General features: G+C 41.1%; 1 protein-coding gene across 3 annotated transcripts; it reads left to right on the top strand.

The window, feature by feature from the left end:
- The first annotated feature begins 1,246 nt into the window (after positions 1-1,246).
- On the top strand, positions 1,247-43,524 carry pdgfba (platelet-derived growth factor beta polypeptide a). 3 transcript variants are annotated; one of them, XM_030739067.1, is made up of 8 exons: positions 29,451-30,306; positions 37,353-37,455; positions 39,454-39,519; positions 39,630-39,826; positions 40,254-40,497; positions 41,155-41,412; positions 42,107-42,243; positions 42,484-43,524. In XM_030739067.1, exons 1-7 carry the CDS (start codon positions 30,235-30,237, stop codon positions 42,232-42,234), a joined length of 1,068 nt encoding a protein of 355 aa, XP_030594927.1. In that variant the 5' UTR covers positions 29,451-30,234; the 3' UTR covers positions 42,235-42,243; positions 42,484-43,524. The 3 variants fall into 3 exon arrangements, with proteins under 3 accessions (XP_030594838.1, XP_030594927.1, XP_030594755.1); XM_030738978.1 differs by lacking the exon at positions 29,451-30,306 and adding an exon at positions 1,247-1,352 and having other exon boundaries at positions 40,254-41,412; XM_030738895.1 differs by having other exon boundaries at positions 40,254-41,412.
- Positions 43,525-72,089: the final 28,565 nt, after the last annotated feature.

Raw genomic sequence — 72,089 nt, forward strand, 5'->3', positions numbered from 1 at the left:
CCCAAGCAGTGTTAAAGCACAACAAATTAAAGACACCTGTATTGAAAATGTGCAGTGAACGTTGCAGCGTACAGTCATGTGAGTGGCAGCACCTCACTGTCTGCCTGAATTGGCTCGCTGGCTTTGCTCCATTTATTCTGGGTCCCATTCAGTAAATATTTTATGGCACAGAGTCTGGTGAGACACTTAAATTTAGATGGTTAGATTTGGGATTGAGTCTAGACATCTTTGGATACCACCTGAGTGGTGGTGCTTACAGAGCTGCATTATTCTTGAGTAAGTACTTGCAGCTCCCACTGCGCAAATACGATTAAGGGAATATAAACCGAGTTCTCGGTAGATACCCACTTTTTTGAGGTGCGTATGAAAATAAAGACCAATCGGCAAAAATAATGCAGAGCTTAGCCATGCAGTGGAGTTCTCTTTGAAGATATGTTTACTTCATTATCAGAGGAACTAAAGCAGCTGATAACCGTGCTTGCATGGAAGAGCCTGGGAAGGCTATCAGAAACAAACAAGATGATAAATTGACATGATAACGATATTTTTTCCCGTCCAGGCCGATGACTACTTCATCTCCTGTGCCCATGATGGTGACCGTGAAGCATCAGTGGAGTTTCCCAAAAGGAACAAATAATAAAACTCAAAAAGAAAATTCCAGTGTATTGTTGCTACTGTTGCCATGTTAGTGTTTGCTGTCCTTTTCTTTTTCTTGTACAGTCTTTCACAAGAAAACAAAGTGGGCAGTTACACCTCTAAATCTATTTTTTCTATGAGAAAAATGACAAAGTACTTTGGAATTTTCGGTATGTGCAAAAACAGGATGGATTTTCTTTTTTTAGCAGCCAGTGAGCAGTTTTCACTTAAAGAGTTGCCTTCCTTCACCCTGCCCCCATACCCCAAAACAGCTCACTTCCACATAGTGAGTGTTTACCTTACTGTGTGTTTTCATTTGAAGCTGTTAATATTAAAAGTGTTGACAGCATGTTATGTAATGGGGACACTGTTATATACCATATAGCTTCTCTTTGCTGAACTCAGCAAGCAACATTAACCCCCATTTATTCATATTTTTGTCTTAAAATGTGTTTATTGTCTGCAACAGATGACTTTGGAAACTCTGCGAAAAGTAAAGAAAAAGGAGGACAGGCAGTGTGGGTCAGGTGCAGGGCTCAACGTCATGACATCACCAGCAGCATGGCACACATTTTAATCTGCTGAGCCACACAGAGTGACCGCGTGCAGTCACACTTAAGCTACCCTGAGACTGGTGTGACAGCAGCCACAGGCCACCGATTTAATCCGCTCCCAGGCTAGCAGGACACTGACCTCACTGCAGTGATGTCATCAAGGTGAGTCAGATATGTCTGAGCATGAAGGCCAGGGAGGAGGAGTAGTGTTAGGGTAAGGGATAGTTGTACACATTGGTGGCATGTTGCAACAGAAAAAGTGTACTTGTGTTAAGATAAGAAGACTTACCTTCCACCTGGGGACAGAATGATGGTACAAGATTAATATGTTCTCTTTTTTTGTGAACCTGCAGTAATCAATATGTTTATATTAACAATGGATCAAATAATTTACTCAAAGTTAGGGGTTAGGGTTAGTGTTAGTTTTCAAAGTTAGTTTTACAGAATATTTTTACTTTATTTGTTCATATCTGTATATTTTTAATCAGTAAGGTTGGTAGTAGCACCGAGATTATTGCCACAGATATAGTTAGAGAGTGAAAATGGTGGACTATTCAAAAGCTAAAAAGTCAGCCATTTACCTTTAGAGATGGCCAATGTTGAAAATTTGAATTTGAAAAAGCTCCCCAGGCTAATAATACAATAAAACTGAGGCTCAAAATTACAAGAATGATGAGACATCAAAACAGGAAATCAAAACTCACTAAAATACATTAACTAAGAATTTAAAACTCAAAAATAACACACACACACACACACACACACACACACACACACACACACACACACACACACACACACACACACACACACACACACACACACACACAAAAAGAAACCCCTAGGACAATGACACATATCTTAGATGGTGCTGGACTCGTTACCTTTGGTAAGCTTTTAATGTGGTTAACATGGTCAAAGGGTCTATTGTAGCCCAAACTATGATCTTTCTGTATGATTTTAGTTCCCAAACCAAGCAGCAGATGAAAACTGAACTAATCACAGAGTGAAGAAGAAAACTTAAAGTAAAAAAATATTGTGAAAGTGAGAGAAAAAAACAACAGTTCCATAGTGGAGCCCAACCCCAGTCCTCTGAATGAAACTTCATGAATTAATAACACGTATGTCAGCGTTACTTTTACTGCTTGAGTAACAAGGAAAACGGCATGGCAGCAAATATCAGACATTAGTCACTGTTATGTGATTTCATGAGTCTATGTAAGACAGACTGAGAATGAGTGAGATGAGACAGTGTCTTTCTGTGTGTTTGTGTGTTACAGTGTCCAGTAAGCCCTTTTCATTTACTGTCACTTATTAACCAGAACCTCCCTGTTGTCTCACCAGTGGGGGAATTTTTATCAGCCACGTCACAGGTGGTGGACAGAAAAATGGCACAGAGTGTGTCAGGCAATACAAAGAAAGACTCCTTAAAAGGAGAGCAGTGTTGTTATTTGTTTGGACCTACCTCCATTAAGAAACACCATCTCCGCTTCCTCAGATTGTCCTCGGGATGAGTAGACCGGAAGACAAGTGCAGGTCACCTCAGTGTTATTCCAAAGCCACTGACTGTGAAAATAATTAGCTTACTCAGACCGTGATTCTGCTTGCTAAAGCTGCCAGACAGAACAGATTAAAAAATAATAATAATAATAATTAGCTTTGCATTTTTTAACTGAGGGAGATGATGTTAGTGCTTTGACTCAGTCTGACTTATTTCACAAGCCACTACATGTATATATCTGCAAGCTATGCCATCAAGCATGGCGTAAGACATTTAAGTAATTACACAATCAGTGTCACAGTAAGTCATCATTTACAGCTAATGGATTTTTTTTTTGTGTTTTGTCCATGAAAAAAGGTGAAAAACTGAAAACGCAATGAAAAGATCGCTCAACACCATTGCTTCCAACTTTTTGGGAATAAAAGCAACGTCACCTTGAAAACTCCCATCGCAGATTTGCAACCACTTTGTCCAAGATCCATTTTTGTCTTCTTCTCTGAATCATTTTAGAATCCTGAGATTATCTAGTCAGAGAAAACGTGGACAGTAGAAGAAATCTGAAATATCCTGCTTTTCTCTCTAATTTGCAATCACAGAAATGCAGCGTGTAAACTTGCCAAGAACCCGAGCTTCACAACTTTTTTGGAATTGGGTTTGCATTACTTTTCCCTGTTTCACAGGAGATCATTAGTTTCTTTCAGTGTTTCTTATGCAACAATGGCTTTTGTTCAAAAGAAGCAGCCTAGAAGAAAAGAAATCCTGCATACTGCATAAACCCGTCAATCACCTCTCGTACACGGTCGAGGTAAAAGTCATCTTCACATTCAGACTTGCACATCTCCATGAATCACTGCAAATAAAGACAACCTGTGAACAAGCAACAAGAGGTGCATCACAATAAGCCTCTTCTAATCTATGAATAGCTAGAGTAACATGTACCCTAATGACAGTCACGACCACATCAGTAAACACACAGAGACAGTGATTTAGAAACATCAAGGGAAAGAGTGGATTGTAAAATGTGTTCAGACAATACTGAGGGAAAATTTGACATATGTCTGATGATTGCATGTGAGAGTGTGTGACTAAGAGGAGACGGTTTATTTATTTTTTTAACCATAATGACTCGAGGGAGTATAAATTGGATTCTACCTGGGATTTAGGTGCTAATACCACACGCCTCTGCTGTTTTAAACTGGGCAGCTGCAGGATTTGATGCTTTTGCCTAATGTGTGTGTTTGGGAAAGTGGAAATTATTCACTTCTCCCATTCGTTTTGAATTGTCAGCATTTGGGTGTCTACCTCTCAAGCTTTCCTGCACTTTTCCTCTTTGTGTGAGTTAATTGTGTCCGCAAGTATTAGTTTGTGGATGAATGCACATCTGCAAGTGTATGCATGCATAGACCCGAGTGGGTGTATTTCTGAGCACCGTGACAGTATACAAGTTATTAAACTGTGCATCCCTACCTGGGTGCTGTAGACACCACAAATCTTCACCTCTCACCCTCCCCACCACAACAAAGGGAGTCTCCCTGTGAGCTCATGTCTGGAGCTCTGCCACAGCCTGCCTGAAAACGGGATAACACAGCAACACCATTCATATAAAGAATCATTGAGTTTTAGTCTGTATAGCTAAGACAGTAAACATATGTATTGATCATTTGTTAATTTTTTTGGTAATAATATTTGCAGATTTACTTATTCCCTGATTGTATCGAAACATTCAACTATAAACTGTATATAAAAGATGGAAGTAGCCACCATGATGTCATTACCGATCGGTTTGTGGGCTGGAGTTAAGTATTTTAGCTTTTGCCATCTTAGTTTTTTGGAGCCAGGTGGGACCATATTTGAATGAAGGCGGAGTACTAAATCAGTAAAGGCTAGCTAGCTTGGTTAGTCAGGTACATAGACAAACTGTATGAGAGATAACTCCTAATTAGTGTGAAGAAACATAAAAGCAAAATACTACAGTTCCACTCACCAAAACTGGAGCCCAGACTTCAGGACAGTTAGCACAGTTAAACACAATGATCCATGTTACCTTTGTGCATAAATGTATTAAAATGTCAAAGAATGAATTACGTATTAAATTTCACCTCTTGTGTGTGTGTGTGTGTGTGTGTGTGTGTGTGTGTGTGTGTGTGTGTGTGTGTGTGTGTGTGTGTGTGTGTGTGTGTGTGTGTGGAAACATAAGGTAAGGATGTCTAAAACCCCAAAAGCAGGATCCACCCAGAGAGATTCATGCAAGCCTATCAATGGAGCCATTGATACATGAAAGGCCACGATTGATGGAAGGAGAGTATGAGAGAGCGCGAGTGTCTGAGTGTGTGAGAGTGAGTGTGTGTCTAAGTGTGTGAGGGGAAAAGATTTACGAGAACAGATGTAGAGTGTGAAGCAAGCGCCAGGCATTCATGTTTGCCTGGGTCACGACCTCAGAGAAAGTTTGATTTTTCCATGACCTCCAAACATTGTTCACATGTTTTACTGCTACTTAAGCTATTTAGCTGACTTGTATTATCTTAACAACACTTTTAACTATTGTTTCATTTAGTCCCTTCAAATGAAAACTTTAAATTGCATAAAAATATCAGGGTGAAACGCACAGAAACAACCTTCAGCAATTTGATTCAAGGAATCAGGAAGAACGTCTCAGTTACAATCTTGAGGACAGAAGAGCACAGACAGGGAAGGCTGGTTGGAGGAGCTATGAGGCAGAATGCATTGGTGTATCATCCACATCATAAAAATAATTTCTGCTCAGCTGACGAAGATCACAAAGCACAGCTGTAGCAGCTATAACAAAATAACAGATGCAGCAGTGCCACACCCTTGAATTTATCTCTTTAAAATCACAGCCTTATTTTGTTAAACGTCTGTTGCCATGACTCCTCTATGTCTCGTTCTTGTGTCCTGCACAGCTTAATTGGGAAAGACTAAGCTGCAGAGAGTTGAATGGGTGCATTTAGTAACTGAACTCTTTTGGTACCTCCTGTTTGTTCCTGCCCAGTCTGTCACCTCTTCCCATCGATCTGATCTGCGCTGCTTTTCAGTTTGTTTGTCTGTGTTAACTCTTCCACAGTAGAGTGCCCGCTCTGTGTGTGGGACCACCTGTCAGTGTTTTGATTTTCACTTGTTGCTCTGTTCTTCAGCTTTACCTGAACTGTGGCTGACACTCATTTTTATCTCGCACCTCAAGGGCAACACACACACACACACACACACACACACACACACACACACACACACACACACACACACACACACACACACACACACACACGGTAACCTTAAACATTTGTTGTAGATGGGGTCTGCTCTCTAATATGTGGTACGAAATCTCTCGTGGGTCTTCCGTTGGGTTGAGATCTTGTTACTGTTACAGTGATAGCGAATGACTGATGTCGTTTTTACCCAGTGACCGTTTTTCGCCCTACGCATGGGGACATCCTGGATGAGACCGCTCCCATCCGGATAGGAATGTCTCATCAAAGGAGACAGGTGATCACTCAGAACAACTTCGCGTTGACTTGCAGTGACCCCCTTCTCCAACTTTGTGCCAGCTGAGCTCACTGTAAAAGTGAGAGTGTTTCTGTAGAAAACCTTTTCATTTAATTTGTCCATGTCATGATCTCTGCTGCTGAGTTTTTCAAATGCATTTTTCTGGTGCTTTGAAATCACTTGGTTCACTAATCATGGTCCATAACAGGAAACCAAAGAAAATTGTCATTGTCATTGTCATGTAAACAGAACACTGCTTTCTTCACATCTGTAAAAATCTTTGCATCAAAATAAAATTGTCTGTCCTTATTCACTGAAATTCAGTGCACGTACATTGTGCTACATTGATACATTAAATTGGCAAAAGTATCTGCTCGTCTACCTTCACACGCATGTGAGTTTGAGTCACATCCCATTCTTAATCCACAGGGTTTAATGTGATGTTGGCCCACCCTTTGCGGCTATAAGAGCTTCAGCTGTTCTGGGAAGGCTTTCCACAAGGTTTAGGAGTGTTTATGGGAGTTTTTGTGAGGTCAGACACTGATGCTCGATGAGAAGGCCTGGTTCACTCTCTGCTCTAATTCATTCCAAAGGCGTTCTATTGGGTTGAGGTCAGGACTCTGTGCAGGCCAGGCGAGTTCTTCCATCAGATTGCCAGACAGAGAAGCGTGATTCCTCACTCCAGAGAACACGTCTCCACTGCTCTAGAGTCCAGTGGCGGTGTGCTTTACACCACTGTATCTGACGCTTTGCATTAAGCTTGTTGATGTAAGGCTTGGATGTAGCTGCTCATTCCATGAAGGTCTCTGCGCACTGTTCTTGAGCTAATCTGAAGGCCATATGAAGTTTGGAGGTCTGACTGCAAAAAGTTGGCATCCTATCACGGTACCATGCTGAAATTCTCTGAGCTCCTGAGAGCGACCCATTCCTTCACAAATGTTTATAGAAGCAGTCTGAATGCCTAGGTGCTTGGTTTATACACCTGTGGCCATGGAAGTGATTGGAACACCCGAATTCAGTGATTTGGCTGGATGAGTGAATATTTCTGGCAATATAGTGTACTTTGTGCTAATTAATCTCCATAAATTAAACTCTGACAACATTTTTTTTATGTATTTAATCTTTATTTAACCAGGAAAATACACTGAGATCCTGGCAAGACAGCAGCTACACAGTTAATAGAATTTTAAACAGAAAACAGCCATACAAGTCAACAGGATAACATTAAACACAGGATAATTAGGTATAAAAGCACGTCATTAAAATTTAAACAAAACATCTACAGTTAAAGTGCCTTAAACTCATGTACTGAGACCAGGTCCTTGAGTTTAAGGTCTTTATAATGTAAAGTCCCTCTCTCCATTCATTGTATTTGTATGATTCATGTTAGCAACCATTGCATTACTATATAATTCTTGGTTAACATTGCTTTTACTAAATCCAAAGTATTTCCAAGCAGTGGATGATGATCCAATTTTGAGGGACAAGCTCTTTGTCTTCTGCTTTGTGGAGATATGAATTTTGTTGTATATCTGTCTTTTATTGTTGGGTTAATTGTTCAGACTCATCTAAGAAACTTCACACTACACGGTGCAGGAAATAGCTACGATTGGCTCATGCAGGCATGTGGTCAGGTGCTGATTTGGGGGGGGTGCATGATTTGCTTTTTGCTTTGAGTTCTATTGGCGGAGCATGCATTTTCAATATGCTCATTTAATTGTGGAAAGCCAGATTTATGATCCAAATTAATTAATCGTGCAACCCTAGTATAAAGTTTGCCAGTAATCACCTTGACCATCCAAAAACTGTGCTGAGAACATTTTTTGCTGAGTCGTGAAACTGTGATTGATTAGTGTGAGAAGAACAAGCAGCACTCTGGTGTAAAAAGAGCAATCGTGCATCAACATGACATCATCTAAAGATCAGAAATACTGGTGGGATTAACACAATCATGGTATCTTACAGGAGGAAATCTAATCATGTTGCACTGTGGGTAATGTAGGAGTCAGGTTTTGGCTAAGTGTAATGTTAATTAGTGTAAATTATTTTAATGATTACATAGGCTGTTCTCTAGACCCACCCTCAGGGGAAGCTGTAAGCTGAACGAGTTGCTCCACATCAAACAGAGAAGTCAGCAAACTACATAAACCTTTTTCAAAGGCTTTATTTATGACAGTAGAGGTAAGATAACACTTTAATGATCCCCATAAGGAAACAAAGGAAACAGAAAACAAAACAGAGGCTACATCAAAGTTCTTTTGAATATTGTACTGCAAGATTATAGCTGTGAGTTGAAAAAGAACAGTTTACTGGTGGTGGATGAAAGAAATTTTCCAGTAGGTGTCAGATTAGTTATTCTGTGCTGGATGAGCATGGGAACGGACTGAGGAGACATGGATAAGTGGATGGATGGTATAATGTAAGCAGAGGTCAGAGATTAAGGAAAAAGAGAGAAGGATTTTCAGCCGTAATCTAGACGTGTCGATAGTCATCCTCTAGGGGGAAAAAAAATACCAGGCCACAGAGATTATCCTGATGGCTATTGCATAATCTTGTTGTGTGTGCATGCATGTGTGTCTGTTATGCTAAGTAGATGGCACAATTAGTCACTCTCCCAGTCATGCCTTCGGGCTGTGAGCAAATACACGTAACATCAGGCATGCAGCTGCAGATATGCACACATGGAAGTGCACTGCTGAAAGAGCTGCGGTGTTACTTTCTCTGCATTGACTTTAATGAGGAACTTGTTTTTTTTCCACTTTTTCACTCCCTCCCTCTTTAATTGGATCCCCCCACCCCCACCCCACATCCTTTATGCCCCCCCCCCCCCCCCCCCCCCCCCCCCCCCAACACACACACACACACACACACACACACACACACACACACACACACACACACACAAAATCTTGTATGGCCTCTTTCTTTCCCTCTCTTCCCTCTACTCTTCTTTCCTGTCGCAAAATTCTCCATTTTCAAGTAGGAATTGTGTTTCCTGAGATATACGTACATCTTTGCAAAGCAATGGAAAGAAGGGTGCTGTGTTGCAGAGAAGTCGTGGTACATATACTGAGGCTGTGCCTTTTGGAGAGACACCACTGGCCATAGAATGCCCAGTGACAGCTGGGATAGGCTCCAGCCCCCCTGTGACCAACTCACATGTGACCCGGATGGAAGGATGAATGGATGGATGGATGGATGAATGAAGAACAAGACAGATGAGTGTGAGGGTGGAAGGAGTGTGGACGCTCCTGTTTCAAATGTTATCAGCCCATTGAATGGCCATTATTATTTTTTATCAGTACACATTACCAGTACATTTCTTCCTCCTCTTATCACTACCATGTTATGTATCTCTTCATTGAATGCTGCCCATTCTGACCTGCTGAAGTAATGGGTGGTGTGTTTAAATATTTGGAAGTTAAATTTTAATCCAAAGCAATTGTGACATTTCAACCCACATCCTTTGGCCTTAACTTTGATTAGAGATCAACTTGTGGCTCCATTTGCTAGCTTATCTTGACTATTGCTACCAAAGTTTTACTCCAATTATTCACAGAAGCCCCCGCTTTCTCCTATATAATACGTTATTACTGAATATCTTGCATGATGACAACCTACCGAGCTGGCTAGAAGTCTGAGCAGTGTGCTTACTGATGTGAGGGACATATAGAAACTCATAAAGGTCGTTAACCCTCTGGAGTCAAGGGTATGTATTGGCCGAGAACAATGGTGTAAGAGATTGACTGCTGACTGCCTAGGACAGAGACACAATGAGGATTATTCTTAGAATATGCCATTCTGATCATTCAGAAACCCATTAGAAACCAAGTTATGCTGATAGCATTATAATATAACACATTTTTGATGCTTTGATGAGTTAATTGGTCAAGTTGCTTCTTTTATGAAAGCTATTAAGTGCCTGGGAACGTAAGCCCAAAGAGATGCGTGCATGTTCCTGCTGACGTTTTCCCTGATTTCCTGTGAATAAAGCGCAAATTCAATATGAAAACAGACTTAAGAGCACGGCCTCGATAAACAGACTGGAGAGGTTTGGTTTGATGTCCACAGAGACAGACATCTTCATGGCACTTAGACCCCTGCACAGTCACTGATGGGGCCATTAAGACCAGCATGTTATTGAAAAAGCTGCTCTTGAAAATGGTGAGATGGTGTTTGATTCATAGATGCAGAAAGTGGTTTGCTCAACATGACACTGCTTCCTGGTGGATGTGTGCATCATTCAGCAGTCTGTATGGGTTTTAAGAAAAACGTGAACATTTCAGAAAGTCACAGTGTGTGTTTGCTTGCATGCAGAACCATCATTCAAACTTTCGTCTGACTTCTTTCATTCCTCAGTCTGTTTCACTGCTCCCTCCTTTCATCCACCCATATATATGACTCCTCCCATGACCTATGACATTTCGTGTGCCCTCGTGGCCTTTCTTTGACCTATTCCTTTGGCATGATCACCACTTTATATTTAAATCTCTTTCTCTTTCTTTTAGTAATTTTCCACCAATTCTTTATTTAAATAATTTTCATCCTTTTATCATCGTCTATCACATCTACTACAATCATTGTCTTCCTTCATTTTTAGGATGAACAGTTCCCTCAGCCTGACTTACTTTTATCAGCATCATTTTCTCCTTTCTTACCTCATTCCTGGCTCTCACTGCTTACTTTCTATCATCAGTCTTTCTGCTTGTGTTTCCATCACTGTCCTCCCAATTTCCATGATTTGCAAAACCAGTCATGCTTCTTAACCTCAGTCTCTGTATTAGACTAAATCCCTTGTTATATGGTGGAGGAGTGGTTAGCACTGTTGCCTCATAGGAAGAAGGTTTTGGGTTTGAATCCACCACCTGGCCAGACTTTTCTGTGTAGTTTGCATGTTGTCCCTGTGTCTGTGTGGGGTTTCTCCAGGTACTCTGGCTTCCTCCCATGGTCCAAAGACATTCAGTTAGTGGGGTTAGGCTAACTGGTAATTCTAAATTGTTCATAGATGTGAGTGCGAATGTTTGTCTGTCTCTCTGTCTTAGCCTTGCAAAAGCCCCCCCGTGTCACTCGCGTGCCTGAAAAGGATATGGAGTAGAAAATGGATGGTCTTATTATATTTATCCTGTTAGATGCATGATGTCATTCTTTTTCATTTTATCTTCCTTCTTTGTTTCACACATTTATGCACTTTTGAGAAGTTTAGTAAGTGATGTCACCGCCTCTGATTCCCACCTTTTCTTCCATTCTCTCAGTGCTGCAAATTCCCCCGTCTATTATGAGGGAACAGCCTTTTCCATAACTTACAATAGACCATTTAAATTGTGTGTGTGTGTGTGTGTGTGTGTGTGTGTGTGTGTGTGTGTGTGTGTGTGTGTGTGTGTGTGTGTGTGTGTGTGTGTGTGTGTGTGTGTGTTTCACATGTGTATGCCAAGTTTTCTGATATCAGCATAGTGATACTGTAGACTTGCAGCATAAATGTCCTTGTAAAGTTGTTTGTACTTTATAAAACTGCACTGATAGTCTGTAAGAAGCTGTTTTTTTCACCTTGTTCATGTTTTTTTCTTTTTGCTTTTGCTTTTTAATGACGCATGAAATAAAATGATCCAGTTCCCTGTGAAACCAGCATAGGTTATCTGCTGGAAGGGTTTTTGGTCTAAAAATATGACTAAAGATGATGTTCAGTCTTAGGGTCAAAAATTCTAGTTTAATGCAACCTTTAAACAGTTTTTGTTTATTATGTTGGGCCATCATTTTAACATTGCACATTAATTGCTGAGATTGAGTTGCTATGAGTATAATGCTGTCATAGAAAAATAGATATACGTATACAGTGTATCACAAAAGTGAGTACACCCCTCACATTTCTGCAGATATTTAAGTATATCTTTTCATGGGACAGCACTGACAAAATGACACTTTGACACAATGAAAAGTAGTCTGTGTGCAGCTTATATAACAGTGTAAATTTATTCTTCCCTCAAAATAACTCAATATACAGCCATTAATGTCTAAACCAGCGGCAACAAAAGTGAGTACACCCCTAAGAGACTACACCCGTAAATGTCCAAATTGAGCCCTGCTTGTCATTTCCCCTCCAAAATGTCACGTGACTCGTTAGTGTTACTAGGTCTCAGGTGTGCATAAGGAGCAGGTGTGTTCAGTTTTGTAGTACAGCTCTCACACTCTCTCATACTGGTCACTGAAAGTTCCAACATAGCAAAGAACTCTCTGAGGAGCTTAAAAGACAAATTGTTGCTCTACATGAAGACTGTTATATAAGCTGCACACAGACTACTTTTCATTGTGTCAAAGTGTCGTTTTGTCAGTGTTGTCCCATGAAAAGATATACTTATATATATGCAGACATGTGAGGGGTGTACTCACTTTTGTGATACACTGTATACTTGATACAACCACTTAAAAAAGGAATCGTCACCAAAGACTAAGTAGCCTACAATATTAATTCCAATACAAAGGGAGCCAAATTATCTTACAATTAACAGATTATGAAACAGCAAAGCACCCACCTCTGTTTCTAACAATTCTCTTTCTAGGACAACAAGTATGTATTACAGTACTTTATATGTGTGTGTTTTTATACCTTTGTGTGCCTGTTAAAGTGTAACCACACACTGTACAGCTGCTCCACTGATCTTGATGGGCTCACATAAGATCAGGACTGCCATTATTATTGGATTTAGAAGATTAACACACACCTGCAGGGCAGGACATTAGAAGGCTCTCATAATAATGTGTGTGCGTGTGTTTATGTGCATTACGCATTAAACCATTTTGAAAGGGAACGAGATGAAAGAAAATTTGGCCATTTGAGCTGCTTTAACTTTCAGCTTCCTGCTCATTGATCAATTCCTTCAGAAGGACAAAAGAGCCAAAGAACACCCTTCTTACTGTAATCAACCGTCATTATTATTAAGAGACTTATCTGGATCTGAAGAGAAAGAGAGAATGGAGGTCCTGCCGATGTTCAGGTGGAAGTCGTCTCATGTAAACAGGAAAGAGTGAGGACAGTGGATATGACAGGAACGAAGGAAGTGGAAGTCAATCCAACTTTAAATACACACTTACACAGAACTACATCCAGGATGAAAACACAACTTGACTGAGATTTGAACTCTCCAAATGCATTGTTGCTGTAAAACTGTATTTCATGACCAAAAAGGCCTGATGCTACTCCAGCACCACTATAAACAAAGATTATATGGCTGTTAAGAATGCATTCTTAAGGACGGGAAACAGGTAGAAAAGGCTGAGGTATGTCAAACTACACAAGAACTGGGCTGAAAATCAGTGTCAACAGGTCTGATGGAGTGATGAATCCAGATTTGAAAGTTTTGGTTCAATCATTGTCAGTATATACAGAGGAGAGAGGTACAACAATGAGTGTCTACAGACATCTGTAAAACACCGTGGAGGCTCTGTCATGGTTTGGGGCTGCATGTCTGCCAGTGGTGTTGGGGATCTTGTCAAAACTGATGGAATTACAAACACAGAAAAATACCATCAGATTTTCCACCGTGCAGCATCATCTGAAAAGCTTGAGGTTAGCAGTGGCTTCATTTTTTAGCATGACAGTGATCACAGTCACACTGCCAGTGCAGTAAAAACATTGGCAGTGTGACTGCGATCAACACGCAATGAACCGCCATCCATCATGGATTGGCCTCCCTGGAGCATCAACATTATTGAAGCAGTAGGATCATTTTGAATGTTATTCAAGAAGCCCGGAGAAGTGTTTGTGAAGACTGCTTAAAGACATTACATGAAAGCTGCCTAAGAGAGATCAAGCTGTGATGAAGAATAAAGATGGTCATGCTAAATATTCATTTCAAGCTTGTTAGGCTTGTACAAACTCTGTTTTTGCCTTATATTCTGTATTTACATGTACGTTTGGGGGCGGCTCAAGATTTTTGCACAGTAGTGTATGAACAGCAGGGGGAAATAATTATTTGATCCCCTGCTGAATTTGTAAGTTTGCTCGCTTCCCAAATTTCCCCTCTGTGGGACAATAAAGGCTATTTCTTCTTCTTCTTCTTCCTAACTTCAAAGAAATGAACACTCTCTAATATTAATGGTAGGTTTATTTTAGTGTAGAAAGACAGAATAGCTTCTTGCAACAGCATGAGTGAAATTACTGTAATAACCACATGCTATATAAACATTTTGTGAGGCGTACTCATGGTGAAACTTTTGACAACCACTGACATTGCTGGACTGTCACTGTAGAAAAATAAATAAAGGCTTGTAAATGGATAGGCTGTAAACGGTTCTCTTACAGCGCTTTTCTACTCAAGTGCAACATCTTCATTCACATCTTCAAGCACTTTTCTGCAGCTCAAAGTCTAATTGCTTTCTATTTAACATTCGCATTCCAATGAACACATCAGGTACCATGCCCAAGGATATTTTGGCATACAACCACCAACCTTTCAATTAGCAGATGACCTGCTCTACCTCCTGAGCCACAGCCACCCCCAGTTAGTTGAGAACTAAAAGAGAGCTTATTGTCAGGGTACTGTGGAATACAACCATTTTTCTTACATCACAGCAGTGTCCAAAAACGCCAAGGATATGCACATTTGTTAGAACAAAAATCATGTATATCATTAATTGCTAGTTCTAGGTCTTTTCAAATATTTGACCCAGCCTACACTCACTTACAAGACACAGCTGTACAATACAGCAAGCCTCTGTAACGCATATAAATCTTAAAGTGCACAAACAAACAGAAATGCACACACCAGACACACTGACACACCTTCCTCCAGGAATGACTTTTATAAGGTGTATATAGTTTTTGGCATGGACACATGTGCAGCAGCAGCAGCAGCAGCACGCAGCAGCACGCACTGTGAAGTATAAATATCAAAGAGTGAAGGGAGCATGGAGGAGAGAGTGAGCAGGAAGCAGGAAGCCCGCTAAATCAGATAATGTTTGTGGGGAAAGAGTGGAAACCCAATGCTCTTATTACCTTATCAAATACTGCAGAAATAAGCTAGGTTATGTGTGTGTGTGTGTGTATGTGCATATGTACATGTGCGCATGTGTGCATGTGAGTGTTTTGCCTGGTTAGACATTAGGTGAAGCTGCATACCAGAAATATTTTTACCTCACAGTCATTTTCTCCTTTAGTTTCTCCCTCTCTATTTTTTCCTGCCTCTACATCTTTCATTACCTCCATCACCTGCCTTTCACTTCTAACCTTTTTATTCTTATCTGGCAATCATAAGACTTTTGACTATTGTAAGGCTGTATGAAAGTGAAAACCATACTAACCAGTTCAATTATCCCACCACTGTGTATCGCAATAGTCTTTCAGCATCTCTGAAAACAGTCTTGCACATTTAGATTTTGGAAGTGTCGTGCATAGTATAAGGCTTGATAATAAAGATATTTTTTACTACTGATGCACACCATTACATGGAAAAATATATCAAACTGGAGTGAAGTGAATTACTTTTGAATAGTGCCAAATGAGCACGAGAAAATTGACTGGACTTGCCCGACACTGGGTTTGCAAAATTCATCTGATACACTCCCGAGTCCATTCTCACCTCCTTCAGGTCATCTTTGAGTTGAATTCAAATGAGCCACGAAGCTGCTCTTCAGCTCTGAAACTATATTTCCTTCTTTCTTTTTTCCACATCTTAGCTCGTGTCCTTTCCAAGGCTGGATAATTCAATATGCAAGGCCTGCCCCAACCTGAGTGTATTTGATTTTGTGTCTTAAGTAGTGTGGTTCACATGTCTGGGGCAGCAGGTTGCTGCTTGTATTTGCTTTCTTGGCTAAGGCTAAAACTAAACTTTATCACAGATTTTTTTTTTTTTTTAAGTTTTACTTTAAGCAAATCAAACAAATCTCAAAAAAGCATTTGCTCTGGATAATCACAACTGAAACCAGCACCTCTCAAGCTCAGTCTAAAAAAGAATTGCATAACAGCTTCTCAGTATTCACTTATTTGACCAGATGAGCTTCAGCTTGGCAAGACAATGACCCTAACTATACAGGGTCATACACACCCTTACACGTATGAGTGTGTGAATGGATGAGTTTGTACTGAGAGGTTAATATTTCTCCCGCGCTGACGCATTTCCTCTGCTCCACATCTCAGTACAGATGTTTTTAGCAACTCTGTAAAAGCCACAACTGTGTAAATTTACACGGAAAAACCACGAGAACTTCCCCAGATGGCAACTTCAGGGAAGTGGCTTTCCTTCGAGGTGTGTGTGTCATATTTTATTTGCATCTAGCATGTGTACTTTTTAATGTGTGTGTATGCACTGCGTATGCTCATCTTTCGCACCATCTTGTGCTATTTCTCTGACACTGATGACGCTTTGCTCCAAAACTGACAACTTGAGTCAGTTTTTTCGACCTCATGCTGGTAAAATAACCCTGGCTGGAAAGAACTGTGGTCGAGCTCCACTGAGAGTCGTTCATCTAAAAAAAAAAAAAAAAAAGGTAAAAGTTAACTGCTGGAGCGATGGGAAACGCAGGTGCAGGAAAATTTTGAGATATTAACCATGTTTCTGTGAAGAATAAGGAGAGGAAAGAAACTCTGCTGCAGTAGCTTTCAGATGGCTGCGAGTGTCTTTATGGGGACAGTTGGTTCGACACGGCGGCTGCAGAGATTGCACCTGTGACATTTCAGTTATACAGCAGTCTCCTTAACCCCAATTTTAACAACCTTACCTTAAACCTGATTCTTGCTATGTGAGGGAATGATGCTCATCTACTTAATCACAGTATAGGTTTTCATTTCTTCCATCTTTGCACGAACACTGTCTTTTTCGGTGAACTTGTGAGAACATTTAACGAGATCTAATTAGTACAAATGTGATTTTGAAAACTAGGCACTAGTTAAGCATTTATTTTAACATGAAAATGGGGGAGGCCGCTGCAGCTGGAGCGTGTGAAATCATTTCTAAATCTAATTCTGTTGTTCTCTACTTCACATTTTGGTCTTCAGAAAGAAAATTCTCCACCTGGGGGGAGAAGAAAATGGCAGGCTTTGAGTAAAGGAAATGCTTCGCTATCTCAAGGCCATCATTTTGTTTTTACAACGGAAAAATCATGTCAAATCATCGCTGGGCTAATTTGTAGACAAGGTGCTGCAAGCGCTGCTCTCTGCGCCGATGAAAACCTCACGTTCTTCTTTTTGCTCTTAACTGGTGAAAGATAGGGACCCTCATTCACAGCTGGCAGTTCAGCTTCATTCTATAAGCTCTTGTCAGCAACAAAGTGTCATGGAAATGCTTAAAGGGGCTGTTTGAAGTATGACACCAAGACCTTATAGGAGACCTTGGAAAACACTTGGTGGCTTTTCTGTGAAAGGATCACGGGAGTACAAACAACGAGTGGATTGAGCTTGTCTGCAAAAGGGAGGAGAAGAAAAAAAAATCAATGAGGAGTGGAAAAGGCTTCCAACCCCAAAGGGCAATCTCACTGAGCTTCAGAAGAGCTGGAAGAAGAAAGCAAAAATAGGAGATATTTTACTTTCTTGGAAGGTAAAGGAAGAGGAGCCTCCTACAGCAATATAAGGGGAAATTCCCACCAATTGAACAACCACTCTGCAGATCAAAGTGTGTGTGTGTGTGTGTGTGTGTGTGTGTGTGTGTGTGTGTGTGTGTGTGTGCGTGCTCGCACGCGTGTGTGTGTTCTGCACCTGTGAGTGGAGCACCAGCACCTTATTATTAAAAGGTGATTAGAAAATGAGCTTAATGGTGTGGAATGATAAGAGCAGTGAAAACTTGCAGCTTTGACAAGCAGACCCTGAACACTGTGAGATGCAATGAAATTAATTTATGTACAAGATGTCTTATGGCGTGTGTGCTGTGACACGCTGGGTTCTAGTATGCTACAGGGCATGTTTTGACCCAAAAGCATGATCCTTCCCTAAACTTTACCAAGATGTTTTTAGTACCAAACTCTAGCAAAGTAGTTGTGCTCACCTAAACAAGCTATATGTAGTGCCTAAACCGAAAAGGGAAAAAAGAGAAGACTCAAACCGGGGTCTCCTGGCTTTTAACCCTAGAAAGCATAGCACCACGACCCCCTCCCCCTCCAAACATCCTCGCTGAGATTTTAAATGGAACTAAACTGAAGTGAATCCTTTTATTGTCACTATCTCTGTGCTTCCCTACAGGGGTCACAGTGTTCACACAGTGTGTGTCTCACTGCAGTGCATGGGTCAGAGGGATGGATAAGGGAGACCAGTGGACAGAGGCAAGAGTGTTCAAGATTCTCATACCCTGAGGTATGAAGCTGTTGAAGAACCTGTAATATAGTTAAAATTCTTTTTGGAAAGCATGGACGCAGCATCCTCTGGACTAAACAGAACAGGAACCATCCAGCTTGGCCTACATCTCTGATGGTATGGAGGTGCGTTAGTGCCTATCATCAATATCATCAATGCTAAAAGGCATATACAGGTTTTAGAGCAACATATGCTCCCATCCAAGTCTTTTTCACGAAAGACCTTGTATCTTTCAGCAACACGATGCTAAAGAGCATACTGCATCTATTTCCACAACATCAGGGTCTAAACTTGGCATTTTTCACACTAGTGGCTCAGGGTACTGGGTCTACAGACGGAAAGTAGCCTTTGGCTAATTCTGGCATATTTACATTGCGATGTTCATCAATATGCGTTGTCCCTTTTAAATAAATAAATCTAAAAAAAAAAGTTGCGTGGTTTAGACACTGATCACATGTCACTGCACACAAGATACCTGGAGTATATAAGGTGGAGCAGTGGTTGGATTGGGACAGCTGGATTCCACCTGCGCAAAGCCATCACTCCATGTGAAACAGAGCCCACTGACAGTATCTGTTTTTCATATGGTCAGTTTTTACTGGTGTTGGTATTGGTACATGAGTGTGTTTGCATTTGTGGGCGGTAGTTCCTGACTTCCTTATGTGTGTCCGGTATTTTTCCTCTTTCATGTCGGACATTGTGAATGCTTTCTTTAAATGCCCAGACTGGACTGAGACGACTACACAAGAATACATGCAGACCAGCGGCCGATGCTGCAAAATAATCCTTTGGGAGGTGACTTGAATCATGTGGTCGATGTTTTTGCTCAGAAAGAGAAGAGAAAAATATCTGTTTTAACTCTGGTCAGATGACTGTTGCGTGGTCTTTCTCTGAGCAGCCTCACAGCTTCTGTCTAAGATCAGTGATTGCTCAATGATTGCTGATTCATAAATATAACAAAGCTACTCTTATGAAGAGATATTTCACTACAGCACAAAAACAGTTAATTTTCTTTTTTTCCCCCTTTTAATTAAAGCACAGCTCTTTACACAGGCACGTGGAGAACCAGCAGCTGCTACTGTTTTCTGAGCGATAAAACCACAATCCATCTTCCAAGTCTGTAGAGGTTATAAACATTTGATACTTCAATTCAATTTGATTTATATAGCGCCAAATCACAACCAAACAGTCACCTCAAGGTATTTTATATTGTAAGGTAAAGACTGTACAGTAATGCTTAGTCAAGGGATTGCATGCTTTAAACCCATTGCAATTAGTTCCTTACTGGAGTTGGCAGAGGTGTTACATTTGATATGATGTTACTTTTATTTTTCCTAAAACTCACGCTGCTGAGTCAGCTTAGGGGGCACCCAGATTTGAACTGGGGACCTGTTGATCTGCAGTCAAATGCTCTACCACTGAGCCTGGAGTGGTGGCCTAGGGGAGAAGAAGAGGGTTCGTCACTGAGAGGACCCTGGTTCAAATCCTCGGGCTGGCATCACTGTGGGTCCCTGAGCAAGCCCACCCCCCCAGGTTGCTCCCCGGGCGCCCTTTGGCTGCCCCCTGCTCCATGCTGTGCTGTGTGTACTACATACTCCATGTGTGTGATGGGTTAAATGCAGAGAATGAATTTCACTGCATGTAAATGTATGTGACAAATAAAGCTCTTTCTTCTTCTTCTTCTTCTATACCCCCATCTGTGACAGCAAGCTACATGAAAACTTACAAACTACTCATATTTCCTTTTTCAAGCCACTTTATCACTCAGGACTTTAAAGAAACTGTTGATGCCTCCTATAAGAGTAGCCAGACTACTCTTATAGGAGGCATCAACTAGCAGTAAAACGTTCTACCACTGAACTACAGTGTGATTAAAAAATAAATAAATAATTAACAAAGCAAACACATGAGGCTATTAAATATTGAAACTACACTCTTAACAGGCACACCTTGTATAAAACTGGCACAGCTGGTGAGGCAGGACCAGCACAGCAGTTCATTAACCAAGAACAGCAGAAATGTCAGGCCTGATAAACTGTGCACAGGTGTCTGATCATCACAGTTCATTCAGCGGGGCAGCTTTGTTCACTCATAAAAAGCAGGGAGTGGACTGAAGCAGCACATTTGATAGGAGTTTTTAAGCAGTTCAGCTGGTCTCAGATGATTACATGGAAAACACAAGGCTTTCATTGTGATTATGGGATTAGAACGAGAGACTGAAGTGGAATATATGGATAGACACACCAAGAAACACTTGGTGGAAACAATTGTCTTGCAGTAATGCTGCTGAGTGCAGAGGAGAAGAAGAGGAACATAATGAAAAGCTGATCAGGAGGATGTAGGTTAAAAAAAAAAAATAACAGATAACAACACTGGCAGTGATGATGATGGTGACACGGACCGTTTCTGCTCAGCCTCCCATGATGGAAATCACACTCACGCTGTCAGGTGCTGTGGATAAAAGCAAACTGCACATATGCGTCAATAGAGATGTCATGTGTTTATTACTAATCAAGGAACACAACAGGTCTGTATAAAAAAAGACAACAACTGCATCCGCTGTTGCTAAGGCAGTGAGGGAAAATGTTCACTGCATTTCTTCCTTTTGTTTTTTTGTTTTTTGTAATAGCCAAGACGACCAATTACCACACAAGGAGGAGATTGGACACACACACACGCACACACACACACACACACACACACACACACACACACACACACACACACACACACACGCAATCAGAATATATTGTACCAGTGTCGTGTAATCTCATGTTAGATTAAGTACAAAACGTGACAATTCACATTCACATATTTGACACTGACATGTCAGATATGCTGCTGGCCAGCACAGGGATTAGCTCGGTCTCCTGGTCTGATGCTTTTGGCTGGCTTTGCATGTCCCTGTGCCGTGTGAGTTCTCTGGCACAGTGCAAAGCCATGCTCATTAGGTAAACTGGTGATTCTAAATTAGGTGTGGTTGTGAGAGTGAATGGTTGTCTGTCTCTCTGTATTAGCCCCGTGATAGACTGGTAGGCAGTGCAACAAAAAAATGGGTGTCCCAAGGAGAAACATAAACCCTTTTGCTTGATTTGAGGAACCTTCCATGTCTTTAGCCTCAAAATGTGAGGTTTATATGTACAGCACGATGACTGCCAGGGAAATTTGTGTGCAGTAAAGTTATGAAACCATAGTAAAAGCAGCGCAGCCTCTCAGGGAGCACACAGATTTGAACCAGGGAGCCTCTTGAACTACAGTCAGGTGCGCTTTCCCTGTACTATACCACCTCTCTGCAGCAGGCTTACAAGAGAGAATGATCTACAGTACATTTTCTCACCCTTGACTTGTTTAATTTCACCACTAAGGGCAACTGAGCTTTATATGAGTTTTGTTGCTGAATTGTCAGTGTTACCCGCACTGGGGTGGGTTATGTTCACTGTTTCAGTTGGTTGTTTATAGCCCAACATTTTCAAAAATTCGCTTCCTGATAATAATCTCTCAGTAACAGAGATGCTTAGATTGGAAACCATGTTCTGTGTGGAGTTATTTTTGAAAAGCAGTGTGCGTGCTCCGTCGGCTCTTCCTGTACAAAGAGAAGGCGGTCCTCTGCATTTCACACTCACGGACCTTGTGACAGCCGTATTCCACGGCTGCTTCACACTCGCTGCCTCGTTGTGCCGTTTGCATATTTAGCTGCTCTGTTTCACTTCCCCTGCTGTTGATGATAGGAAAACACACAACAATACAGCTGTGAGGCAGCTGCCCTCCCTCTCTTTTCCTCTCCCCTCAGCATCCCCCAGCCTTTTTCTCCTTCCTGTCTTGCTTTGACTCAGTGGTCTTTCATTCGCTTTGAGAAAGAAACTGTGACGTGATTCTCAGAGCTGTGACAATGTCAGTGGGTACTCATGGTTTTTCCAGATCACACTTAGTATTTGATTAACACCGATTCAAATACAATGTAAGCCCCCAAAATAGAATAAGAGCCTGTAAAACCTAAATGAAGACCTGGAAAAAAATACCAGACATGACTCAGACTCACAGTGTTGTAGTTCTTTGTACTTCAATCTTCCACTGAAGTTACTTTATTCTGCTGTTTAAGGCGCACTGGAATCTACAATAAACTGCTGCTCATTTTCAAAAGGATGTGCAGCAGGTAAGGGTGATTAAGGATAGAGATGGAAATGTACAATGAGTGAAGAGAGTGTGTTGTGAAGATGGAAAAAATATTTGGAGGAGCTGATAAATGAAGAAAATTGGAGAGAGAGGAAGATGGGTGGAGGAGAGTTAGTGAATAAAGAAGCGTGGAAGATTAATGAGGAGGAAGTGAGGGCAGCTATGAAGAGGATGAAGAGTGGAAAGGCAGTTAGGCCAGATACATGCCTGTTGAGGTATGGAGATGTGTGGGACAGAGAGCAGTGGACTTTGTGTCAAGATTGTTTAACACAGTCATGTAGAATGAGATTGAATTGAATTGAATTGAATTGAATTGAATTGAATTGAATTGAATTGAATTGAATGATGCCTGAGGAATGGAGAAGAAGTGGCTGAATTAATTTTCAAGAACAAGGGTTGCAGAGCTGTAGGAGTTGCACTGTGTCTTTGTGGCTGTAGAGAAAGCACATGATAGAGTGCCAAGAGAGGAACTGTGGTACTGCATGAAGAAGTCAGGAGTGGCAGAGAAGTGTGTGAGACTGGTGCAGGACAGGTATGAGGACAGTGAGACAGTGGTGAGGTGTGTGGTAGGAGTGACAGATGGGTTCGAGGTGGGGATGGGCTTGTATCAGGAATTGTCTCTGAGCCCCTTGTTGTTTGCAATGATGATAGACACCTTGACAGTTGAGGTCAGGCAGGAGTCTCCGTGGATGCTGATGTTTCCAGACAACATTGTGAGCTTCAGTGAGAGTGAGGAGCAGGTGGAAGAGAGCCCGGAGAGGTGGAGGTATGAACTGGAGAGAAGACGAATGAAAGTCAGGAGAAGCAAGACAGAATACATGTGTGTGAAAGAGAGGGAGGTATAACAGTGAAGACGCAAGAGTAGAAGTAGTGAAGGTGGATGTGTTTAAATACCTGGGGTCAACCAACCAAAACAATGAACAGAGAAAAAGGCAATTAAAGAAGACAGTGCTGTGGCAACCCCTGAAGGGGGCAGGCAAAAGAAAAAAAAGTCTTTGCTCAGTTATTCATTTCATCATCAAATTAAGTTTTCTGCATGAATTTATTACCCTTTAACTGTAAAGGTCAACTGGATCTACACCATTGCCTATTCAGTACCTCCAAACACCAGATTTGCAGGGGTGTTACCGACATGTTGCAGGTGGCAATCATCAAGAATTTAGTTTAATTAGTCAGAAAATTAGTCTGAGAAGTACAAGTAACTACAAAAGGGTTCTGCCGAATATCTGGTTCCTTTTGGGCAACAGAGACAGCCTAAAAACTAGTCTTACTGGTTAAACTAAGTCATATGGTGTGAAAGAGTGTCAAACCAATTCAAGTCAAACACCATACATGAATGTTGAATTTCTAAATAACCCTGCTGATAGTAATGTGCCAAAGAGCTGAGCTTCAGCATCATGAAAGGAGGTGAAACATTTACATAAAACCTGAAAGGATGTGGCAGAATAGGAGAGTGGTCCTTGTAACTGAACAGGAACAAGACTAAGTTTCAGGTTCACTTCAATCCATGCATGTAAAACTGTCAGTTTTAGACAAAATAATGTTAATTCAGAAATCCCAAATCTATCTGGATGAGGCCCAAAGTTGCTGAGGGACATTTTCTTGTAAGCATGTAGTGCAGAATCCTTTGATTTGTTAGTAAAATTAACTATATTATTGGAGAGATAATTGGATTAAAAATACTCCTGAGACAATGCCTGGCAGGGCCCCAGTGGCCCCCACCTGTCACCAGCCATGGGCTTAAAAACAGTAATTCAACAACAACAACAACAACAACAACAAAAAACTTTTTTGTCTGCTACCTGAGGAAAAACAACAGATTTTACTAATTTGGGCATGCTGATTCCAAACATGCAAACAGAATTTCTCTAGCACGTCAGGATGTTGAGTTATGTAGCTATGCCAATAAATGCCAATCGCCAAACTTGACGTCAATGATTTTGTTAGAAAATTACACCATGAACATACAACTGGTGAAAAAAAGACACAGATGGGGTGCCAGCATAGCTCAGGGTGTGAGCAGGCGCCCATGTGTGCCGCAGATTCGAGTCCCGGCCTGTCGCCATTTGCTGCGTGTCTTCCCCCATTTCTCCTCCCTGCTTTCCTGTATATCTCCACTGGAAAACTATCAAAAAAGGCCAAGAGAAAAGAAAATCAATCATATGAGGAATCTCAAACTAATACAGTTCACAATTAGTCTGCCTAAACAGTTCAGAAGTGTGACAGACACTTGCCCTTTGTGCTTCACAGAAGTTTCACGCTGTAGAAACCAGCAGCAGTCACCCATCATGTTTGTGTTATAGCCCCACTAGTACCTGGTCCCCATTTCAGAGATATCTTGATGGAACCCAAATTGGGTGGAAAGAAGTCAAGATGAGAGTGAAGGAAGTGAAGCTTAAGTGACATTCTGCAACCCATGTGTTCGAAGGATACGAGCACGTCGTCAACTAGTTCTTCATAGTTTGTGGCTTTATGGTTGCCCAAGAAATTCTGAACCACCTGAACAAATGATTCCCACACTCTTCATTCAAGCTTAGATGGAAAGTCTTTGCCTCTGATAAGCTCACAGGCTTGGGGTCCATCAAATATCCCAGTTTTAAGCTTGGCATCACTTTGGACGGCCCCAGAAACTCTATTCCATCACTTGATGTAGCACTAAAACTTTGTTTTTATCTATTGACAGATCAAAACAGTCACTATAAGAAACTGCAAATTTCTGGCACTGTTGATCCTCAATATTGGCAGTTAAACTTCAGTTGATATCATTTTAATGGCCATATTTGGATTCAGCACCCCAGAATCACCCCAATTATTGTTAAATTCTGTTCAGTTTTAAAATTAGAAAATCTTAGCACACTCTACATTTGCGTGAGAAGCGCCAGTACAGCAATACACACATGTGCAGAACTCAAGAACCTGACATGCTAGAGAAAGTCCAATTATAGATTTGGAATCGGCATACCTGAAATGCCTTCTATCAGGTATTTTTCAAAGAGCAGATATTCAGTGATCCTTAAATACTCACAGCAGGGTTTAGTTTCCCACCTTTTTCTTCACTGTGACCTCACTGGAAACAGCTGTTACCCCAAACAAAAGAGAATGATAACTGTATTATTTTAAAAAATAATTTGTATAACATAAATAGGCCCACAACAACAACCCACAGGATCAACTTTTTGCTTTATCAACTTCAGGATCATCCTTTGCTGTGTTCCACAAGATGAACTTTTGATCCTCTGGGATGTAGCAAATATAAATAAAAATCAAAGATTCAACAAGCCCTAACTGAGACAGCTCGCTGAGGCAGCAGCAGGACAAACTGCCGATGCTGTGTGTTGTCTGACATGTGTTTGAACCTTGGTAGGAGTGCAGCATTTGTTTGCGTCATTCTACAACTGGCCGTGGTGAAAGAGGAAGTCGGCAAAAGGAGAAGGGGGATGAAATTTCCCCTATTAATTAGATAAGGATATTGGACAGGAAGTTAATTAATGCTCTTACACAGACTCGCATGTGCAGCGAGGTTTAAAAAAGGAAAGAGAGGGCGAGAGAGAAAGGAAACAAATGGTAAGACAACCTTCAAATGGTTTGACCCAGACATGCAGTTTGACTTGGACCAACTTGATACGAGCTGCTTTTAAGTAAATTTGACTGCCTGAAACCTCCTTTGATGACTTCTCTGTTGGCTGTGGTCAGAGGAAAAGAACGAGTCTTTTCCCCCCTTTTTGTCTGATCTCATTGTTTCTGAAAGTAAGTGAATCTGGATCCCCCTGTAAACACATTTATCTGGGCTCCATCTTAACACAGAATGAACATGCATGAAAAACAAGTTGCATCCTGACTTGTTCAAGAACTATTTGCTGTATGTTTAGCGTTTAGGCCTAGCTGACAATTAGGAGTACATCAGACTTGAGGCAAACAGCTTGAATTGTTTTCAGAACCAGAACTTACAGGTCTGTACTGAACCTATCCTACCCTGGAGTTTAAGGTGAAAAACCAAGGGGGAAACCTTTGGGGATGAAAAATAAAGAAAATGCAGGAGTGTAAAAAAAGCTGCAGTACCTCACGTAGCCACTTGGGGCTGGTTCCAAAAGCGAGTCATTCCCCACAGACTCGCTTCTTAAAATGCACAAGTTTTTGCCTGTGTGTGAGTGCGTGTGTGTGTTTTTGTACATCGGGGATATTTCTTGTTGCTCTTGTTGTTGGACTAAAATTAATTCTAAGCTGTTTGAATCTCTTATAATTGAATTGTTGACATTTTTCATCCTGTTTAATATCACAGTGATTTACACAGAGATACCTTGCAGACATGCTAGCGGAACCCTGCCACTCAAATATGACTGCATCCAGATTAAACAAAATCATGACAGCCAAAACGGTAGTATGTAACTAATGTGTTATATAACACAAAACATGGGAATTCCAATGTTAAAAAAATAAATAAATAAAAGACAGTTTCTACTCAGGAGGTAGCATATAATGTTTTATCAAGTACCAAACTATGGCTCTTTTATGTGTACACACATTTAAAGGGGTACTTAACACATTTTACACAGGCACATGTTAAACCTATTAAAAAATAAATTAAATAAACTCTGTAACAGCTCTTAAAAACTTTGAAAAACTGGCATCAGTGATGTTATCTCTTAAAGTTTAAGTTTAGGCTTTCAGGCAGAAACGGAAAAGTGTTTTAACACAAAGCACAAGTAAAAAATTTGTCAGCACTGATTTTGTGTTTCTTGATTGTGATCATTAATTTCAAAGATCCACCACAGAGCTACATTTCTTCAGTTGTTTAAGAGACATTAATAACCGTTCTTCGCTTTTGTTGTTTTTCTTTCATTATCTCATCAAAATAACTTTGCAGGTGTGCTTGTGCTACCCCTGGCTTTTAGAGGACTCAAAAACTACAGCCTATATTCACACATCTGTGTCTCCCTGTGTCACGGACAGCTGTGCAAGCTGCGGATGTACTCGTCATTAGTTCACCTGCTCAAACACATGCGAACATGCGTTGTTCGTGCCCTTCCTCTCCGACATACCGGGAATTCCGTGCTGAACCTTGAGAACTCACAGCAAGCAGCACTGTAAACCAGATATGCTTTCAAGCTGTCACACACGCACACACTGCGCTCATAATTACATTTGAGAGGTCACACTTCATCCTGTCAGTGGCAGCAGAGTGATCCCACAGTCTGCCAATTTGCATGTGTGTGTGTGTGTGTGTGTGTGTGTGTACGCATATGTGTGCATGTGGTCCAAGAATAGCTAAAGAGGGATGCCTGCTTCCTCTGTCTTCCCTCAGCAGTGAGGAAGAATCTAATGTGACCATCAGCTTCCACGGGGCTCCTTTCAGCCATGACCCCAAAGTGAGCTTCCCGGAAAACATTCACTGTCTGCTGCATGAGCGCATTTGTCTTCAAGTCATTGAGCTTCTCAGCTCAAAACAAAACACGTTTCCCCCACAGAACAGGATGACATTTTACAGGCCTGCCAATAAAATAAAGACAAACATGAAAAACACACTGATAAAAATATGTCTCTGTTCCCCAGACCAATATAAAGGTGGTTCACCGCTCATTGCAGTCCTTTCTTTTCATTTAGAGAGAAACATGTCATAATAGTGTGTCTTTAAGGCTTTGTACTAAAATATAATATAACCCTCACTACTACTTTTAGATATTCAAAGTGCTGACGGCTTATCTCAGCAGGCTGACAATAATTTGCCTTCAGTTTTTTGCAAAACATAAAGCTCATGAAAGCATGTTAAGAATCAGCATGTTGTGATATTGCAGTGGTGCGTGCAGCACAAAGCAATACGTTTTGCATAATTTGTACATTCTTAAATTCTCAGTAGAGCAATACTTCTGTATTAGTAGTTTATTAATGTGTTTGTAGTCTGAAAGACAATCCATCTTAATCTTGGTGGAGTTCACCTTGTCTAAACAACTGAAGCAGCGCAGTCAGTGCAGGGAAGTGCTTTCAAAATGCAGTCAAGGGATATTTCTGGACTTTGTTTGAGTTTGTTTTGTCTTGTTTGCTACACCACCACCACCACCACCACCATTCAATCCAAACTATAATCCAACCAGATTACAGCGAATGCTTAGACTTTTCAGTAAAACTATTTGTTTCAGCTCTGACTCAAAACTTTGTAAAACAAGCTGAATTTCCTGATGATGTAACACACATTCAGCATTTTTTTTACTACATGTAAATTGGATAAAAATTATCTTGACAATATTTAACATTCTTCCTCATAATATGCAGGAATTTCTCTTGTCTTTCTAATACTTTTAGAAAGACAAGAGAACACATTTACATCTTTAACCAAGATAAATGCTGATAGAAATGAATATGTAATCAATTCTACTCCAGACTTTCCCTTTAAGAGCGCCTACGGGCGCTTTGGTTTCCTCGTAACTAATAAGAAGGTGACAAGACGAGAAAACCGAGGCCCCGGAGCAAATTTTACGACTACGATCAATTTCCCAACGTGAAGATATAGACTTCCGGAGGTAAACTTTCAAAATAAAATGCATACATAGTTTATATTACAAGATTATAACACTGTGTCTTAGAATTTAGTGAAAATGTGATTTAAGTGCATTTACATGTAAAATATTAGTATACTACAGCAAATTCGAGACTTTATGACTCCCAAGAAAATGAATCAGTTGTTCTTTAAAAATTTAAAGCAGACAGTTTCCGGTATGTATCCATCCCATCCTTCTAGCTTGATTATTAAACTTCAGGCCCTGTTTCTACTACAAAAAGCGACTCACCGCTCGAGTCGCAATCAGAGAGGAGAGGCGCGAGGTGGCAAGAACAAACTGATCCAGCGGATGAACGAGAAAATGCCCGGAGGAAGAACCGACACGCAGCCAAGCACGAGATGTTCAAGAGCCGCTACCAGTGAGAAACACGCTTAGACGTAGGATTTGCAGTGAAATAAACCGCGCTGGGATGAGAATAAGCTGACTTTTATTTTACAGCAGAGTCCAGAGAATTACGCATGACGCGCAAATCCAAGGTGAACCAACTTTTACGCATGACCCTTTGGAGTTTGTGGGGTTCAAAATGTGACCGCGAAGTTGCATTGTTGTTACCTGTAACTGCGGTTTTGGAACAGGAACTTGCAATTTGATCATTTTTACTGGATTTTTGTCCGGAAAGTGGAAGAATCAAACACCTTGACACACGCGCACGAATATTTGCATATTTGTAGGACGTTATTTGGACTGTCTCTTGCATTACATACTGATACAACGGGAACTGTGTGGATGCACTTTTCTTGTTTCCCAACACCCTGCGCTGCGCACTTCTCGCACTGTGCTACCCTTGACGTCTCCTGAGTTTTCCAAAAAAGCGATATGGACAGAGTCAGACGTCTGGCCTGCGTGTGAGTCACCGTGAGCAAACATTTGGACAAACGGCGCTTATAGGCAGTGACACATTTGTGGGTATTTAACAGTGAGTGCTTTGCACAAGGGGTCAGCACACGACACCGGGACGACGCTCGGTGCAGCTGGGGGATTGGACGCCGAAGTGCTAAATGCCCAGCCGGTCGCTTGCGGCTCCTCTGGCTGGGCGGCAACATGAGGTCCTGGGTCCTGGTGCTGCTGCTGGCTGCGCTTTTAGTGGCCCGTCTCCGGCTCGGCAGCGCTGAGGTAAGACTGTGAGACGTGCCGGTAAACGTTTACGAGAGGACCTTAACACACATGGAATAAAAATCAATATAGTCATACTGGTGTTTTGAGGATGGTGGACATAGTGAAACTGTGGCCAATAATACGAAGGAAGCAATCGCTCAAAATGAATTTTTATATAAAATTTGTATTTTTTATTTGTTATAGCATAACTTTTGTCAGTTTTAATTGCTTAAATATATATTTCTGCGTCAACAACGGGGAAAATTGGTTGCTTTTAGGCTGCCTCCACTACATCCATGAGACATCCAGAACACACTGAGACACCTACAAAAGATCATCATTTTGAGTCCATTAGCTCTTAGATGTTTTGGATGGGGCTGGCAGGGATATCCTTCCCTCTGCACAGAGTGCTGTTCTGATCTATACTAACCTGAGAATACGGTTGTCCAAAGGTAGGATTAAATACCAGTGAACATTAAATACCAGTGAACATAATCAAAACGGTTGTGAGTTCGTGTTCACATTAGTCACATAATTATAAGACAGCGTGAATTCTTGACTTGTGAGTAAGAAACGTTTGACATACATTATTCCCTGAGGTGGTTCCACAAACTGTGAGTGGATGTTTACTATTACAGTTTTACGTGGAAAGCAAAAGAAGAAATGCACAGTTTGTGTATAGATGTGACAGCCTGTACATGAATCTGTCATTTATCTCTCTGTGCCTCTGCAGCTTTGCCGTATCTGTTTCTCTCTGCGGTTCATTTTCACGTTTCAAAACGGTGATTCTCCAGAGATGTTTCAAGACACAGTGTCATAGAGGAAGCGGGAAAGCCAGGTTGAGGCAGGGCCTTGGCTAGTGGCCCAGCATCAGGAGTTAAATTAGTCTAAAGCTGGAGCCAAAATCCATCCATCAACATAGCAGTTGTTTTCATTGTCACAGCAAAACACCAAACTGCTGCTGTCACCACACCTTTAAAATCATCTTTCTGCAGATTGGATTGTTTAAGGAGGTCCATGTTTTCAAGCATATATATATATATATATATATATATATATATATATATATATATATAATGGGGTCCTCCTAGACATTTGTAATATTTTAGCTTTTACTCTGAATAAAGGAAGCTTTCAGAACTGAACTGAGGTTCAGGAACTTGCACAAGTGCACTTTGCTTGGAGTTAAATTTGTGGCCATTTAGTTTGTAGGCCAGTCATAAGTATTAGCACATTTCATTAGCTTCATTAGCATTATGAATTTGCTTGTCAAGTTGAGTTCATTTTTCACAATGTTTGGCCCACCCTCTGCAAAAGACATCTCTTGACTGTCTTAGTTTGGCCACATCTGTCAGTGGAAAACACACGTGCAAAGTGTTCAACTACAGGCTGATGAAATAAGTAAAACTGGAAAACTTTATTACAATTTATAATAATTGTTTTTCTATCAACCGTTGTGGGCAGTGCAGTCAACCATTGCTTCTTTTGGATTATGTTGTCAAACATGCACAAGCATGAATGCACGAGTTGTTACCTTTCATTTTCAAATCCACTTAAAAGAAACCGGAGTCAAATACACAAAAGCACTCGTGCATCAGGTCAGACCTCAATTCTTTCATCTTCAGCTGTTCAAATCACAGATGGTGATTGGTGGCCTCTGAACAGGTTGTTGTCTGACTATTGTCTCTGCTGGCGAGCTGAGATGATTTGCTGCTGCCTGTCGGCTTGATCCATTTTACATAAGAACAACAACTAATCTGCCAGGGATTTCATGGACTTTGTGTCTGCGTATTTCTGTGTGTGTGCGTGCACACATCTGGATACGTGACCGGGTGTAGCTGTGCATGTGTTAGCGGACATATGTGCTTGTGTTTTTTGTATTTGTGTGTACTGCAGGGGGGTTATGCCTCTGAGTGTGCATGTGTGTCAAATGGAAAAGTGCAGTGGCACATAAGAGTATTTGTTTGTAAGCCTGGCGTAGTTCATTTTTAGAGGAAAACCATGGGCTGCATAGACTTTCAGCCTTATGTAACGCAGACTAACCATTATAATATTCTACATGAAGAAAATTTAGAAAACACTACAAATATTATAAGCTGTATGTAAAAGATGGCGATTGCCACCGTGATGCCACCGTAGCATTTGAGGACTCAACCTTAGCTTTATGGTTATTACCATTTTGATGTTTCGGTGAAGCCTCTTCAGCGTGCATCATCCTGAAAACATGTTTATTTCTGCTCTAAAGTTGTGTATTTTAACATGGTGCAATATGGACTCACTTTTGGAGCTGGCTTCAAGTGGTCATTCAAGGAACTGCAGCTTTTGGCCCTTCCACTTTTTAGCCCCACAGGCTGTTGCTTCACAGTCAAATAGCTCTCCAGTAAATGGTGGTAGTGGTGTCAGCCTGGAATGCTAATTAATTTTTAAATGGTTACATTAAATTACTAGAACCTAATATAGTGAAGAGGGATATGGAACAGTGCAGCTATTGAACAAGTCTGTTATTTTTTATTATTAATCAGTTCCATTATATTTTTAATGAAATGTTTAAAGTTGCTTGGGTAAAAATGTCCAGGCAAACTCCAAACAAGACTGCAGAGACAGAGAAAAGCAGCAGCTCACAAGTGAGGAGCTGAGATGAAAGACGATCTGTCACTTTTGTTTGACGAGTGATCAGACAGCTGATTAAGCGGTTGTTTCAGCCTTTTTCTTTACTGTGCAAGAAGTTTTCAGAGCATTTTGATTAATTTATTATGCAGTGCGCAAACACAAGATTCACTTATTGTCTTGCTGAAAAACACTACATTACAGAAGGGGCACCTGCTGTAATGCTCAAACCTGTGCAGCTGCAGTCAGTTTGTTCAGTTCTGCTCTTTCTTATTCTTCCCATCTCAGCTCATCTCTTCTCCCACCCCTCTGCTCCCCTTTGTCCTCGTGTTGGCTCTCCATCCATCATCTGTACCCTCATCTCTGCAGCCATGGTTAGAGTGTGTGTGTGTGTGTTTGGTGGGGGATGGCGGGTGTGATCTACACATTCTGCTTGTGTGTATATTTGTGTGAGAGTGAGAGAGTTCTGAGTCCTTCGAGTCTATCGAGTTTATGCGGTAGTAAGTTGGCAGTCTGCCTTATCTTTGATAAAAGGCGGCATGTGTTGTGACACCATGGTGTGATTATGAGTCAGTAGTCATGGATATAGATTTACTGTTATTGTGTGTGTTTACTTTTTCCCTAGTGTGTGTGTGTGTGTGTGTGTGTGTGTGTGTGTGTGTGTGTGTGTGAACAATCAGCTGGCTCCGTAATTACATTCCATTACGTTTCACCTTTCTCCTCAAACATTCCACACTCCAAACTCTTTGCCTTCCAAACTTCCTCTAAGGCTCCATGCAGTGTGTGTGTGTGTGTTCTCGTGAATGTGTGTTTGACCGTAGATCACAACATCCTATAGACACTCATTTTGACCCATAAGCTCAGCCACTCAGCAGAAAATAGATTTATATAAGAGAGGACATTTCAGTGCATTTATGTTTGTGGGAGTTTTTTAGATGGAAAATAAGGAACTGCCGTCTTCTGCTCGCCACCGTTATTAGCTTGTTGTCCTGTTCTTGTTCTTTTTTTTAACCAGAGGTTTGTTGTGTGTCCAAGTGAGAAACAGTGTCCTCTCTGTGCTCTACTCTCTAATTTCTCTGAGAGTGTTTGTGCCTGTATGTGTTTATGTGTGTTTGCAATTAGCACTAGGGCTGCAATCATAGCTTCTTGGATAGTGGAAACAGCCTGTGTGAGTGTGAGTGCGTGGCAGAGCTCGCTGGACAAATTTGGCAGACAGTTAAGTAGTTAAGCATCTGTACATAAACGGGGAAAAGCAGGCAAGGGTGTCTATGTGTGTGTGTGTGTGTGTGTGTGTGTGTGTGTTTGCCTAACTAGGTCAGCCAGTGGCTTGTGAAAGTCATCCAGGTGTCCTGAGCCATCGACGCCCACAAAGCAGACAGAAAGAGACAAAAGGAGAGAAAGCTAAAATGAACATATAGGAGGCTGTGAAATGACAGTAAAAGACGTTTGCAGATCATGCTGCGTCAGAGGGAGGATGGACTTTAAGTAGGTGATCATAATTAGGAAAACATCCAAAAAAAAAACCCCCTGAAACATATATAACAAAATTTAAAAAAAAATACATTTTTGTAGTCTTGCTCATTGAATTGCACAAATATTACAACCAGACATATTAAAAGTAATGATTAATTCATATAGCCACTTAATGTATTTAGTCATATCAGTCAGCCCAGCTGAGAGAGCGTGTTGGTATATTTTCATGATTAAAAAACGGAAAAGTGCTGGGACCTTTCCCCCCAATCCATAGTGACCTCTGAGCCTACTGTTATTCAAGTAGTTTGAGAAGAAACTAAACTACTAAACCACCACTGAACTTTTTTTTTTTTTGAAGCTTTAGAGAATCTTGTCTCGGTGGTAGTCTAGATTTGGCTAAATGCAGGTTCAGCAGTCCAGCAGGCCCTTACCTCAGAGGGTAGGGTTTGAAATCCTTGTTAAGCCAAATGTCAGTATTGACTTCTTTTCAGCCTGCATGAAGCACGTGCTAACAACTGTGGGTGTCTGGTGAGGAAGGCTTATAATGGAGGTGGAAGGTTCTTTATTTTCAAATTTATTAATGTTACCATTATTTGTTTTTTCTAGATGTCAGCCTGCTGCAGCTTTAATACAGGTGTTAGAGACTTCCATCCTCAAAGCTGTTAATTTGAATTTAAGCCCCATTCAAACTGTATTGCAAGTCAAATATAATTACAGAGAAGATCCAAATCTTTGTACTTAGAGTAAACTTAAGAATAGCGGGTACAATGAGTGTTTTCAGGGAAAATAAGTTTTATGTTATTGCCTGAAGAAACCTGAATAGACATATTTCAGGCAACATGACATAAAATAATAGGGAACCACAGGTGCTAGTAACAACATTAATGATGCTTCTGCTCTATTTAGGTGCAGAGCTTCATTTAATGTGATTATTCGCACCTGTATTTATTGTTTCATATTAAAATGGCTGCTTTGAAAGATGCTTTGTTGGTGTCGAATTAGGCTGATCAAAAGTACATTTACTGCCCACTCGAACCGCACAGGAAGAACACGTTTATTAAAGCCGAGAGTGCGCACACTGCTGATGCACCTCAAGTGGAGCATTTCAAGGTTCTACATAGCACCTCATCACAAAGATGGTTTACCATTAAAATCATTAAAAAAAAAAAAAATGCTCAAGTCTGGGGACATTTGCATTGAAGAACAAGGTCCACAAACACGACTGCTGTATCGCACAATAAATAATAAGGAAATAAGTCTGGATTTATATGTATAGCTCACCTGATTAGCTGTGTTTGGAGGAGTGATTCTGACCATGATCATTGCTGCACATGATGATACCCATGAAGCATTAATACCTGCTGTATTGCTTTCATTTTCCCACCTCTCTGTGAGAGTTATCTGCATGCTCCCAACGCTGCCATCGTTCTGGCATGTGACAAAATGAAATGTTATTCCAACTGTTTGGAGATAGAGCCAACCAAAGCAAAATGAGCCGGCAACTTCTGAGTCATTTGCTTTTAATCTTGATAAACCGCATGGGTCTGTCCTTTAAAACAGTCACACTTACTTTTCAAGAAAGCTTAATTTATTATTGCATGTCTTCTCTTTTTTTTAAAAAATCTTTCTTTAAGTGATAATGAGATTTCTTGCATAAGTTCAAGTATATTTTCTATTTTTTGTGTTTTATAACACGTACTGCACGGTTTAGGCTAATAAACTGTAACTGAATTATTAAAAAAAACAAACAAAACAATGGACAGGATCGATATTGAGTGAGGAAAGAAGGAGCAATAGAGGATTTTTTTTTTCTTTGTATTACACTGGGCGCAACAGTGGTCCTTGTGGGTAAACGGGCAGGGAGAGAGTGACAAACACCAATCACCACCATCATTTCCTTTGAAGGAGGAAGTGAAACTGGAGCAAATTTTGACTGGAGATCAAGCACTGAGATATTACACAGCAGCCCTTTTCGTTTTATTTGAATGTTTCACTCGTGTCTCTCTCAGTCTGTGAGTGCATTATTATGCGTTATTTGCAAGTTTCTTCTGCTGTTCCATACATTACAGCCATATTGACCTTTTGGTATTGTGGGAAATGATCACCTAAATTCAAATCGACAGTCCAAATCCTTAAAGCCCAGAGAGCCTATGTGTTAACGGTGTATACGTGTGGTGTTATTTTCCCATGAATACATTCTTTCCTCTACAAAGAGGCCACTCCCTGCTTCTGTGTGAAATAATAACTGTGCCACAGTTCAGGGTTGGGCTCCTGGACTTGAAGCCCAGACTTGACCTGTATTTCCTTCCCAAACAAGACATCGAGCTAACTGGAATTTAAGTATAAGTTTAACCCTCAAACGGCCAATAAAGTTCATGTACCGGTGTTAGAGTAGAGCATGTTTGTGATACAGTATTTAACGCTACATTTCTAACTGAGAAGAAAAACAATGTGTGACGTGCAGATGTGGCTGATATCTCCTAATAAGTAGACATGCAAATTGAGGGAAAAAATTAGCTTAAAGCAGTACTACAATTTTTGCATATCAAAGTCTATTTACAGATCTTAAGGAGTACTTCTTTATCTGCTAACATTTGTTTCTTTGCACAGAACTGTATGAACCTCAAGTCATGTCCCTTAGCTTAACATACCTCAACCTTTCACAAACCTTATTATGTGACAAGGAAGATGATTATGTATTTGTTACAGAAATGCAGATTTTAGAAGCTCAGGCTGCCAATTCAGTAACAGTTAGATCAGCAATTTGTTCAGCTTACATATCAGAGTCTCTTTGGAAAAGATCCTGAACCTCAAAAACCTCATCCTTCCCCAACCCCCTAATAATATGTGTGTTCTATATTTATATAGAATAGTGCTGTATAAATACAGCCCCTTTACCAGGGCTTAGGGCTTACCTCACAAGAGAAGTTGCTTCCAAACACATAATTATGGTTTATTACAAATATCTGTGTTTGTCTCTGCAGGGCGATCCACTCCCTCCATCTCTGGTCGACCTGGTGGGGAACTCTCCCGTCTCCTCCGTGGAAGATCTGAAGTTGCTTCTGCAGCAGGAGACCAATGCAATAGGTACTCATGACCACAACTCCCACACAGACACACACACACACACACACACACACACACACAGAGTAATAACACAGACACGGAGGAGGTAAGCATATGAGTGTATCTACAGAGTCAGGAAGAAATTAGAATGCATAAAGAGAGTAATGTGTATGTGTCAAGACTGTGTTAAGGCAATATTTACCAGACAGCCACAGAAGTGATGAACCAGCTTGATGACAAAGAGAAAGCTAGGGGGAGAGGGTAGCAGTGGCCTTGTGTGTTTGAGAAACTGAAATGGAGAGCGAGGGAGAAGCCTTCAACACAAGGTCACTACATTGTTCTCCTGCTCTGGATTCCTCTCCTGGTTTTGAATTATACATGTTTGTAACAGAAAGACACCCCCCCGGCCATCCCTACGCCTCCACCCCCAAACAGAGTCCAAACTAAGTCGTCCACACATGCAGAGTGACGAGTGACTAAAAAATTAATTATAATTTCATCCTTTAGAGGAATCAAGTCACAGATACATATATTAATAGGCAGCCCTTTGATCGTTCCATAATGCATAAATAACACAGTGACATAATGTCGGCCACAGAGAGGAACCAGCAGAGGGAAGGATGCTCAGAAACAGGACACGAGGAAGTGACTCAAAGTTTGTTTTTACAGTAAAATAAACTTTTTTTTCCTTTTTTGGCTGAAGCTAGTTAGTCTGACTTTTAATTTTATCAAAAGTCTGACATGACGAAATATATGAATGATTCATTTTATCCTTTCTTAAGCAATGCCTCTGTTCAGGTTTTGTTGTTTGGTGTGTCATGGCTCTATGGATGTTGGCACTCTGCTTGGGTCCACACTTAAATAGCCTATCAGCTATTGGATAGATTACCATGGATTCTTTGTTCCCATAGGGTCAACCTTAATGATGCTGGTGAATCCCTGAGTTTTTCTCTAACACTTATGAGGGTTAAAATTTGAGTTTTTTTCTGGACAAATAAGGTACAAAAGTTGTTTGATGCCTTTAAAATGAGTGACGTTTCCATAGGTCTAAACTGTACTTTTTGATTAATGCTAATTATCCAAATGCTGTGTTCATATCCTGTCTGAGGCAATGAGATAATGAAAAAAAGTTGAGTGACTCTTTTGTTATGTGAAGCTGGCATAAACACCATCATGTAAAATACTAAAATGTGTTGTTAGCATAGTTGTTGCGAGCTAAAATTCTAACAATAACAATGCTAACAATGTTAGTATTGTCACTGTTAGCATTTTAGTGAGTGTCCATTAGCATTATGCTGTGCTCACAGATGAGTTTTTGCCCTTTTTTTCCATTTTTCAGTTTCTTATTATGGCTGTGTAAATATATTTACTTGGTTTTCATAAAAACATGAAACTCCTAGCAGTCAGAGATTTTCTGTGAGATGAAATGCCATCAAAATTAGCAGAATTAGCAGAAGCCAAGTGTCACTATATGAACAAAGAAGAAAAGAGTCATTTCTATAATGCATTTAGAAGCAGACAAATGCTCATATAAAATTAGAAATTAGCCTGAGAACAATACGATCTGTTCTCTATCTGGACCAGGCAGTTAATTAAAGCTGACACGCAACTAAACACTTTGTGCATTAAGGTGTTGCACATACACACACAGAGTGACCACATGCAAGCTGCACCAGGGATATAATTAGGACAGTGTGAAACGACGACATATGTGAGAGTGCAAACACACTCTCACAGTTCCATGCATGAGCTATATTTAACAATTCATATCTCTCCTCAACAGTATTCTTGACAGCAGCGAGACAAATTGTAGCAAAAAATAGCCTGATTGTTTTAGTGGAGGAAAAAATGGCTTCCTTTGTGCAATGAACAATGAGCTTGGCTAAAAACTGCCTGAACCCGCCTCACATGTTATACAGATTTGCTTGTGAAAGTGCTTGTTTAATTTTACCCAAGATTACTACTAATTTGCCCTTCTAACTCTCATCCTCTGATCTCTTCTCCTTACTTCTCTTTTAGAAGAGGATGAGGATGAGCATGATATTCTCTCAAACCATACCCAAGGTCGCTACATTAGAAGTCTTGGTAAGTTTCTGCCTTCTGTCCCTCTCATTCTCAGTTTTTTCACCTCTTGCGTTATTTCTACTAAAACTCCTGCCTTCATCCTTGCCTCTGCCCATCCCCTCTACTAACAGTGGACGCGCAGCCGGCCCAGCAGGCGGTCTGTAAAGTTCGAACAGAGGTGATGGAAGTAACGAGGTCTATGCTAGACCGCCGCAACGCCAACTTCCTGCTGTGGCCGCCATGCGTGGAGGTGCAGCGTTGTTCAGGTTGCTGCAACACCAGACTGCTGCAGTGTGTTCCCACAGTCACCTCTAGCAGATACCTACAGGTATGCAGCTGCAATTAATGATTTCAGGGAGTAACTGAGCTCACTTACTTCATTGATGTGGTTAATGCATACTTATGTATCCAGATAATAATATATTAATATTCTAAGATATTAGCCAGTATGAGTGTGATTTTTATTTTATTTCTTTAAGTGACTTTTCTTTAAGTGACATTGTTAATTAACATGCGTAACATGAGACTATGCATGATACTTAGAAAACAGGTAAATCTGCATTTCTTCTTGTTAAACGGAGAAAGCAAGTCTTGACTAGGAGACACCAAATAGCATGAAGATACTAACATGTCTGAGGTCTTTGCTGATCATTGCAAATACCGAACTAAGAGAATTTATTTTCATAATTTGTGGGATTTTTTTAATGATATTGATATTATGCTAATGTTTGATCTCATTCCACCTTTTTTGTCAGGTGATAAAGATTCAGTACATTAACAAGAAGGCCCACTATGAAAAAGCCATCATCTCCGTGGAAGATCACGTCAGCTGCAGGTGCCAGACCCTGTCCTCCTCTTCTTCTTCTTCCACTTCTTCCTCCTCATCTGTTCCCATCACTCGCTCCAACCCCATTCCTGCTCCACCTCCCCCACAACAGCCACTCCCGTCCTCCCATAATCCCTTGCCTGTTCCCCGGCCCGTCCAGCCTTCTTCACCCAAGACTCACACCTCCAAGGCTGACCTACATCGCCACGATGACCTAAAGTACAACCAGCAGCATTACAGTCCTGAGGAGCGTGAGCCGGTGGCAAGGCAGTGGCAGCAGGGCAGTTACACCCAGCTTGTACACTGGACCCAGCCCAGGGTGCATCAGGCACCCAAACATGTGCAGACAGGGGTTCACCAGACAGTGACTGGGATGGTTGGGCCGGTCAGCAGCTGGCCATCTGAAGCGAGGGCGGAACACAGTGTCATGGGAAGTACGCAGCAGGTGGGACACGGGAGCGGGTTTGATGGGAGCAGGGAGGACAGCGGTGTACATACGTCAAACGGTGGTGGTGAAGTGCATCATCCTGATCACGCAAAGAGGCAGCAACAGTTGTTACAGCATCAGCAGAGACAGCAATATCAGCAGCAATATCCGTATCATCATCAGACACGTTATCCACAACAGTACAACCACGGAGGAGCTGAGGATCGAGAGCTGAGGACGCAGTATCGCCTCAATGCTCCCCAATCAGACAGTGCCTACCCCCCTGCCAGCCAAACAGAGCCACCCAAATTTGAAGAAAACCCCACCCTTCCACTATCAACCATCCAGAAAGACTTTGCAACCAGCCAAAAAAATATAGGGGTCAAAAATCACAAACAGACTGAGACTGAAACAGACAGTCAAAAAGAAGGGAATCAGAAGGAGGAAGGCAGCTCAGCCAATAGCGGGAACTTGGCTTGCACAGAGCTGGCCAATCAGGGGAAGAAAAAAGACTCTAACATGACCAGTGAGGATGGTCGCTTAACAGAAGCTGAGAGGAAGCAGAAACTTCTGGAGTTGGTACAGAAGGAACCAGATGAGCAGACTCATCTTCATCAGCTTCATCCTCACCAAAGACCAAAGCCAACCACATTTAAAACAGGTACTGTTCAAATATGTGAGAGCATGTGTCTGTGTGTGGGCTGGACAGCTTTTTGGAGATGTGCTCAGTGTTAGAACAGTAATTTTAGTTTTTAGTGTATGAGAGGACTACTGAAAAGACATATCTTCCAACTTTGCATATTTTGTACACTTGAGTCATGTGGTCAGGATCCACATCAAGATTTCATGGGTTCTTCCTTTACTTGCATGCAATTTGCATGCAATTTAGCTGGTTAGTTTCTGTGTATTTTTGCTGACAGTCAAACAAGCAAATGGGACATAACTCCACCACGATGTAGCCTCGGTAGAGGAATAGGCGCGGGTTTCCAAGGCAGGAAGCAGCTCAGAGTACATGTATGACTAAACAACATGGCCACATGTGTCCTGCCATTCTTCCTCAATCCCCTGAGAGCTGTGCAGTCAGAAGGCTGAATTTCTGACTGTGGGAAAACCTGCAGGCAGCCGCAGGCTTTGTTATACAGGCTTCAAGGTTATCAGGTGCCCTTCAGGGTACAATTGGAGCCACTACACAAGTTCCACACTGTGCATTAATTCTTTATCTCACTTACTTATAGTTTTTAATATAGAAGAAAAGGCTCTCTGTTCAAAGTTGGTCAAAAAAGACTTAAAGCTAAATCTGCAGAAAGTAGTTGACTGATTTCATTTCTGTTTGCTGCCTGTTTTATGTCTTCCAGCTTACTCTACGATGGCTCCCATTTCGCCTTCAGCTCGTAAAGCCCAGTTTCGCTCTGCTTCGCCCCGCCGCAGGAGAAAACACCGCAAACGCATCAGCAAAGCAGCTATGAGAGCTATGATCATGTAAACCTGCAAGGTAAGATCAAGGAGACAGACGGAGCTTTGTAGAAGAGAGAGAGAATGTTTAACATTTACTTCCATTAATAACATGTGAAGCCTAGCATACAGACATAAAGAAACAGGAATTGGTAAAGGTGAGGAGAAACTTAAGACTTGGGAATATGTGTTGGCAACACATCCTATAAGCCAAGGGTTATTAGCTAAATAATATATCAGTGTAGACAAAAAGTTGACTGTGCTTCTGTTTTCTTAACAGGAAGCGGTAAAGCTAACCAAAAGATTTCAGCCCGAAACATTGCTCCAAAGGAAATGGAGACACAAGAAGAGTGGGTTTCTTAAACGTCGGACAGTCCAGACTCGTACTGAGGACTGAGAGCTGAGGGTGCCAACGGTTCTGCTGTTTTCAATGGATGGCTTCACACAAAGTCACCTGCTCCAGAGATGCCACAGACCGTCCAGCGTTAAGGATTTTATAAAAGTGCAATCAAATGAACTCTGCGGACTAGAGGGTGTTTGACACACTAAGCACCAGATTTCATTTCTTTGAACCACAAATCCAGCTGATGTGGACTGATAAATGGAAGTGTGTCAGGTGCTGAAACAAGGCTAGACTGGTGGTCTCTACCTGCAGTTTGCAGCCATTGACTGGCTGTTGCAACTCATTTGACCTCTGCCTTGTTGTTCATCAAATGGAGAATCTGACTCTGACTTTGGACTTGGAAGTCAGTGTTTGGGGCTCAGAAGTGGAGAACTGGATTTCTACACTGGGATGATAACTGGAAACTGCAGAGTGCAGCTCAGGCCTCAATGCCAAACCTTACTGTTATCCTAAAATGTCTAATGTTATCTAACACTGGAGTAGCCATACACTGACCATACTACACTGATTTTAGAAAAGTGCTGTACTGTGTACTGTAGCTAAGTGTTCTGGAAAATATCAATAACCTGCTCATTTTGTACTACTGCCAGATCAAAGTGGAATGGAATAACAACTAAATGCCTGCTTAGATATCCTGCTATGAATATCCACATTAAAGCAAGTCTTACAGACCTGGCCTTGTAGAGATCGCTGTGAGCCAGTTATAGCCAACACTGTATTGTATAAACGCTTTTAGAAAATGATCTCCATGAGGAAAAACAAAAACTTTATTTCTTAACTTATTTTAAAAAAGGAGGCATGTGAAGCCCTCTGGTTCTCAAGTGTAATTATTGTTGTTTGAGATTATAATTATTGGTTGTACAACTGTTACTGTAATGAATGTTATTTTTAATATAAAATAAAAATATTGAAGGAAAATTTTGCTTGCAGTTCTCTGTTTGCATTTGACTGTTCATGAATACATACGTCTTTAAATGGATGTAAATGCATGCTCGGTACAAGTGCATGTTTATATGCATGCTCAGCTGTGTACATGCACTTGTAAATTAGACTAAACAGTTAATCTCCACCCTATGACTGCACGTCCTGCAGCTCTGTCATGCAAAGCAAGGCAGGGGTCAGCAGAAATGTCTGGTTGTTACAGCAACTCATGGACGGACATGTCAACAGAGCAGTATCGTATGGTGAAAGAGAGACGAGGGAGGGAGGGTGTCAGTGCAGGAATGGGCCGAAGATGAACGACGGGGAGCGAGAGGGTGAAGGCTCGGCTGGGGGTGGAATGGAGCCGAAACAGCATCGGAGAATTAACAAGAAGAGAAAGACAGCTGGAATGCAAACAGAAAAAAATGGCAATATGGGTAATAAAATAAATGACTTGTACAAATATGCAATGTGGAAAATATGATGAGTAGAGACAGGAAGATGGAGGCTTGTTTCAAAGATAATTTAAAAAAGAGGCAGCTTAAATATCATTCTCTTCTGTAACGGGGGTTTCCCCTGCAAAGCTAATTCGGTCAGCAGATTCTCTTCAAGTGTGATGACTCAGCAGGACTTGACCTGCATAAACACTTCATTACAACCTAAATGTTGCAAATTCGCCTTGGAGATTGGCAATTGTACATCAAAGTCACTGTCCTCACCATTTTGGTAAAATTAATGTTATCAAGTTTGAAGATTATTGTGTTTAACTATATTTATTGTAGTAATAAAGAAGTGAAATGGCAAGGGAAAAGGCAAAGTCTTCCTTTAAGACAGCTGGACATCAAGTAAGCCAGTACATTCCCAGTTATACCACAGGGTGTACTTCATTGATTGTAATCATGATAGTTCCTAATTGAAGTTCCCTCCCACTCAGTCACCAGCATAACTCGGTGAAGTCATAGTTGTGGCTATGGAGGCTCTCTAAGGTAAGGAGTAGGGAAAAACAACACAAGCTTTGGGAAGCCTTCACCTTTCTCTGTCAAAAAACAGGAACTTCCAGTCAGCATCTACGACAGTACTACTGAGATGGATGTATGAAGATCACCTGCAGGAAAATGCATCTGTTCAGTTTTAATTTCACTCAGACATTCATGATATTCACTATGTCATGTTATTCTTTTCTACTTTCTTAGTAATCTTTATTACAGCAAAAAGTGCTATGTATCCATCCATCCATTTTCTTCCACTTACCCTGTTCGGGGTCATGGGGGGGCTGGAGCTGTCATAGGGCGAGAGGCAGGGTACACCCTGTAAAGGTCACCAGCCGGGCTAACACAGAGAGACAGACAACCATTCACACCTACGGGCAATTTAGAATCACCAATTAATCTAACCCCAATAACTGCATGCCTTTGGACTGTGGGAGGAAACCAGAGTACCCAGAGGAAACCCACGCAGACATGGGGAGAACATGCAGACTTCACACAGAAAGGCCCGGGCCAAGGTGGATTCAAATCCAGACCTTCTAGCTGTGAGACACAGTGCTAACCACCATAGCCCTATGCCCTAATGCTGCGTATATTTAAATGAATTTATGTTTAGCATGTGTAGCCTATTCAGGTTGCACAGGTAGTCCAGCAACTCGGGGATAGTACATCCATTCAATGCCATCACAAGAAAGTTTTCTGAGAAGTAGGAGCACTGTGCAGGACAGGTGTGCAATGGGGAACAGGACGAGCACTGCCAGAGCCCTACAGAACGATCTCCAGTGGACTACACATGTGCATGTTTCTGACCAAGCTGTTAGAAACACTCCACAAGCCTGACATGAAATCCTGACATCCTTTAGTGGGACCTGTGCTGCACAGCCCTGCACCATGCACCATCAACTGGCATTCGCCAGAACACCTGAACAGCCAGGTCACCTCATTCTCTTCACAGATGAGAGCAGGATCACACTGAAGACTTGTGACAGACGTCAAAGAGCCTAAAGATGTTGTGGCAAATGTTGATGCTTCCTGGAACATGATCCAGTGTGACCAGTTAAACAGTATTATCCAATGTGCTATCCAAAGGCACCCTGACTGCTGTTATGGGGATGAAATTGTCAGACCTTATGCTGGTGCAGTACAATGGCTGGCCTCATGTGTGTAAGTGTGTGGGCAATTCCTCGATGCTGAAGACACTGATACCATTGGCTGACCCTCACTTTCCCCAGACCTCAATCTAATTGAGAACCTCTGGGACATTATGTATCGTGTGTCCAGCACCACCAAATAGAGCCACAAGCTGTCCAAGAGCTCTCTGAGCCCTGAGATCTCCCAGCACACCATTCATGAGGATCACACACAGATGTTGTCTCATGCCACCAATAGTGACAAGAACACTAACAAATGCAAAACCAGAGCAAAATCAGCTAGCAGGGATAAGGAGAGAGCAATGGCCTGTGCTCACCATCTGCAAAACCATCCCCTTTTTGGGAGTTGGCTTGTTGTTGCCACTCCAGTGCAACTATTTTCACTCTCATTTGCACTAGTAAGGGTGAAATAGAATCACAGTGGCATATGCTTCTTGTTTATGCTTATGCCTCTACTGAACAGCTTCAGATCCCTGAGGGTTAACTGACTTAGTGTTATAATGTGATGTCACTGTTAGCTGAAGTGAGAAGCTGGATGAGGACACTGTTTTTTTTTCTGAGAATCAGATAAGGAGTTTCAATAATGTACTGAATCTCATGTTCTCCCACCCACCCATTGTGTTCAAAAGGCAACCTGTGAGAACAAATAAACTAAACATAAAATAAAGCAAAAATGCAACTCAAGCCAACATAAATAAAAAGATGCAATTCATCTCTGACTTTTTCATCATTATTCATGTTCTGACACATCTGGCACGTCTGTCAGCTATAACACTGTACTTCTCAACTTAATTGCTGTCTTCTGGGAACACGGTGACAAAGATCAACAATGGGACCCACACAAGCAGTCAGACAATTAGAAAGCCACTACGCTGCTGCGTTCTCAAAGTTTGTAATTTGACTTGGTGAGCGCAATGATATTATTAGTGGCACAAATAAAAATAAGCCCTGTGTTGTAATAGGCAGGACTCGTCCTCCTGTCCTGAGGTGCTCTTCTGTGGAGAGGTTTCTCAGCAGTTTTGCTGAGAAAACTCTTTTAACACCCACTGGATGGTGGGAAAAAAAAAAAAAAAAAGACATGGTCATTAGGATGAAATGTATTTTTTTTTCTTAGTTCCTCTAAGTTTACAACTTTTTCTGACTTTTACCAAACAGCACGACAACATACATTTACTTCCCTATGCTTTCTCCTTAAACATGGCATTACCATTTCTGTTGTAGTTATTTAGTTCTCTTCTCTTCTCTAAGTCATGACCCTGCGGTTTGGTCCAGCAGCCAATAGGCATCTAAGTGTGAGGCTGTGTGGTGGCGAGAACCAATGAGGGTGAGCCAAAGTTCAGACGGGTCACCGGGGCCACACAGACTCTGCTACCGGTGCTCTCTGATGTGTGTGTGTGCACATGCAGGAACGGGCGTGTGTGTGTGGCCGCCTGCCATGTCTGCGGTGTCCCTCTGCCGACTGTGTGTGACTATGTTCATGTGTTGTGAAACAAATGGAGAGTGTGTCTTCTGGCATGATCTCCCTGTGCTGGCAGCTTAATGAGCTCGTAGCTGGCAGCCAATCACGGTCTCCGGCAACCTCCGAGGTCACACCAAGGCGTCATATGTAAACAGTGCAGCGGGCACTCCCACATCTGACACCCTCCTGACGAGACACACACACTTTGTCTAGAGGTCATGGTGGTTAGGGCACAGTTTTAGCAGATAAACATGTACAGATGATTATATGTAGACAGTATACACACGCGTAGACACACCTTCCTGACTCACCACTGTGTGTGTTTGTGTTGTGTGTGCAAGTTCCCTGTGAGTGACTCACAACGAGTCTACTCCAGCTGACTGCACTTATCAAACAGATTTACACACATTTGTTTGTGTATGAATAATAAGGGTAGCAAAAAAAAAAAAAAAGAAGAGAGTAGAGGAGAAATAAAAAAAATATCAACAAAGAAAAAAATTAGAATAAGTTTTCACACCTGAAATGACCAAATGCACGATTTGAATTAGGCTAATAAGCACACCAGTATATGAGGGAGTCTGTTTGCTTACAGTCCCTTCAGATTAACAGTAAATGTTTGCAGGCCATAGAAAGGGCGGCTAGTTGTGTGTAATTTTATTCAGAAAGTGGAATATAAACAAACAAGTTATGCAACTTTACACGATGAAAGTTACACTATCTGGGTCGGCATCATGTAAATTTAGTGAGCATCTCTTCTCTGCGAGAATCCCCGCTGGGTCAAAATTCAGGACAGCAAGAGCTGAACTCCGACGACCACTGAAGCTGCATGGAACATGTCCACATATTAAACACAGCCACACCTGCCTGGCCAGTCCATTTTCATTCACTGCTGTTTTGTCAAAGCTAATGGCATTTCTCAGATATGCATATGATAAACTAAACCAAGCAGTTTGTAGCACCTAAACACATAAAGCACAGGGACATAACCAAAGGTAACACAAAATGCACCACGCACAAGCATGAATGCTGGCAACCACATTGGCCACTTGTGCAGGTTACATCACAGGCTCTAAGATTTACTGCAGAAGTCTAAATCAGCCCTAAGAATGGGACTATGCTAAAAATGATGTAGCCACTGTATTAAGGTACCGTGTCTCTGTGACGACAGCAGCATCTGACCGAACTGCAGTATTTGACCTCATGGGATTCAATCCTTATAGAGTTTGTCAAATTAGCAAGAATTATTTAAACTGGCACTAGTGAAAGTGAGCTTCTAATCAAGTCAGCTAACACAATCAAGCAGCTGAAATACTTCTTGCATAAATGAAGATGGTAAAAGGTGAATGTGAGAATTTGAAGCTTAAGCAGCTGGTTCGCCCTGAAAGACCAATAGCAAGAATTGCAGGAATGACAGCAGTTATGTGAAGGAGTTTTTTTTATACATTGTTTCTTCAACATCCAGGCAGTGATTTGGGTCATTTAGCTGCAGACAGTCCATTCTGGGGAGGAAGAACAAGGAGATCTTATCTGCTCACAATGGTGTAACAGCAGTTAATTGGATGCTGATTTGAATTTGTATTGTTTACTCTCAAAACGCATCCTGTGAGTGATAGGTCACAAGATTTCTGATATAGTTAATTCGTCAGGCAGATTTTCAGTAAATGGCAGGTTTGAAATTTTTGCTCAGTCTGAGTCTTATTGTGACAGACTGTGTCAATATTATCTGTCTGTCCCAATGGGGAAGCGAATCTCCCTCAATCCGTTTGTTTCACTCTCTGGAGGAAATCCAAATGACCACCCCACCCCACAGTCTACACACACACACACACACACACACACATGCTCCCTCTTCCCTCTGGCACAATAGTGTTGTCATGTGGTGAGAGTGAGTTTGTATGGGCTGGGCTGGTAGTTTGGTCTCCTTGTTGTTTGCTGTGAGGGTGTTGTGGCTCCATATGCAGCCTTGTCTAACACCACCACCACCCACCCACCAACACACACACACACACACACAGACACACACACACACACTTTTTCCTCAGTCCACCCTCTGTCTCAGACCACACACCTGCATGTCAATGTGCACATTATTCTGAACATTCATTTGTACGTTTAGCAAGACAACAAAGCAAAATACATTCTAGCTTTTCTGTGGACACAATCCCTCATTTTAATCATTACAGTTATTTGCACAGTGTCAAACTTCCTGTTAAATTTAAGGTGATTTTCACATCTTTTGGAACTGGTGAAAGTAAAGTTTCCAGTCTGACGTCAGGCTTCAAGTTGCTGAACTGAAACCACTAAACAACAATTAGCCCAGTGCTTTATTTATTTATTGGTTTAGTTTCAAGTTTTACAGGTAAAGATGAGCTTTTTGCCTTTAGTGACCCAAGGCCCAAGCCAAGCCCAATCCAAGGTTTTTTTTTTTTTTTCTTTTTTCTTTTTTTCTTTTTCCATCCATCCATCCATCCATCCATCCATGGATGGATGGATGGATGGATGGATGGTTTTTTTTAACTGTCTGGATGTCACTGAATGCTATCAGGGGACATGAAACAACAACAGTGCCTTCCAATCGATATGATGACAACAAGCCTTAGACCTGATCTCGTGCTTTGTCTGTCCTGACTTTGAACTGCCTTCTTAGTAGAGCTGACTGTGCCCTGGGATGAGGCAGTTGAGGAGGCCCCTGAAGACAAGAGCTTGAAGTATGCTGAACTAGTAGCTGATGCTGGGCAATGTGGCTGCCTGAAAAGACAAAATTTGCCCAGTTGGCTGCGGAGGATTTGTGGGCAAGTCAATGATCAGTCTGCTGAAGGACACAGGCATTCAAGGAAAAGTTTAGCAGCAAGCCATTAAAGCCCTCTCCAACACTGTGGAACAGGCTAGTCACTGGTTTTGGATCAAGAGGAGAGACCCAAAGTAACAGCAGGAAACCACAGGGAGGTAAAGCAAAGGGGGCACACCTGGGACACCAGATGTTGCTGATGAGCCCTCTGGAGGTGTTGCGGACCTATTATCAAAACACTGAGGATGCCCACCTGATGACCCCATGACACTTGTTCCCCCCTGCCCCCCATCCCAGCTGTCATGATTTCCCCACGTGCACTGACTCGAGGATAATGAAATCTATAAGGGATTGGACCATCCAGTCCTATAAGAGAACTATAGCAGCTTTGGTAACAGCTTTGCAACAATGAAGTAATGTATTCTTGGAAAAAAGAAGAATTTCGAAAAAGCAACTGTAAGTCAACAAATTCCAGTTTAAGGTTGCAATAAAGTCCAATTTAAAGCTCAGGATATTTCATTTTTGTGATTCAGATATGATGAGAAACTCAATTCTAACCAAACCCAGAAATAGACTATAAATTCTCCCTTTGTAGCAGGAGGTGCCCAAATGACTTCACTTTCCAAAAATGTACAAACTCAAAATATCAGGCACTCCCAAAGATTGCACAAATATGTCCAAAATCTTTTGCTCCATATTTGTCATTATTCTAACTCTTTATACAATGGCTTGGTATTCAGTTTTCCCGCACATCCTCTTGCACAGTTTCCTGTTATTATCTTACAAAGAGCTGAAGTCATACTTACAGGACTGTATCTGTGTGAAAGAGAAAATCAATAGGCTAAAAGCATTTCTTCCAGCATCTATCTGTCAATTTTAAAACCACTGTTCTCTTCCAGAGCACTTCTGCACAAATCTGTCATTTTATGGTGGATGTGTAAGGTGTCTCTTTTTTTTTTTTTCCCTTGGTCCACAGAGAAATTAACTTTCCTGCACAGGGAGCTCAGTTCACAGGGTCTGGACAGGGTACCAGCCGTGCCCTCATGCTTGGTGTGAAAATGGTTGTAGAGAGTTTATTTGCTCTGGGACATTAAGTCAGTTGTTCATTAACCCTGATTTTCAGTCCTTGGGAAAAAAAAAAAAAAGCCAGAGTTGCACTGGAGCCAGCAGATCCCCAGGATAGCTAGAAGTATTTTAAGAACCAGTTTATTTGTCCCAGGGCTCTTAGTTACAGTAACTAGGCATTAGCTCATTTCCAGATATCCAGTGAGGTTTGCAGAAGTGAAACATGAAATGCTTGCTCTTCCATTACTTCTCCCTGTCCTGTTTTTCTCTGAGACGTGCTAAAATCCAATTCAATTTGCCGTCTACATTCCCTCTTTTTCATCACGCCCTCCTCAATATGCTGCTGTGCACTTGCCCTTCTCAAGAAAATGGAAGGGAAGTAACTTAAAATGAGGAATTGTTCTTTCTAACTATATTTGTATCTGGTTTCTTGGGGGTATGTGTTGTAATGGTACCCTCATTGCAACATTTTGCATGTATTCACATCCTCAAAACCCACGCATACGTTTCCTGATGGTTTATTGTGCAGAACTCTTACCATTGAAAATTTTAAGTTTCAAAAGATCCTACAGTAACCTCAAAATTATTTTGCTTCTATCGCTTCTGAGGAACACTGGTCAATTTTTGTGACAGTGCATCTTTAAAAAAAAAAAATCACATGAACATTACTTAATAGTAAAAAAAAAAAAAAAAAAAAAAAGGAAGCAAACCAACTAACATAAAAAACAGCACTTACCAGAAAATATATTGACCCATTTTTTTCTGCTGGTTTCTACATGTGAAGTCAAACTCTATGTAGGTATCACTTTAAAAACTTTACAAGTTTCCATCAAGTAAACATATTTATATAACCAGACAGGGATGCATGGCTGTTCTCCTTTGCTGTGCCCTTTTGTGGTAAAACTAATAACTACAGTAAAATGCTAAATGCATGAAAATGATCTTTTGCTGCATTAAAGGCATTTAAAAATTTAAATCCTCATTACAGCCATGTGTTCAGTGGCTCTGCTTTTGTGTAATTTTGTTCTGGGACTGGTTTGGGTAAAACCATGCTGTTCAAGGGAAGAAAAATATCTACTAAGGAATGTAATTATATTTTCAACAGCACTTTGCTTTCCAACTTTGTAAACAGGGTTAGGGAAGGACAATTCTGGTTTCCACATGACAACATTCACATGCTTATGTTTATTTTGGTCTGTGTTTCGGAATTAGTCATGTGAAAAAGAAAGTTCTCACCACAAGGCTCTGTGCAGTCCTGTGAAAAACTAAGTACACCCCATATCTATCTATCTATCTATCTATCTATCTATCTATCTATCTATCTATCTATCTATCTATCTATCTATCTATCTATCTATCTATCTATCTATCTATCTATCTATCTATCTATCTATCTATCTATCTATCTATCTATCTATCTATCTATCTATCTATCTATCTATCTATCTATCTATCGTTTATTCTTTGTGCAAAGAGGAACAGCATGAGCACTGCCAGAGCCCTGCAAAAAGACTGGTGTGAATGTCCTTGACCATACAATCAGAATCAGACTTCATGAGGGTGGCCTGACATCCTCTATTGGGGCTCTGTGCTCACTGCCTGGCACCGTGGAGCCCGATTGGCTTTTACCATAGAATACCAGAACTGGCAGGTCCACCATTGGCACCCTGTGTTTTTCACAGATGAGAGCAGGTTCACCCTGAGCACATGAGGCAGATGTTAAAGGGTCTGGAGAAGCTGTGGAGAATGTTATGCATAACCGGTTTGGTGGTAGGTCTGTAGAGGCATATCCATGGTGGGATGCACAGACCTCTACAGGCTAGGCAACAGCACCCTAACTGCCATCAGGTATTGGGATGAAATCCTTGGACCCAATGTGTGACCCTACGCTGGTGCAGTGGGTCCTGGGTTCCTCCTGGTACACAACAATGGCCTCATGTGGTAAGAATATGCAGGCAGTTCCTGGAGGATGAAGGAATTGATAACAGTGACTGGCCCCCACGCTCGTCTGACCTAAATCCAGTAGAACACCAACAGTGTCGCAGTTCCATATCCTTTCCTCTTTTTTTAACTGACTGGCCTCATCATCACTCACTCTTTGGTTTTGTTATCAGCTCTAGCTAACTCTCAGCACTCTCATTCTGTAATGACCCTGATCTCTCTGCACTCTCTGTCACTCTCTAATCCGCTGTTGTCCTCTCTGGCCCAGTGGTTATTATGTTGTAGCTCAGTTGCCCTGTCCTACCCTTTTCCTTATTCAATGTGTGTGTGTGTGTGTGTGTGTGTGTGTGTGTGTGTGTGTGTGTGTGTGTGTGTGTGTGTGTGTGTGTGTGTGTGTGTGTGTGTGTGTGTGTTTGTGTGTGTTTGTGTGTGTCTGCGTGCGCGCACGTATTGTCCCATTTTCTGTGTAAGTGTGTGTTGCTGACTCAGCGTGTGTAGTTGGTTAAAACATCAACTATGAAGTCACACATTAATAAGCAAATCAATTTAAATCCACACCCAAAAAACAAAAGAAAGCAGCTTTGTTTATCAAGTCCAAAGTGTGCGTTTAAGCCAAAACACATACACAGGTAAGGTGTCTGTGTTTTAACAAATTTATGACTACATATTAGTGTACCCTAGCTTTACCTTTTTCTTTAATGAACAGTGCACTGAATTTGCATGTGTATGTGTTTGTATCTATCTCTGTGTGTACATGCATGTGCCTGCATAAACAATGTGAGGTGAGTGCTGTGGAAATTCTGATAGTGGAGGTGTGCCACAGCCTTGGAGGCGTTAGCTTATGTAAGAAGCCAGGTGTATCAGTTTATAAGATATGCGAAATACACAATCATTTATGGGATTAAGACTTACTCTGTAAAAAAAAAAAAAAAAAAAAAAAGACTTACTCTGAAAGGGCAAGAACTTAGTGATGAAAATCTTGTAAACTTTGACAAATGACTGTTGCCTGAAACAACGTTTTTGATTGTATACTTTAATGGAAATGGGGAACAAAGTGGCCCTACCAAATACCTGTTAACAGATAAATCAGAATTACTCAGCCTTATAGGTACTTTCTGCAGCTCCCTTATTTCCCAAGGGGTTGCCACAATGGATGGATCCACATGTCTGACACAGATTCTATGCCAGATGCCCTTCCTGACGCAACACTCCAGTTTATCCAGGCTTGGGAACAGCACTGGGAGTACACTAGCTTGTGACCCCCCCACCCCTGAGGCTGGGTTGTGTCTCTGTTGACAAAGGGCAAATGTGGTGATACATGATGATATGTTCTAACGGGAAAAATCATTATAGTGGTGTGATGGACTCAGCTGTACACATTGAAAGATACAGAAGTAAGAACAAAGAAAACACAAAGGTCCAGTTTTATCATAATGCCACATTTTAATTTGTCATCCTCCATACTGTTGCAAGAAGGGTAGGTGTGAGAGGTGTGTTGTCTTTTGTGTAACAAGAAGGCCACAGACCCCTTGAAACATGATTAATTGTGGGAAAATAGATTCTAATCCTCCAGTAGACACGATTCTTGCTTGAGGAATACATTTAAAGTGGTGAAACTCAAGGCACATAGAAGATATTTCCTCTTTCTTTCATTATTTCTGACCACTTAAAATGTCGTCTTTTTATCCTTCCCAGGAACACATGCTTCATATTAAACATATAACATATATAACATATAACAGGGAGCCAATGAAGAGAAAAGAAATATACTCTCTCTTTCAAGTCCCTGTCAGTACTCTAACTGCAGCATTTTGGATCAGTTGAAGGCTTTTCAGGGAGCCTTTAGGACAGGCTGGTAATAATGAATTACAATTATCCAGCCTAGAAGTAATAAATGCATGATTAGCTTTTCAGCATCATTCTGAGAAAGGATGTTTCTAAATTTAGAAATATTGTGCAAATGCAAAAATGCAGTCCTACATATTTGTTTAATATGTGCACTGAAGGACATATCCTGGTCCTCACAGTGTTACTGGAGGCCAAGTTAATGCCATCTAGTGTAAGTAAGTACGTATTTGGTTAGACACCATGTTTCTAAGGTTTGTGAGGCCAAATACAATAACTTCAGTTTTATTTGAATTTAGAAGCAGGAAATTAGAGGTCATCCAGGCCTTTATGTCTTTGAGACATTCCTGCAGTTTAAGTAATTGATGTGTGTCATCTGGCTTCATTGATAGGTAAAGCTGAGTATCATCTGCATAACAATGAAATATATGCAATGCTTTCTAATAATACTGCCTAAGGGAAGCATGTATAATGCAAATAGAACTGGTCCTAGCACAGAACCCTGTGGAACTCCATAATGTGGTTGCTCTTATTTTCTTCAATCAGTGATGAATAATAAGGTGTCCTAGCTTTATGTAGGTTTTTTTTTTTTTTTATACAGCAACAAACTCTTTTTCCAGGCTACACGACGATCTTCTAAATTAGTGAGACACCATTTCCTCTCCAGCTTACGGGTTATCTGCTTTAAGCTGCGAGTTTGTGAGTTATACCACGGAGTCAGGCACTTCAGATTTGAAGCGTTCCTTTTCAGAGGAGCCACAGTATCCAGAGCCATTCAGCACTTCATCACTATACTTATCAGTCCTGGCCATTCTTTACTTTACTTAAAAATACAAGGGCAGGCTTTTCACAAAACCACAAGTCAACACTTCAGACACCCCCCCCCCCCCCCCCCCCCCCATCAGTTCCACCGCTCCCCCTCTGTCTGTTTCTCTCCATGTTGACAATGACATTTTCTGTGAGCAAGTGACTCAGACACAAAGAATGTGTGTCTGTGTGTGACTCTGTGTGCATCTCCCTTCGTACTGTCACAGGCTGTCAGGGCCAGAGACAGAGAGAAAGATGAGTCTGACAAAATGACAGCAGTACTATATTTCAGCCTCCCATTGCGGCCAAATAGGGGGCATGAACTTGGTGTGACAGTCAGAACAAAGAGAGAGAGAAAACAAAGCGAGTCTTTTTTAATGTTTAAGTGTGTGAACAGAAGAGAAAAGCAATCTAAGAAACTAATAATATGTTATTATACAGCAGAGAGTAAATATAGGTTTTTCTCATAAAGATTAGTGTTTCTTCTCCCCTCCCTCTAACTGTGTCATCAACACCCTGATGTGAACGTCTTTTATTGTCTTTGTGGTGCCTTGCTGGAAATTTATAGCTATGGAGGCACTGAAAATCCAAACTGAACAAAACCACATTAAATAACCGTAAGCAATTAAAAAAAAAGAATCAGCCTAATTATCTCTTTTTTTTCATTTGTGAAACAGATGGATGGAGTCTTGCCATGTGACAAAATAAGTTTAAAGACTGTGTGTAAAAGATTGATGCAGCTGCTGTCTATAAAATGAAGTCAATTCAAAAAAGCCTTAAACCTGCTTTCTTTCTGATGGCCAGCAGGGGGCGACCAGAAAGAATGCAGAAAGAAGTGCTGTTGTATAAGTGTATGCAAGCTAGACTCTACCACTCCATTATCTATTACTTCACTAAACACTTTAATGATGGGTTTATGGTCTCAGTCACTATTAAAAAGTCTTATTGAACACTGCATGATGTCAGTTTTGTAAATTATGGTCCGCATAAAAGTCAAAAAGCACAATAAAACAGGGAATACTCCGGGAAAGCCTACTTTGTGATTGACAAGTTGCGACAGTATGAGCATGCAGTCTCCCTTGATGTTAGATCCACCCCTCGCTCGTCACATCTGGTTTCAAAACAGCCAGATGGCGATGGAAAGGATTTATAACAGGGCCTCGCTAACTCATGGATGATGTCATAGTGGAGATCTTTTAGAGCACTTTAGCCTCTGAACATATTGCAGAAATAAGCACTTAGAAAAACAATCAGTACATTTTTTCATCATCTGTTCTCAGAGTTTTAAAAAACGTAACCTGAATAAATTTATATGTATAAAATTTATTATTAGGTGATTTTAAAATTGCTGTCTCTCTCAAGGTCTCATGCTGCCAAACTCTAATATGTATTTTGCATTGAAGTAATGTTTTCCAGCTCACACAGGAAGTGCTACCTTAGCAACATGAAGAAAATACAGGAAGTACAAACTGCATGCTTCAAATTCCAGCATTTTCTTACAGCAGTGTGATGGAGCAAGAGGCAGAACGGCAGAGAACAATGAGCAGCACACACAGCCTCACCAAAAAGACACAAATGTTCAAACTGGAGGGCTCGAGTCACACAGATGGCTAGACACAGACAAAAGGTCAATTATGAAGCCGAGGAAAGAAAAGACAATCATGGCACATGCGGGCAAATACACACAGACTGTATCTGCAGAAACAGTCGCAGCAGGAATGTCACTCCTGCCTAGCAGCAATAATAAATCCAGTGCACTAATACATCAGCAGAACTGATCCAAATCTCAACTCAAACTATGACTTTCTTTGTATTATGAGCTCTAAATGAACAAGACTTTACTGTTAAAAACACAGATCAAGGGGATTAATGTAACATTTGGAGAAATGATAACTTTTCCTTGTCTTTATTTCCTGAAAAAGTTACATTTCACCCTTCGACAGACTGCAGGAGGTCTTCTGAAGCTTTGCTTACATGTCAACTAGAGTGAAAGGATCATTTATGTGTGCCCGGTTGTGTGCTGTGTAGTGTAGAAATGTCAAGTAATTTTCAATTACTACTTTGAAAGAGTTGTGTGAAAAGACACGACGCCCAGCATATCATCTTTGGGTTGGCATTTGAATTCTTTTTCATCAACGGATGTAACACAACTGACCAGCAACAAATCACAGCACAGCGACAGTGGATAGCACTGTTGAGCTCAAAGCAAGAAGTTCATGCATGAGAACCCAGCCTGGGCTTTTCTGTGTGTTGATTCTGTGTTTTCGTTGTGTATGCCCAGGTTTTCTTCAGCAGCTCCAATTACTCATCTAATAACTTATATATGTGTTTTGAAGGATAAAATACTGGAAAAGATTAAAAAAAAAAAAAAGCAGAACATTTTTTTTAATGAAAGAGCTGTATATGCTGAGTGTATCTGCAGAACCAATTGCATTTGGGCCTGGCATCAGCCATTTCCTCAAACTCAATATCCCATGACCACTCGTGATTGGATTTTGCTGCCCCATCAAAACAGTAACACTGCAGAACGTTATACAGACCCGTTTCACATCATTAGACTGACTCCATCTCGACTCCTAGAGAATGATCTTGCGTATCACAGCGTGAGCTATAAAAATGTAGTTTTTTCAGTATTAAATATGATTGTAGTTGTTTTCTTTCTGTATCGATGGACAGCTTTGTAAAGTGGAGCACATACACATGTAATCAACAAAAGGAGTTCACTCATTTTAGCCGGACTCATCTGTGTTCCTGCACTGTGGTAACATGCATTTCTGAGCTCATCCATGTGTGGTGTGAGTGATCAGTCTCTCAGTGTGTCTTTGATGCATTTACGCCTGTATATTTTTAGCCATTTGGCTGCGAGCACATCGAGTATAGATTTTACCAGCAGGTTTTAACAGTGACTGTGTTCGTTTAAAATTTAAATGTAATGAAAATGTCGATTTACCACAAAACCTGCTGCGTTCCTGTGCTGACCTCCTCCTGCTTTAATCAAACAGCTTCCCACCTCCTTCTCTGTGTGGCTTTGCATCACCTCACTCATCCTTCTTGTCTTCCATCTTCCACCTTCTTTCACTCCACTTCCCCCCGCTGCTCTCTCATCCCTGTTGTTTGTCAGCCCGGCTTGTCGGTGACGTTATTATGTTGGCATAGATTATGCCAGGCCAAGCACCAGCTGGATTTACTTTGCGGCCCCCCCCCCCCCTCCGCCTCCCCCTCCACTCTCATCTTTTCTCTCTTTCTGAGCTGTCCCATTCATTTCTCCACATCCCTACTTACTGCTCCACCTTAATGTTTGTACCTCCTCTCCTCGTCTCCCACCTGCTTCCTCCATTTACCCACACACACACACACACACACACACACACACACACACACACTTTCACCTTCCCTGTCTCTTCAGCAGCCCTTCTCTTCCATTATCTTACGCTCCACTTCTCTCCTCTTGACCTCATCTCAACCATTTTTACTCTTCTTTCCTCCCACTCTCCTGACTTCCTCCCTGTCCTCATCTGCCTTGATTCCTAAAACACTGATGTTAGCTGATGATTTGAACTGATTATACTCTTTTCTGTTCAGGAAGCCCCCATACAGATTGAAACATTGTGCGTGAGCACTTTTGTCTGCATCTCTATACATGTTGTCTTTCTTCAAAAGTATGGGGGTCACCTGAAAACTGCTCTATATGTGATTGTTGATCATCTGATCCCAAATTAATCTGCCGTTTTGAATGAGCCCAAATATGATTCAATTCAAATTTGTTAGTATAAATAAATCACAACATTTGGTATCTTAGGCTACTTTACATGCTTAATCTGGTCAACATCTTACAGAGTGAATCCCAGTAATTTCCTCTGTGCATGCAGTCAAAGACAGCGGGGAGGAAAAACTCTCAGGAGAAGCCTTCAGCAGAACCAGCCTCAGGCAGGGTGGCCATCTGCCTCGGCCAGCTACACATATAGCAAGTACATATAGAACATATGAGATGATGTGTTTATGTGGAAACTGTAAATCTGCTATATTATCTCCACAGACTGGACGATAGTTACAACATATGGTTCTTTTAAATGGAGATATTAGTGTTAAAACACCAGCTACTAAAACAAAGGGTGTTACATTATGTGTTGTTTACAGTGTCAAATTTGCTGGCAGATTTCTTCAAAACTGTTCATATTGTGGCTTTTTAATCAGACTCTCAGGTGTTAATGAAGCCTGGTCTAGTTTATAGGGGATTTTGATGGCTTGAATAAAGTGAAAAGCAGGGGAAATCATCACCTGGATTCTTCACTTCAGAAATGATCTGATGGCAAAATCATCTATCCAGGTACCAAGAATTAAGACTGAAAGACAATCAATCTAATTAGTGAAACATTTCATATTTCATTTAAAAAGGGAATCACCTCAAGCACAAGGTTTGTCACAGTGATGTGGAACTTTCTGGGCTGTCACAGAATTGATTAAGCTGGCCAGATTTGCTGGCCCACGGGGACCCGGCAATCACATTCAGCTGGTAAAGTTGTTCTGCAACAGAGAAAAAGGGGTAAAAATACCCAAAAGTTGCAAACATTATAGGCCACTTTATATCTTCTCACAGCATCTTTTTCACCCTCCTCAACATCTCCTCCTCTTGTGGTGCACTTTAAATTTCTTTTCAAAAGTTTTTCCATTTGGCCTGCCCACTGTACCTGCATGCACCCTTGCTCCTCTCCCTTACCTCTCCCCCTCCCTCACTCTCTTTCTGTTCTGACAGGGTGATCCATGGGGGCATTATCTTTCCATTATCTGTCCATCCCATAATCATTTCCCTCACCTCGCCCGACATCTCAGGAGAATATTAATCAGCTCACGGACAAGTCTAATCGCTGCACTGGGGCTATAACGGGAGCTGCAGTCCATCAGACACAAACCACACACACACACACACACACACACACACATATACACACTTCAGCTTCTAATTAGTCGCTCACTTCCTCTCTCCCTCAGTACACCATGTTCACATAAATCACATCATAAGAAGTTTAGTTCATACAGATATGCTCTTTTATAAAAACTCATGCACATGAGTGCATGCAGTTTGTCAGGTACCTCCCACCTCAACATAAAATGTTCATCCCAAGGAGCCATACATCACATTATCACAGCGTGTGTGGTAGAAGGCAGGCAGATATGCACCATCAGGTAAAATATGAAAGAAACAGGAAATGCAACATTTGAGACAACTGAGACCTCATTATCTTCTAAATGGCCATCATCTTGGGCATTTTAGAGTTTCACAGGTTTACTAAGAAGGATCTGACCATTAAGTACTTACAGTTAGCTTATGGGAAAAACTGCCTGGATTAGAGTTCACAAGAGAACACAAAATTTCATTGAAGTAATCAGCCCTCAAATCAGATTTAGGGTTATTATTCAGATTTTGTGATTTAAACAAAAACAGCACTAATTGTGGTAAGAAACATTACAGTTTCAGGCCAGGCACAATTAGGATCTAAGTTTCACGCCTTGGTTCAGTCCTGTTTGATAGTCAAATGAAAGGAAAAGTTTTTGAGAGTTTTACTTGTCTCACATAAACTTCAATCAAAAAATGTGTCAAATGTCATTGTGTCTCCAGTCAGCAAGAAAGCAGGTCTCCTATTGCAGGAGCATCTAAACTGAGCTGCTGAGGTCCAGAAAACCAGCTCAAGCTATAGGTTCATGGAGTTTTTAAGTTGTTGGCTGCCTTTTCTTCCGTTCTCTGTCAAGATGATCCCACAGTGCTTCAATGATATTGAGGTCCGAGCTCTTGGGAGGCCAATCCATGACTGATAGTGTTCCATTGTCTGTTTTTCTATCCATATTTGCTTTTCCTGCACTGTTAATGTGTTTGGGATCATTATTATTAAGCTGGAAAATTAAGCTGTTGGCAATCTTATGCTTTCCAGATTATTATTGTGCTGTGGATCAAAATCTGATGGTACTTTTCTGCATTCATAATTCCATCAATTTTGGCAAGCTCTCCGTTAGGGATCTCCACAGTGTTTTACTGATGGCTGTAGACGCTCACTCTTGTTCCACTCTTCTGACCTCCTCTGAACACACTGATTTGAACCTAAAATTTCAAATTTGGATTAATCCCACTATAAAACCCATTGCCACTAATTTTCAGTCCAGTTCTTGTGTGATTTGGCATACTTCAGCCTGTTCTCCATGTGTCCCTTCTGGCTTCTTGACAGCCGCCCTTCCACTGACGTCATTTCTGATGAGGCTTCATTTAACATTAGATGAAAAAACTGAAGGACCAGAAGTCTCTCTCAGGTCCTGTGTCAGGTCTTCCCTGGATTTTTTTTTTCTATTTCTTAAGGACATGACTTCCAGATACGGTTCCACAGTTTCCAAACATTTTTTAAGGACACAGTGCTTAGATATGCCAAGTTTTTGGCTGATAGCTTTTTGGGAATCACCTTGTTGGTACAAACATGCTGTTTTTTGCCAGTCAAACTGTTTTATTGTTGACATTTTTAAGAGACTTAATTAAAGAAATGGGAACAGATTACATGTTTTTGTGGCAGGAGTAACAAAATGCCTAAAAATACAATTTAAAATGAGTTTTTTGCTAAGATGTCTGTTACATTCAGTGACTTTTTATGCTTGAATGATGCATTGGTCAGTGTTAAGTGGTTTTAAAAAAAAAAAGAAAATCCTCGGGAAATGGTCAGATCCAAGGATTGGACTGAAAATGAGTGAAAAAGCAGCCAATGTCCAAAGAAACACTAAAAGACCTTCAGAAACCTGGAGAACTATTGCTAAAGACCACAGAAAGTTATTTCTGTAAATGCATGAATTAAGGGTGTGGTGCACGTTTTACAGAATGCTTTTCATGATGTTTTATAGATTGTGAAGAAAGCTATGAATTTGGGTTGTAATAATAAATGTGTTTTGAAGTAACACCACATCAGTTCAAGACATGTTTGGGCTCTATATTGTTTCAGGAACATCCAAATGTTTTTATTGCAGTTTATTGCACTTCTTTTTTTATTGCAGTTTTTATTGGCCAGGAACTCAACCCCATTAAGCATCTGTTGGATGAAGCAGTAAAAATCTGAATAGCATTGGCCATGCCATAAAATGTTCTCATTAATGGTCCACTGATATGAAAAGAAGTTAAGGGAGGGTAGATTTAAAAAGTGAATATGTGTATGATGAAAAGGTTGTTTTGTTGGGCTGGTTCTGGGCAGTTTAAATGTAAGTTTAAAGGCATCATGGTCCTGGACCCAGTGTTTTCAGTTTGGGGTTTTCAAGTTCTTTTCACTTTATATTCCTGAATCTGTGGTTTGTGTTGTGTTTATATTTATTCCGTGTGTTCTTTGGTATACTTTGTTCTTGGTCCCTGGTTGCTTTAAGTTTGACTCTTTCTTCAATGTACCTACCACGCCGTCTTATGTCAAGTCCGTGTCTCTGTTTCCGTGCCTACCTGTTCCTCATTTTTCTAGTGCCTCGTCTCATGTGCTTCATGTTTCAGTTTACGTCCTCTTGTTTTGTCTTGCTTAATTACTCCCAGTCATGTCTCCACCTGTTCCAGATCCTCTCGTTGTCCTGTGTTTGTATTTAAGCCCTGGGTTTTCCTCTGTCTCTTGTCACATTGTCATCATTGGTTTTCCTCCTGCTGTGTGCTTTCTTGTCTCTCAGTCAAAGTGAGCATCCTAGTTTATGCTGCTGTCACCGTCCAGTTCTGTCTGTCCAGTGTTCCAGCAATAAAAGCTGATGTAAAGTTGAGTCCTGCTTTGGAGTCCTCTATCACAGCAGTTCATGACAAAAGGAGGAGCTTGGGAGACCCACGGTGGATATGCTAATCAGATCAACCTGACTGGTTTAATATGTGTGGCTGAGATGTGTCCGTGCATCTTGCTGAATTCAAGCCAGGCAGTTTCATGGCATTCTGAAGGCAAAATGAGGCACGACATTTTAGATGCATGTGTATCAAAGTAATGGCTACTAATTTTCACAACTCAAGCTATATATTGTGGAGTTTTGTGATATTCTTTTCTCTACTTCTTTAATAAGACATTTTATTTTGTAGATATTGATACAAACACAATGAATCCATCACGACATAACGCCAGTTTCATCCCATAAATCTTCTGTAGCAAATCATTGCAGCTGCTTTTAATTCAAATGGCAGAAGGAGAAAAGGGCAAAAGATGAAAGAATAGTGCTTTTCCCCCCAACAGACCTTTTTTCTTCCAAAATTATCTTGATTATGAATGGCTGCCCCGAGGAGAACGAGAAGAGGAGGAGGAGGAGAGCAGAAGAGGAGGGAAAGGCAGCGATGAAAGGAGGAGAAGAGAGGAAGATCAGAGGCTGAGGAATGTTCACCATGGGGGTGCATGAGTGCTGATCACATGAAACTGTGCATGTCCACATGCATGTGCTTGCACACATGTATACATTTAAACAGGTACAGGGGTGTTAGGAGTATCATGCCTCTGCAGAAATGTCTAAATGTACAGATACAGAGACGTGGACTCGGTCGCAAAGACAAATAATCCATATGATGACACGGAACGTGTTAAGATAATATATCCAGAGGCATCTTAAAATCCCCAAATACCTTCAAACGGGCTCAGAGACATAGAGGATGGGTTAGGGCGGGGTGTAGCGTGAGGTCGGATGTTGTGGAAAGATAAGGGATGAGGGGCTACGTGAAGAAGTATTTGTGTGTGTGTGTGTGTGTGTGTGTGTGTGTGTGTGTGTGTGTGTGTGTGTGTGTGTGTGTGTGTGTGTGTGTGTCCTATAAATCCCAAGGGGGACTGCAGCAGGCACAGCTGTTTCACACCCATCCAGATGTCAGTGGAGAGAAGGAGAGGGAGACATGCACAGACCCATTACTGTACACATCAAAGACAGTAGACTAACACACATGCATATACAAGCACACATTCGCATACACACTGCAGATGGTGTTAGGACTCATTGAGAGCATCAGAAAAAGCTTTGAACTGAGTAAACGAGCTCTTCTTCCTCACTCTTTTGCTGTTTGCTGGAGATAGCAGCCAGTGGCACGAATGTGCCAGTGTATTCATTGAATCTGAAAGTCTTTTTTCTCTTCCTTTTAAAGTGGTTCTTGTATTTTGATATGCTGTAATTAGCTTTAAAATATATATCTATCCATGCATCTTTTTCTGCTTATTTGGGGCCAGGTTGCAGAGGCAACATTTTGTAGCTCTGGCAGTGCTCATCTTGTTCCTCCAACTTTTGTTTCGTCCACAGTCCACAGAATTTTCCAAAAGTTTTGGGGATTGTCAAGATTTTGTTTGTCAAATGTGAGACGAGCCTTTGTGTTCTTTTTGGTCAGCAGTGTTTTTCTCCGTGGAGCTCTCCCATAGATGCCATTTTTGTCCAGTCTCTTTCTTATTGTTGAATCATGAACTCTGACCTTAACTGAGGCAAATGAGGCCTGCAGTTCTTTAGATGTTATTCTGGGTTCTTCTGTGATCTCCTGGATGCATGGTTTATGCACTCTTGGAGTAATTCTGGTAGGGGAAGGTTCACCACTGTTCCAAGTTTTCTCCATTTGTGGATAATGGTTCTCACTGTGGTTCACTGGAGTCCCAAAACTTTAAAAATGGCTTTGTAACCCTTTCCAGACTGATAGATGTCAGTGACTTTGTTTCTCAGCTGTTTCTTTAGATTGTGACATGATGTGCTGCTTTCTGAGATTGTTGAAGTCTGCTTCACTGAAAAAAAAAATAAAAAAATAAAGTTGCATCTAAAATTCTATATTTCTGTCTGGTGCTTACTGGGGAAACAAATATATTAGACACTACTGAAAAACTACAGATCCTTCTACTCTCTGTGCACAGAGGTCTAAGGAATGTTCCAGGAATGGTGACACTATTTTGTGGAGAATTCATTGGTAAGTAGGAGGTGATTTCATACCTGCTGATCTCTTATCTCAAACAGAACCTGCTCCAGAGCAAATGTCCCCTTTTATATGCCCCCCCCCCCCCCCCCCCCCCCCCCCACACACACACACACACACACACACACACACACACAGAACATGAAGCCACCTTTGTGCCCTTCGATTTCTGGGGGTTTTAGGTTTCTAGAAAGCCTGACTATGTTGAACTTGCTTCATAGTGTACCCCTCGGGTGTTGTTGTATTTGTTTACATGTATGGAGCAGGTTCAGGTTTTAGGTTCTGGGTTTCGGAGAGCATCAAGCTGTACAGATAAGTCGTTAGACAACATTTCCATTATACACTAACACTAAGAACTCTAGTAGTGCTCACAGCATGCTATTAGTGATTGCTCTGAGATGCCATGCAGAAATAAAAAATGTTGTTTCCATGATGTTTTTCAGTTTGTTCAAATAAATAAAAATAAGTCTGTTTTGGGTTATATTTGCCACACAGTATGTTTACCTCTTCACAATGTTCTTTTGAAAAAGCTGTTTTATGATTCCAGTGGAACAGATCCAGCTGGTGTAACAGCTCTGTTTCCACTGTCAGCTACCATCGACTCCTATATCAGCAGCTCGGGTTACTTATTTAGGTGTTGTTGTCTTTCATCTGATAGAAAAGGCAATGATATGCACACATGCAAAAGTGAATCAAAATGTCATCATAGTTATTATTTTTCAGGTGTTGGAAAGATTGCTTTATGAGGATTACCTATCTCCGTGTGTCAACACTGTTTCATAAAATGACTGACTCTGAAATGCGGTTTAACAGCACAGAGTGGAATTTGTCAAGATTAAGCAGGAAAGAAGCCAATAACCAGGGAAAGAAGGCATTTTAACCTGTTCATCACAGTAAGATTTTATAACAGTGAGTTGTATAGTGAATGTTTTACTTTACAACAAAGCCAAACTACTGACAGCTGGAAACATTAAAATCTTGACATTTAGCTAGCTCATCAGCCAACTGTTAGAAGTAGTTAGTGCATATTAGTGTTGCAAATGTCTTATCAGACCATCCACCCATTTTCCTCTGCTTATCTACTTCAGGGTACTGGAGCATAATAAGGTGGGGGCACACCCTCTGAACAGGTCACCAGTCTGTCACAGGGCTAACACAGAGACACAGACAACCACTGATATTCACATCCACACCTATGGCCACTTTAACATCACCAGTTAGCTGCAGGAAGAATAGAGTACACGGAGACAGGCACAGGAAGAACATGCAAACTCCACACAGCTGGCAACAATGCTAAACACTGTACCACTGCGCTGCCCCTCATCTCATAATGCTAATGAAATACTCCAATTAGGCAGCTCTTACCATTTGTGAACGTATACCACGAAGAGAAACTCACAGTATGAAGTCTGCCAGCCTCGCCACATTTGCTTTACCCATACACAGGACCCAGACAGCAGTGGATGCATGGCCCGCATCTGCAGATTCCTTTGGTCTTGAATGACAGCACTAAGTTAGGGTGAGCCTGGCTGCATCAACTCGGCCCCAGCGTCACACCCCTTCCACAGTATCTATGGAAGACGGGAGGGATGTCAGCTGATGCTCACCTGGACCTTCTAGGCTGTAAAAGTGGGCCCAAATGAACGGCTCACTCTCTCTTCCACTCCATCTGGCATCAACCCTTTTTACTGTTTGTGTTTTGTTTGGTTTATGTTTAAGATCTTTAGAAAAAGTTTAACATTTTTTATTGATATAGAGAATTCAAATAATTAAAAAAAGAAATAACTCAAGGCAAAAATACAATAAAATAAAATAAATGAAAACATCAACAAAAACTTCCAGTTGGTACTTTGTTTCCTCTCCTTGGCCTTTTATATGAATGAATTGTTTATCACACTGACTTCACAAATGGCAATCATTTGGTTTTCCTGTGTGTCCCACAAATTCCACTTCAGTCATCTCATTTCTTACCGACTCTTCTTTCTGCCCATTTCTCATTCGTTTTACACATTGCTTTGAGTTTACCGTCTTGACGCTTTGACGTCTTCCATCTACCTGTATGTTTTTCTTTTATAATTTTCCATTATTTATTTATTTTTTGTACAAATTTTAGACACAGCTGACTGGGAACAGCCACCAGCTTTTGTCATTTTCTGTGTTGGAGTTCCTTCTTGATGAAGCTGCACAAAACCGTCCATTGCTTCAACCGATAGCTCTGTTGTTGGGGTCGTGCTTCCTTTCAATCAGGCCGGTGAAACAGCTCATAGAGGTCTGCAAAGACTCTCTTTTAACTGAAGACCATTTTGTACATTTCAGTTTGTGGGGGTATTTATTTTAGAAATGCAGATTATAATAATTAGAACTATTACATTTAATTTATTTGAGGTATGTTTCACAAATCCAGCATATTCCGCTGTTTACTGTATATTGTATCTGTGAATTTTTTTTTTTTTTTAATTTCTACAAAGTGAAAGAGCTGATTGAAAAACCTCTAACTGTGGTGATTCCAGGGGTCGTATGCAGGGCCTTTATATCGGTGTCTGCCTCTCAGTGTGTTGAAAGCTGTGGTAGTAGTGGTTTAAAAAAGAAAGAAGATCTTTCTCCCATCAAGTCAAGTTGTTGATAGGGGATAAATGCACTTTGGCTCACTTCTAGCCTTCATGCACTCTGAGGGCATCACTAAAGAATGAGTGCATGTGTTTCCCTCTTCAGGATGTTTTGAAAGTGAAAGTGGATCCCTTTCTATCTTCATTCTTGTGTGCATACGGGCACGCTTTCACACTGACGCTCACAAACACGCCAGCATCTTAACCTGCATCTGTTGCTGTGGAAATTTGCAATTGGTGCAGGCACAGCTGCATGCTGAATGTAGGCAAAGACAAAACACAGAACACACATAAAAGTGACAGTGGAGACTCTTTTCTTTGAACTGCAACTGACAATTTTAAAGAGCTTGTAGTGCTTTATACGTTTGAGATAAAGAGCAGAAAAAGGACTGTTTCCTCTGGTTGTTTTTGGTTACAACCACAGAAGAATATTTGACTTCAGTAAGGACCATATTAGTTGATTGGTACTGCAGAAGTCACTTTGGTTTTAAACTGCTGAGTATGCTTTCCATTCAGCTGCAGATTTTTGTTCACATATATACACCATAACAAAAAAGACATATTTCCCATTTGCCTCTAGTCAGATTGGCCTGTCTTTGGACTGATTTGTTTAGGGACCTATCACCAAGATTTCTTTTATCACAGAGGGGCTGAATAGTATTTCATTAAAAACCTTAGATTCAAATTCCAGAAACTGCTTGTTTTGCTTAGTCCTAAAATTTACTGCTAGTACCAACTTTTGCCAATAAACCCAGTGTAAAATATCTGAAACATCCGGACTACAATAGTAGCTTGTTGCTGTGACACAGCTCATCAAAATCCAAATAAAAGCAATTAATGAACAATGAAAAATACTATGAGGATGACTGTGCCTTTCTTTCATCAGTAATCCTCGCTGCAGCAACATGAGCATAATGAAACAGGTCTCAGTCTAAACACAGCTATACAAACAGTGTATAGTTACACCACGAGCCGCTCAGGCAGCCTGACTCTGAGAAGACGAAGGGTTTAAATTAAAGGTCAAGTAGAGGCTCAGTAGAAGGGCAAAGTAAGGCTGTGGCTGCAGGAATTCACAGAGTGAAATGTACTGCATGTGCTCAGAGCTGGCAGCAGTACATTAACATGATGTTTTATTATTAACAGATACATGATTAATATGACATGGCGTGGGCAGTTTCTCTATTGAACTCTGTGAAGAGCATGTTTCCTAATGAATATTTGTGTTTTAATTATTTATTGGGTTTATCCTACTTAAGTTTCTATTTATTTTATTTAACCCTCTATACTCCAACAGAATTCTATTCTGAAAGAAAGAGGAAATCTGAGGAACAATCTAAGCTCCTAAATATAGAAAAAAAGAGAGAGAGAGAGAAAGAAATAAAAAAAAAAACATCTGAAAAGTGTCAATTATAAGTTAATTGTAATTTAAAGGTGACACATAGATTTTTTTTAAAACTACATTTGACCATTTAAGATTTGCACATCACCTCCTTCTCATTATCTCTTTGTTTTCCCGGTCTTCATCTGCCTCCACCACTGCTCTCTCCTCTCTCATCTCCACCTCATCCTCTCCCTGCTCACCTGAAGACCTGAAGTCAGGGCTCTAATGCAAAAAAACAAAACAAAAAAAAAAACATGCATAAACATTATTTATTAGTTATTCACAATATTGATTTTCAGCAGATCAGACATGTGACCCTCTCATCTCCAGACAGTTGAAAAGAGCCGGCAACTGGTTACAAGCTAACGGTATACCAGCTAATGTTAGGCTTGAGTGTCCTAAAAATCACACTTTTTTATTTTTGACTGTTTTGACAAACAGTCAAACATGGACTACAGTGGCTGTGCTGAGGTGGGAGGCTGTGGGCTTAGCTGAGAGTGGGGGCCTAACCTAGCTATAGGGAAACACTCAATATGTAATTTTTGTGGCTAATGTGGAGGATCAGTCTCCTGCTGAACTCTCACCTCGCTCATGAACAAGACCCTGAGATTTTCAAACTAGAGGGAGCTGAGCTTGAAGGCAACACTGTCGATTAACCGATCAATTTGCCCTCCCCGATGGTCACAAAATATGGGTACTGACTGAAAGAATGAGTTTGCAAATACAAGTAGCAGAGATGAGCTTCCTCCAAATGGTGGCTGGGATCAGCCTAAGAGAGAGGATGAGGAACTCGGTCATTCAGGAGGGGCTCAGACTAGAGCCACTACTCTTTCACATCAAAAGGAGCCAGTTATAGTGATTTAGGTATCTGATTAGGATACCTCCTGGCCATGTCCAACTCGATATGTTCCAGCTATGTCCTACTGGGAGGAGGCCACGGGGCAGACTGGAGAGCTTACATCTTGGCTGAATCGGGAACGGTGTCCCTTCAGAAGAGATGGAGGGGGTGGTTGGGGAGAAGGAGGTCTGGGCATCTGTGCTTAAACTACTGACCCTGTGACCCGAACCAAGATACGCGACAGAAGATGGATGGATGGATGGATGGATGGATGGAAAATCATAATTTAATGATCTAATTAGTGTTGACTAATCATTTCTACTTGTGGATTTTCATAAAATATGGGAACACGGCTTCTTGTACTGTACTTTATTTTCTGATGTTTAATATTGATTCATTTGACTGTCTTTTAATTGACTTTTATTATCTGAAAATCTCTTGAAAAATACTAAACATAACTAACATTATAACATAATTAGCATGATACACAGCAGTGTACACAGTAAAGAGCTCCACGGCGGCCTGATAAAAGAAACTGAAGATTCAGCTGTGTCACAGTAAGACAACCACAGAAACCAACTCAAAGACACCTCGGTCAGGGGGCACAGATACTCAGTCGCCCACAAACAACACTGAAGGTGTGAGTTTGTCAGTAGTATATCCACACAAGGCCCATAAAGGGCTGCTGCTCTTTGTATGGGTAAGCCCTAATTACAGTTTGGACCATCATGAAAAGGCTTCCGCTCTGACATCAAATACAAAGTCACTGGAGTACAAAGGCTTTCATTTTTCCCTTTGTTTCAGATGCCAGCACAGCGAGAGGAGTGCGAGGCTGAGGAGGAAACGGTGGAAAGATAACGGGATTTAGAAAGAGCTGGCAAAGAGAAAGAATCGGACCAAGACAATAGTGGAGACAAAAATGGCATAGCGAGACAAGGAGACAGACAAGAATGAACAAAAAATGGAAACTTGATAAGAATGATGGATGTAGGGTGGACGGGTGGGGGAGTGTGCATGCATGTCTGAAGAGTGTAGTGTAAATGCAAGTACGTTTGGTGGACGAGATGAAAGAGACCAACACAATGAAACGCACAAGGTTATTTCACAAAATTCATGAGTAAGTTGTACCATTTTCCACCAAATGTGACGTATCAGAAAGTGTGTGTGTGTGTGTGTGTGTGTGTGTGTGTGTGTGTCAGAGGGACTTTTCCTAATTGTTTTCCTTTCTCTGTCACTTAAGGTTAACAATGGCCTATTCTGTATTGCAGCGGACAGGAGACCAGCTCACCCACACCCATGTCTGAACACTCTCCATGTGTGGGTGTGTGGGGGGGATATTTTTAAGATGGTTATTTTGATGAGAGGGGATGGTATGTTATGATGATAACAGTTTATTCTTATGTGTGTGACAAAGAAATCGGCCGTGTGTGTTCCTGTTTGTCAGTAGATTGGACAGACAGTTCCTGTAGAGGTGAGGATGCGTGTGTGTATTTCAGCGTGTACGTGTGAGTTTATTTAGAGAAATGTGTGTTTATTGGGCGTTTCCGCTTCTACCTTTGTACTTTGACTCCAAATTTGCCGTTGTTTTGTCTCTAGCTGTGGACATTTGAAGGATGAGAGAAAGGTGACGGATGTCTGTCTCATTGTTGAGCTGTGGCTGACATTCTTCTTGTCCTTTTAAAGAAAATGTGAAAGCCAAATTATACAGTAAATACATCTGAAATGTATTTCCACCCACTTTCAAAGAATGCACATCGGGATAAACATCTGGTGGTGCTAAGGCCATAAAGT

This window comes from Archocentrus centrarchus, chromosome 1 (assembly GCF_007364275.1).
Source record: "Archocentrus centrarchus isolate MPI-CPG fArcCen1 chromosome 1, fArcCen1, whole genome shotgun sequence".
In the NCBI taxonomy this organism is placed as follows: domain Eukaryota; kingdom Metazoa; phylum Chordata; class Actinopteri; order Cichliformes; family Cichlidae; genus Archocentrus; species Archocentrus centrarchus.

Coding starts and splice junctions, on each gene's coding strand:
- pdgfba (XM_030738895.1), top strand. CDS start 30,235: ATGAGGTCCTGGGTCCTGGTGCTGCTGCTGGCTGCGCTTTTAGTGGCC. Junction 39,827..40,253: donor CCTCTAGCAGATACCTACAG/GTATGCAGCTGC, acceptor CTTTTTTGTCAG/GTGATAAAGATTCAGTACAT. Junction 41,413..42,106: donor GCCAACCACATTTAAAACAG/GTACTGTTCAAA, acceptor TATGTCTTCCAG/CTTACTCTACGATGGCTCCC.